Below are 64,795 nucleotides of genomic sequence, written 5' to 3'. Positions count from 1 at the left end.
TCTGGTTGCTGGGCCCCAGATTGGACCGAATTCATTACATATAAGAAGACAACAGAGAGACGTTGCGTTGCTCTCCTAATGGCCCTCCCAGTGGCCCCACTTCTCAGAGCTTCATTTGTTTTCTAAATCCCTGAGGAAAGATTTGAGTCAGCAGAAGGGATCCCTGGGGCGTCTTCAGCAGTAGGGCTGCTGCTTTTGGCTCTGGGGTCAGCCTACTTATTCAGCAGACACTGTCTCAGCCAAGGCCAGATCAGCAGCAGGCACTGCCACAGGGCTGCCTACCAGCTGGTGCCTGGGAAAACCCTGTCTCCAGACTTGGCATCTCCTTCCACTGATCTGATTGAGTTGTTTGTTTATGCCATACATTTAGAGTATAAGGTATGATTCTCTCTCTCTCCCTCCTTCCCTCTCTTCTTCCCTTCCCCCCTCCCCTTCTCTCCTTCCTTCCCCTCCCATCCTCTCCCCTCTTCTCTCCTCCCCTCTCCCCTCTTCTCTCTTCCCCTCTCTTCTCCTCTCCCCTCCCCCTCTCCTCCCCTCCCCTCCCCTCCCCTCCTGTCCCCTCTCCTCTCTTCTGCTCTCCTCTGCTCTCCTCTCCTCCCCTCTCCCCTCTTCTCCTCTCCCCTCTCTTCTCCTCTCCCCTCTCTTCTCTTCTCCCCTCCCCTCCCCTGTCCCCCCTCTCCTCTCCTCTCCTCTCCCCTCCCCTCCTCTCCTCTCCTCTCCTCTCCTCTCCTCTCCTCTCCTCTCCTCTCCCCTCCCCTCCCCTCCCCTCCCCTCCCCTCCCCTCCTCTCCTCTCCCCTCCCCTCCTCTCCCCTCCCCTCCCCTCCCCTCCCCTCTCCTCTCCTCTCCTCTCCTCTGCTCTCCTCTCCTTCCCTGTCCCCTCCCCTCCCCTGTCCCCTCCCCTGTCCCCTCCCCTGTCCCCTCCTTTCCTCCCCTCCCCTCCCCTCCCTTCTTCTCTCCCACCTTTCCTTTTCTCTCCTCCCCTCCCCTCTCTTCTGTTCTCTTTCCCTCTTTTCCCTTCTCCTCCCCTCCCCTTCCTTCCCTTCCCTTCCTTTGCTTCTCCCCCTTTCTTTCCTCCCTTGCTTTTCTTCATGGCTTTGATCTCTTGATGCAATCCAGCCAAATCCATTTAAAGAAAGCCACGGCTCCCTGCCATCCCCACCAGACAGAGCAGGACAAGTGATCACTACTGACTTCCGACCATTTCTGTGCTGCTAGAATTCTGCCAGTTCTTTCCTTTCTTTGCTAACACCTTGGCTCTGGGCAAAGCATTTGTTTGTACAGGTTTGACTCAAAGCTTGATCTTCCTGCTTCTGTGTGTTTGCAGGGAGGACAGTTGGGTAATAAACATAGTCACTGCTAGCTAAGGACTGAATGCCGAACCTCCCTCTAGCTGATCCTAGTGGCATGGTACTTGGAGGGAGGACTTGGACATTGACCAGGTGACATGAGGGAGGTGACAAGAGACAAGCCCTCACCAGTGGGCTCAGAGCCATGTAGAAGAAAACTCAGGAATCTCTCTGTGAGGACAGAGATGATGGCCACCAGTGAACTGGAGGCAGCCCCTCCACAGAGAGGAATGTACCAGCACCCTGATCTTAGACTTCCAACCCTCCTCAACTCTGGGGAAGACATTTCTTCTGCTTACAACCATCTGTTTCTTGCTATCTCATTAGAGAAGCCCAAAATGACTTGGGCAGTTACACACCTTAAGCGTCATTCAAACATATCAGTAAACACAGAATCACACCAAGAAGAACAATTGGCTGAGAAAAGCTTAAAGCTCATAAAACCAGAAGACTAAAAACTAAGGAAATGCTTGAAACTGGTTTCACTGGGAAGTATTAGTTTCTTTTTCTCCAGGACATTTTTTTTTATTTGCTCTTTGAAAATCTCATACGTGTATAAATGTGTCTTGATCAAACCTACACCCCACATCCTGCTTCTACACTCCCAGAAGCCTCTTATCACATCTCTGTCCTGACTTTATGTCCTCCTTTATTTGATTATTTGGCTATTGACTTCAGTTGGTGAGAAGACTTGCAGATGGATATGGGGCCATCCACAGGGGCAACTTACCAGAGGCCATACTTTCAATAAAAAGTGACTCTCCTAGCCATCAGTCATTAACAGCTCCTCAGACGGGGCCTCCGAGCCCCCTCTCTCCCTGTGCTATACTCATTTGATGGTCTTTATTTTTTTGAAATTTTTATTAGATATTTTCTTTATTTACATTTCAAATGTTATCCCTTTTACTGGTTTCCCCTCTGAAAAACACCCATTCCTCCTCCCCCTGCTCACCAACCCTCCCACCCCCACCTCCCCGCCCTGGGGCATCTATCAAGCCTTCACAGGACCAAGGGCCTCTCCTCCCATTGATGCTGGACAAGGCCATCCTCTGCTATATATGTGGCTGGAGTCATGGGTCCCTCCACGTGTACCCTGGTTGGTGGTTCAGTCCCAGGGAGCTCTGGGGGTACTGGTTGGTTCATATTGTTGTTCTTCCTATGGGGCTGCAAACCCTTCAGCCCCTTCAGTTCTTTCTCTCTATATTCTGTGCATGTAACCACAGATGCTTGGGCTCATGTGTATACCAGCCATGGTGTGTTCAGAGAACAGACTTTCACAGCTCCCCTCTGCAATCCTCTCACATTTACTTTCTTTATATCCTTTCCTCTGGGATGGTCCCTGAACCTGTAGAGTGATGCTGCTCTCAGGCTGAGTGCCCACAGTCTTTTATTCTCAGCACTTCTAACAGCAACAATTATTTGCATTAGCAACTACTCACTGCCATTAAAAGTTTCTCTGACCAAGGATGGGAGCAGCACAAACCCATAGACCATGTTCACAGTTTCAGGCATGAACTCCCTCCTGTTGAGCAGGTCTCTAATCTGATCAAGAGAGTGATTGTTTACTCCCATAAACAGTTCCACCACTATTGTGTCAGCAGCAGGCCTAGCTCAGCAGCAGGTAAGGGTTGTAGCGTGCAGCGTCCAGTGCTGGATGCAAACATTGATGTCTCTTTCCCACCAGGTAGTGATTTCCAGCACTCTGAAAGCTGGCTAGCAGGGAGAGAGCTTACGCTGGGTTCCAGAGGATTTCTCTGTTTTTCTGTAGTCAAAGTGTTGGTTGTCTTTTCAGCAAGAGGGCCTTATCATCCAGTTACGGTGGTAAATCGGGAGCAGTGGCAGTCGTTTGTCTGGGGTGCCTCGGGATCCTCCGGGTGCGGTTGATTGAATGAGAAATGGCCTCCATAGGCACATGTATCGCACACTTGGTTCTCAGTGCAAACCACCAAGCAGGACAAGACTGACCTGAATTTGTAATCTCAGCCCTGGGGGGATGACGGGACAGGCAGATTCCTGGGGCTCACTAAACAGCAAGCCTGGCCTACTTGTGTAGTTCTAGGTCAGTGAAAGACCTGTTTCAAATAACAACAGATAGATAGATAGATAGATAGATAGATAGATAGATAGATAAATAAATAAATAGAAGTTAATAGCAAGCAAAGACATGCACACTGGAGGTTGTCCTCTGGCTCCCACACGCACTCGAACACACACATGCACATGCAAACACACATCCGATCCCAGCCACAGATCATGCCCTTCCCTTTTTCCCTTCTCTTTCCTTCATTATCCTTCATTCCTAACAAGAACATCTCATGATGTGACGAACCCCTTGATATTCACATGTGCATGAAAAGGTGTGAAACCTAGGACACACGGTCTGTACCCAAAGACATGATTTAGAAAATCTGAAAATCTTTAAACACAATCAATTAACTACAAGATTATTTCCATCACAGTATCTGAGCAACAGGGCAGAGCAGACGTCTCTCTTAAAGAGGGGCTTTTATAATCTGAAGCTCACGTGAAACCTGGTACCTTAGGACACATTTGGCTTCTGGAAAGAAGGGAGCTGTTTGGGAAGGACAGCATTCTAAAACTATCTGGCGCTGTGGAAAACAAGTGAGTCTTCTTTCCCTTGGAGGGCCATGGGGAAAATGTGTCTCCAATCATCCCTGTGGGGCCAGCATTTCAAAGACAACATAGGAACCCTCTGTCCTCATCCTGGGAGTTCACTGAGCCCAATAACCATTGTGTCCCTAAAAGTAGCTGATCTCATGCCCCATGTGCCCAAGTTCCTCATTCCTCAAATAGTAGATGTTTCCAGAAGCTCTGGGGGAGGGTGTGTGTGTGTGTGTGTGTGTGTGTGTGTGTGTGTGTGTGTGTGTGTGCTGACTCACCTCGCTGCCTGTACACCCGTGGGAGAAGCCCTGAGACCTAGGCAGCCAGTGAGAAGCTGGACAGCCTCTCTTGTTATCAGGCAGATCCAAGAATGCGGATGCAGCATTGAGCATGGCTCTTAAGCCTCTTGTGGTCTACATGAATAGCATTCTTGCAATCGCTTCAGGGATGAAGAAGCCAAAAGTCTTCAGCAATTAAAAACCCCGGCTCATGTGTTTGAAGTAGATGTTGGAAACATTTGACTTTTAGGGTTCAACCTTTTCAAGTCGAGTACTTTTATTCTAAAGCTGATGTTGCCAAATAAAGTGCTATCGGTAACTCGGATTTTATTAGGCTAGGGAGAAATGAGCTGGCCGTAGTCTGATCTCCAGATACAGCACGTGTACAGAACCAGAAGCTGAAAGTCGCTTCTGTTTGTGTAATATGGACTAAATGCAATCCCTGTTTCACAGAGTTGAAAACCTCTTCATTTTTACTTGTTGTTTTCTTTATCTCTAAATTGAATATGATAGAACCACACACACAGCCCTGTCTCATCTTAGTTTTCCTTTGGAATTCAGCAACGTATCCAAGGAAAAGGGTTGAGATGGTCTCTTAGCTTTGTTTCTCTGACAAGCTGTGTCTTTTGTGTTTAATTCTGATTGGTTTTACATGTACGCCCACATCTTCCCCCATCTCAACAGAGAACACTCTCCTCAGTCACTCTTGTTGCATTCTCAGCAGTGTCTCCTGCCCTCTCATGCTGTCCCCCCCTGCTCTCTCTTGGTCTAATCTACTCTCTGTATCTTTCATAGTTCACTTGCAGTTCTGTTGCAGCTCCCACATTCCCATCAGCCTGAGGCAACACTGTATAGCCTTCCTCCTCCGTTAGCCTTGGGTCTTCCCAGCATCTGTTCTTGTCATTGCATTGGGCTAGTCACAGTGGATTGCTATAGCTGATTTACATGCTTAGCTAAGGCATATTTATGACATCATGCTATACACATGTTTTAATAGTGTACATGATAGGAAAATAGCACACACATATAAGTGTTTATTAAGTTCCTACTGATTCAATCACTCATATACATGAAACAAACCAATCAAAAACTTTTGTATACCATTTTATCTTAAATTTAATATTACAGTTATTTATTTATTCAGCAGAAGAGACATGGGCCATGGCATATGTGTAGAGTTGGAGGACAACACCTGGAGACAGCTCTTTCTTACCATGTAGGTCCCAGGGATAGAACTCATCAATCTCAGCAGGAAGCACTTTTGTCCACTGAGCTGTCTTGCTACCCCTCTGGTTTCTTCTTAGTGCCCACTTCTTTGTAGAACTCTTGGAAAAACTACCAGTCCTCTAACAAGACACAAGAGAAAGATCCACTCATCTGCAGTGGAGATAGCTCGGTCTGTACGGTTTTGCTTTGCAAGCACAAGGGCCTGACTTGAATCCCCAGGACCCGCCTCCCCTTTAAAGCCAGTTGTGGTGATTTAAGCTTGTGATCCTAGGTCTGAGAACTCAGAGGCAGGAGGATCTCTGGGACTGAGCCAGTCATCCCAGGCTAGTGATCCTTAGGCTAGTAAGAGACCCTGTCTCCTCAACAACCACGAAGACAATGACATCACTGATAATAGTGATGGCAGAGGCAGCAGAGGTGGCGGTGGTGGAGCCTCGTTCCTGAAGACTGACACCCAAGGCTGCCCTCTGTTTTCTACGTGTACCTGCACACGCATCAACACCTACACACATGCACACCATCCCCCCCACCCCACTCCAAAACAGCACAGGAGCTGTAGAGCCCACATGAAAGACAGTAAGTATTTGTGTACTGAGTTCACTGTTTGTGTGTAAGACAGATACTACTGTCTGGTACCTTCAAAAGTCACATGCTCAGCTTGTCTCCAGATGAGCGTGGATTGACAAATGTGTTAAGGTGAGGATCACTAAATGATAAACCTTTCCTCATTTTATGACATTGAAGAGTGGTCCAAGTGGGATTGGCCTCAAGGAGACAGGCACAGTGACCAGCAATACGACTTTGATGAATGTGCTCACAGCCCAAAAAGCGGTGGTAAACATATTCTACTTTATCTGGGCTAGGACAACACATCCTACTTTAACTGGGCTAGCCCACATTTCTGTGATTTCCTCAGGGTAACCATTTGTGGCATTCTCCTGCTCTTGGGAAAGCTCCTAGCTGGACTGTATTGTGGGCAGTTGTATCCGTGTGTCCCTGTGCACTCCAGTGAGTCCCCCTATTTTATTTCTTTGCTCTGAGTACCGCAGAAGAGCAACTTCCTCTTAGATGACCACACTCACTTGCACTGGTAGCTGTTATTTTGCATTTACTTGATCAAATATCGCTTCCCTTATTACATCATTTGGAATGAACTGCAGAATTATTTCATTAATTATTCATGGAAAATGAATCCTAATTTGGTTGATCTCACACAAGAGGATTGTTTGACCTTGACATTGTTTTATTCAAACAACTTGGGCTGGAGTGCACAGAGACAGAGTCTTGGTCAGAGGCCCATTCTTCCTCCTTGAATTCACCCAGTGACAGACGGCTATAAATTCAGAGGATGGGTGTAAACAGCTGGACAGAGCAGTTCTCTCCATCCAGATGGCTGTTGCTGTCTAAATTATAAGTTGGGTCTTCTCAGATAAAAATAAAATAAAATAAATAAAAAAAGACTTACTTGACTGTGGTTGCTCTTGAACATGGCTTGGGAGTGGATTTGAAGAATCAGTTGCCCACAGAGGGCTCATCCATTTACTCAAGCCTATGGTATAGACCCTTCTGGAAAAATCCCAAAGTTCAGGGCATGGGTGTCCTCTTTAAAAAACAGCAGTCCTTGAACTTGGAATGCAAAGTGTTGTTGTGTAGCTAGAAGGCTTTTTCTCACAACTGGTTAACACTGCTGCTAACAGAGAAGTTCAAAGTAAATTCTGGAGACTCTCTGAAAGGCAAGGGAGGGGATGGGGCCCATATACTCTAAGAAAGCAAGCGGTGGCCTTTCCTCATTTTATTCCTCTGTCTAAAGGAGAAACCTAATCCAGGGGTACCATATTTTTGTTCCTTGTGGGAAGTGCTGTATTTTCAGAATTGTACTTTCTGTTCCATTTTTATGTTGTTTAAAGGTTCATACATGTATGCAATGCATGCTAGTCATATCTATTTTCTACATTTCCTATTCTTTCCCTCCAATTACCCCCTAGTGTATTGCCCATCTCCATCCCACTAAATCCAATTAGTGCTGCCTATAAGCCCGTGTGCAGGGTCATCCACTGCACCTATAGGCTTTTGTGTAGAGTCATCCCCTGCATGGGCAACCATTAGTACCCACCCCCTCCAAAAGAATAGTAACCCTTCCTTCCGTAACAGCCATCAGCTTCTACTCCCTCTTCAGCTAGGGATGGGCCATTGGGAATCCCCTATCCATACTGGTATATTTAACTTGATTTTGTGCAGGTCTGGCAACCACAGCAGCTGAGAGTTCACAGAAGAGCCACTTCATGTCCAGAGGGTGATATTTCACAACACCTCTCCCATCAAATTCCTGCTGCCCCCTCTTGTGCTATGCTCCTTTCACCTCAGTGAGGGTAGAGGTGGTGGTTTAAAGAAAACCCCACCCAAAGCTGAGCCCCCACTTTACGGTCTTTAATTTAGATATTAAGATTGGGTTTTTCATTTGGCTTTGTATTCGCATACCTTTGCTAATGGCTGTGTGCCACCAGTTATGAGTACTGGTGGTCTTCCAGAAGAGAAGATAGTTCTCTTAAATAATAATAGATTTCTCCAGTCCTTTATCTTGTTTGGTTTTTAAGTAAAGCGCCAGTAAATGAATTATGTTCAGTCTTCAGGCTAGTTTGGATCTGACTTTCTGTTGCTTGCATCCTGAAGTGTAGCAACAGCTCTGAGTTTTGGTACCAGTGTTTGACAGTGGTACTTCCTATTAATTCACATTTCAGTGGGGGATTTGCTGAATGGAAGACATGTTTGGAGATGGGCCTAGACCTGGTCTCATTCCAGAGAAGGAAGTTGTCTGTCAACTGTTGTTTTGTGCATGCAAGACATACATGCATTCAGCTTCTGCCTTTGATGCCTGGTTAGAATCTGAAGCTATGGCATTAAGGCACAAAGAGGGTGTGCCTTCTACCAAGTATAAGATGAACAGAGACAGCCAGGGTTAGTGGAGTAGTGCCTGCCAGAGACACTGCCTATTCAGTGCCTGCTCTGCTGAGTGTAGTCTTCACCTAAGGAAACAAACCCTGGCCATATGGAACTTTGTGTGATTTACTGATGGTACTAGAAAGCAAATCACTTCAAAGAGTTAGTCTGCAGCATGTCATTAAAAACAGAGTAGGCTAAGAGTAGAGGAAATGATTCAGGCCCTTACAGTAAGAGCAGGCTATCTGGGACATCCTGGGTAGTGATTTCAGCAGGTATATATATTCACCAAGGCAGGGACTCAGCTGCTATATCAAAGCATAACAAGCTAGGTGGAAAAGATGGCAGAAATACAGTGAGGTCATGGTGTAGGGCCAGAAGAGAAGGGACAGAATGCCCCTGGGGATTTAAAATGAAGTTGCATATGTTAGAGTCAGTTTAAATTGTGGTGATGGGACATTTAGAGAGATTTAGCGCTCTCTCTCTCTCTCTCTCTCTCTCTCTCTCTCTCTCTCTCTCCCTCTCTAGTTGTATGCATTCATGAGGGTGTATACATATTTATATGTGGGTACTTTAATGTGTGTGTGTAGGTAAACATGGAGCCCAGTGGTTTGGGTCAAATACCTTGAGCAATTGCTCATTACCTTGTATTTTGAGACAGGGTCTCTCACCCAAACTGAAGTTTCTCAGTTTGCCTAGACTGATTTAGTCAATGAACTCCAGGAGTCTGCTTGTCTGCACACTGACCCCAGTGCTGGGATCCAGCTGTACACCCGTGCTGGACTCAAGTCCTTGTGCTTTTGTGGCAACAATGTTACGAGAGGATCCCTTTCCCCAGACCACACTAGCGAGTCAGAAGCACGAGAATGACATCATTCTATTTAGATCTGCAGAGAACATGGTTGTGGATTCACTGGAACCCAGAAGGCTGGCGCTCAGTGGGGCAAGAAGCGTCCCAGTGTGGCATTCAGTGTTAAGTTAGAGCTGGAAGATTGCCTTATGAATTATGATCTGAAATAGACAAGAAAAAGAAGTTAGGGAAAGAGTAGCTGGAGTCCTCTGAGCTAATCAGGAATCCCAGTCACACAGAAATGCCACTCTTTATACTTCAGGTCATGGTTGGTAAGAATAAAGGCAGGGAGTGTGAGCTGAGGGAAGAGGTAAAGCAGACAATAGAAATGGGATCGATCTTCCCAGCCACTCCTGCTGAGTGTTTTAGGCTGACGAAGACACCAGGGTCTGTGTGAAGACTCAGCTACTGAGCTGAGGAACACGCTACTAGGGTATACATCCATAAAGACATTTTTCTCAAGTTGCTTCCAGGCACAGGGATGACACCATGGCTGTAGCTTGTAAGTGAGGGGCTTGGGGGTGAGCACAGCACACAGAGATGCTTTCAAGATTACACTGTTGCCTAGAATCATGAAGCTATGAATTGACAAAGTTAGCTCCAGTGCCAGACCATGGAACTGACCGTAAGCACAAGGACCCAAAGAAAATAGGCCAGGGGCGCACTAAATTTGTAAGTGATCTCTGCTGCCAAAATAATTCAAGGGGCCAGAAAGCGCCTACTGCATTTTTTAAACTCCAAGATATTCCCAAGGATACAGGAATCACATTCTTAGAAAGTGGGCTCTCAGAAGGTCAGGTCTCAGAAGTGATATCCTTTCCAAGGTCTACTCCAGAGAAGACATCAGACAAGGGAAATCCCATTCCCGAGTGGAGCCAGTGGCTTTCTGAGCAACTGACCAAGCAATGCCGTGCCTTCCTGATATCTCCATTTCTCATTGGCTTCTTTTCCAACCTGGGAGTTCAGGGGTCTATTATATACTATCTTGGCCTTCATTCCTCAGAAAAAGAGAAATTGAAATGATGGCATGCTTGCTGTTATGTTCAGACTCTATTAAAATGTGTCGAGTACAGGAGCCAGATTAGGAGACAGAAGGAGTCCCTCAGGGAAGGATAGCAAGCCTGCAAACATTGCTGAGCTGGCTTATGAGTGCTGCAGTGTGTGCAGCACTAATTCAGAGCACTGTCTATGGAGAAGCCATTACAGAGTGTGTCCAAGGATAGTGCATAGGTAAGAAGAAAGTCATGTGGAAGAGAAGGAACAATTTATAGCTTGAATCTCCAAATAGTCTGAAGTTGGCCCTCGGAGGTTTGTTCTTTTGCCTTTCTGGGTTGGTTGAGTCAGGATTCTCTAGAGGGAGAAGGCCTTGATAGGATAAAGTACAAATTGTAACAGAGTTTTTGTTCTACTAGCTTATGCCAGTGGTTCTCAACCTGTGGGTTCTGACCCCCAAAGAGGTCACTATTGGATATCCTGCATATTTACATTAGGAAGGTGGAGAGCTTCTGGCTTACACAGTACAGGCCACACAGTCCTACAATGTCTGCCTGCATGCTGGAGAGGCTGAGAGCCCAGTAGGTTCATTCATACATGAGTATGAATACATGAGCTGAGCATACATGGCTGAGTGTCTGACAGTCCCAATCCAGTGCTGATGAGCTGAAGGATTCCTGCAGAGTCGCTGCTCTTCAGTCCACATAGAAAAGTCAAAGAAACTGGATTCTGTTATTGGCAAAGGACGTCAGCAGCTGCAAGAGCAACATTTGTTAAGAGTGGTTGCGGTAGCAGCATCAGGGTTAATGGATTCACCAGCCAAGGATGGGCAGGTCAAAGACAGAAGTGCTTCTCCCCAGATCTCTGTCTCCGGGGCCAAAAGAAGAGTCTCCCTACTTAGCCTCTTAGTTAATCTTTCCAGGAAACACTCTCACAGACTCACCCAGAGGCATGTCTTTTGGTTGATCCCGGATCCAATCAAGGTGACAGCTAAGATTAACCATCATCTGAGTGGGACGACAATGGCTCCAAGGATTCATGGTATCTCGAATCTTGGAAGGCACAGGGAAGCCAGAAGGCAGGGGTGGTGGGCAGCAGAACCAGGTTGAGCACAGATGAGGTTGTCTAAACAGTACTTGTACATAGGTTGGTGACAACACAATGGGGAAGAGAAGATAGAGGAAGGGACCCTCAAAGGAAGGGTACCAAAAGTCTGAGAAACATTTCTTTAGGAAGAGTCTGTAGGATAAGAGAGGGCATTGCTGGTCACATAGCATTCAGTAATTCTAGACTCAGGTGGATCCACTAACTCTTTGAGAATTTGGATTGTCTATTGGAGAGTTTTCCCATTGCTGCTGGAACAAACATTTTGAGAGCATGTGTCTAGATGGATGGTTTAAGTGGATGATAAATAACCAAGGAATGAATTGTAGCCATACCACAGTAGCACTCACCAGTAGCATATACATTTCTGTACCATTTCTGTGGGCTAGATCCCTTCTTTTCTCCTCTCAGGAGTAAACTCCACTTAGGCTAACCTCATCAATGCTGTCTTAATACCTTTGTGTTCCACAGTGGTTAACTCAGGGTAATCATAGCTCAGGGTCACGTGACGTAACGACTGAGATTCTGGACACCTGTAATACGTGAACCCACAGCAGCGATTGTTTACTTGTGAAGAAGGTTGGTCTAAGGGTAAAACTAGCACATGCAGAAGCCCAGGAGAAAGGGTTTAACTGAAGTCATGCTTGGTGCCCAAGGACAAGGCTACAATCCACAGGGAGGGATAGGTTGTCTCTACCTTTCCAGCTGGTTCACACTGGGCTCTCCTTCTCTCTGACAAATACACTGAAGCTGATGTAGTTGTTGGTTAAAGCTGCAGACAGTGTTGTCTGGGGTAGAATTATGAGTACTATATTTATGGAGTCTTTGCAGAAATTCAGGATGCTGTAAATGAATGAAATGAATTGTGGAAGATATTTGCAAATGACCTAATTTGATCAGGGTGACCCATTTTAGATTTCTGATACATATGCAGGGTGGCAATGTCAGAATGTAGTGATAAACTATGTCAACAAAATTATGTAAAGAATGTTTGGGCAGAAGAGATAGGAACATTGTAAGGTCTAGACATGGCAGCTTCTAGTGTTTATGCAGCAATGTTCTGGGTCTAAAATCCTGGGTCTTCAACACCCCCATCACCAGAGTGGTTTGTTAAGGTTTCTCAGAGGCATCGAGCTGATATTTCCTTTTGCTCCAATTTTGCACTTTCCAAATAACTTTTAGAGAAATAAGGCATAAGTTAACTTGTACTTTATAAAAGAAATGTCTTCTGATAACACACACACACACACACTCTCACACACATACACACATACAAACACACACACACACACACACATATATATACATGCATACTCACATAGACACACATATAAATACACACATGCACACACACACTATATACACACACATACTCACACATACCTATACACATTCACACCTATACCACACACACAAAATTCCATATACCACACACAGACACACACAGACATACACATGCATATATGCATACATATACACATATATACACTCACACACATATATACATACATAATCACATAGACACACACATACCCACATTCACACATATACACATACCTACATACTCACATAGACACGCACATTCACACACAGATTCCCATATACACACACTTGCACATAAATACACATACACTGTACACACACTCTCACACACACTCATATTTACATATACACATTCACATATACCACACACAAATGCACAATCACAAACATCACTCACACACTCATACACACACATGGGGCAGAGCAGGTTGGCAGGATAAATTTGAGTCCGTAAGTTACTTAGGAACAGAAGACACAGGGAGGCAAGCATGAATCTGGAAAGAGGTACAGGGAGGAGTGTGAATATGAAGAAAATATATTGTGTGAAATTCTTATATAATTAAATAAAATACCCTTGAAAGAGTAATGATAAAACCACAAAAGAATAGGCCAATTTGATTGTAGACAATGTGTTCAGGGAATCGTGAGTTTTGGGCTTTAGACATCACACAGGCCCAGAAGGCTGAAGGCATCCGACAGTCAGAGTGATCAGGAGGTTCTCAGACACGGTTGTCTTTTAAAGCTCTTGACTGAAGGGCCGCCAGCTCTTTACAACACACATCGTTAGGTAGCTTAAAACTCTGCATTAATCAAGCAGTGAGGCACAAGAAAAGTTTAATTTGGCTATATTTCTATTTGATTGGATGGGAAAAAAATGGAAATAAAGAACGGGCCGGAAGCACTGTGAGAGGCAGGAAACTTGCTGTGATTAGGGCCAGGAGAAGAAGGGCCAGCAGTGGCAATTAGGGAGGAAAGAATAGCTGTTGGAGACCCTAACAAGCTCAAACTGACAGCCTATGGCTGATGGATGTGGTGGGATGGGAGAAGGGGAGCGGCACAGGTCATTTCGAGGTGCTCCACTGGAATGTCGACAGAGTCGTGACGGTTGGACAGAAGTAGGGAGATGTGGAGATAGGACAGGAAGCTCTGATTGATTGGGCAGCTTCTGTTGCAGCAGATGGTTAGAAAGGGGGAGGAAATGTCTCTTCTCTCTATAGGGAATGGAGAGTTATAAAGTAAGGGGGGATAAAACACATGTACTGTGGGAATCAGCTGTGTTAGGATTCAGGTTTGTATTATTACTTACACGTACGATTATAAAATCATACGTTTTAACCTAGCCAATCATAGGGATAACAGGCCACCATTGCTCTTGGCAGAAATGCCGCTGTAATATTAATGACTTCTCCCTCCCACCCCCCACCCCCCGCCCCCGTCATGTCTCATTCTGAACTGCTCAGTAGAAGCCGGGCTTATGTGTTCACATCTGATCAAATTCAAAGTCGCCGGAAAGGGAACACAGGAACACGTGTGGGAGTTAAAGGCAGTGAAGATCACATTCCTGTCAGCACCTGCGAGGTTGTCTTTATATCCTTCCTGGTTCCTTTGACTGGTGTTGGTTTAGGCTAAAATTAGTTTGCCTTCTATGCAGATCCTAGCTCAACCAATCACAGCTTATACCTCCTTGTGCTATCTGCCTCATGTGTAGGGTCTCTGGCCTGTCTTCCTATTCTATTAATTGTAGGTGTTCTCCCTCTCCCTACCTTCCTCTCTCTCCTTCCCCCTTTCTTTCTTTTCCCTTCCTTCATTTCTCTTTCTTCCCCTCTTTCCTCCTTCCTGTCTTTCTGCTCTTTCTGCATTCCTTCTTTCTTCCTGTCTCCCTTTCTCCATCTTCTCTCTCTCCAGACTCCCTTCCTCCCTCCCTCCTTCCTTCCCTCCCTCCCTCCTTCCCTCCCTCCTTCCTTCCCTCCCTCTCTTTCTTCCTTCCCTCTCTTCTGCCGCATGTCTCTGCATGAGTGGCCTGCTAGAGGGTTATGATCCCTTAAAAGTGAAGGAACTAAAGGAAAATAAAAGGAATGAAACTCTCTCCTGCAAGGCATTTTAAACAGCTTTGGAAAGAGCCTCCAGTTTCCCTGACATGAGTGCAACATCCAGCTTAGCCTTGGCTTCCTGCAAGCACTGAGAGAAAGGAAAATGCATTCTTTGTTTGCAAAACCCACAAAGAACAATTATAATTGCATCCTATTATCCTGCCTCTTTAGCTTCTCTGAGAAGTTAGGGTTTAAATAACAGAATCAGGTTGTTTTGTTTTGCTTTGTGCTAGGTGGGTGGGGCTTGTTGTAAGTGGTGACAGGTGGAACGCACCCTGAACAAATGGACTGAGCACAATGAGCCACGCCTCTTCAATTTCTAATGAAAATCCCACATACATATTTGATCATTTTAACTGTGGTGGACTTTTTTTTTTCTCCACTGGCTCAGAGGCAATGTAAAAGAAGAGATAAATGATTTGCCTTCTAATTAAAAAAACAAAGAATTGAGTGTTAATTGTTTTGGGGTGCAGGTTTTGATGGGAAAAAATATTCCCTTTTCAGTTTCCCGGTTGGAGGACTTAGAAATTCCCGCCAGTGCACATGTGAAAGCTATGCCAGCCTGATTATTTCAGGATTTTTTTTTTAAATGTGGGTTAACTTGGGCTAAATAATGTTCCTTTTTGGAATCTACCCTTCCCCTTTCCTTGGATTCTAAGGCCAAATGTAAAAAGAGAGCTAAATTCGGAATTAGGATGTAAAAGGGAAAAAATGCAGATAGCTTTCTGGCGCCAACAGCCTCAGAAAGCAGGGCCCGGAGTGCTTTGCATTTTGTTCGCAAGATTTGGAAGTGGACCTAAATTTCAGAGATGCCGGCCTCTGGGAACCAAAGCACCAGGTTTAGCAATCTGCCAGGATGAGGGGGAGACAATCTGGAGAGCCAAAAACCCAGCTCGCCTGTGGTATGGTACAGCCCTGCTCTGCCCACCCACACTGCCATTGCCACACACGCCCCTGCAAGAATCCATGGGACCCGAACAGAATCAAAACTGGGCAGAGCCCCTTTGGCAGTCAAAGCACAGGATGAGGTTGCTTCTTGGCTTTGGGAGGCAGCAAGGCTTGGTGATTTATGGCTGAGCTCAGAACAGGATAATGAGCAGCCTGCAGGTGACTAGCAAGGCGATGGCTGAAGGTAAGGGCTGAGGACCACAGGCTTTGTGGAGGCTTGGCTTTGAGCCAGATTTATACACAAATCTTGTGAATAATTACACAGTGGTGCCTCCCTCCTTGTCCTGGTGTCTGATGTCACCAGCTTCACTTAAAGAGGCCTGGGAAACAAAGCCTGACTTGAAGGTTACCTCTGTTTCTTATTTATTTTCTCTCCCTTTTTGCCCCTTTGCCATGCATCTCCACCGGGCTTTACAGAGTTGGCCTGAAGGGAAACCAGCAACCACATTAAAGACAAGGATGAGGAAAGGTGACCTGCTAAGCTTAGAACCCTCTTAACCTTTCGTGTTTGGGAGATTTCAAGAACTTCTTGCCTCCTGTGCTTCCAGTTTGTTTGTTCTTGGCACTGGGAAGTTTCCTGTTTTGAAGAAGAAGATGAAGAAGACGAAGAAGAAGAAGAAGAAGAGGAGGAGGAGGAGGAGGAGGAAGAGGAAGAGGAAGAGGAGGAAGAAGAAGAAGAACAACAAGAAGAACGAGAAGAAGAAGAACGAGAAGAGGAAGAAGAAAGAGAAGAAGAAGGAGGAGGAGGAGGAGGAAGAAGAAGAAAAGGAGGAGGAAGAGGAGGAAGAGGAGGAAGAAGAAGAACAAGAAGAAGAATGAAAAGAAGAAGAAGAAGAAGAAGAAGAAGAAGAAGAAGAAGAAGAAACAAAACAAACAAACAAACAAAAAAACCAGCTTACAAAATGCTTGTGAAGTCTTCTCGGCTTTCAAAACTCCAAAACAGTATTTTGATGACTTCACATGTAAATGAATAAAAAAAATGTGAGCAACATTTCCTATAAAGCATATATGGGCTTTAAATAAAATAAGTGGGGCAGCGCTTAACTAAATATACTTTAGTTATAGAAGATGAAAGGTATTTGAAACCCCGCTCGAGATGTTTGCTAAGTCTACAATGAAGCCCAAATTCAACCATTCCAAGTGGAAATGCAAGGAAATAATTTATTATTAAAATAGTTAAGGAGTGTGACCAGGCCTTGACTCTTAACAGCCTAAACGATCTCCACCAAGTGATTGGAGCAGTGCTGTAGAGCATCATGGGAATGGAGCTGTTATGATTTCAGATAAGAAGTGTCACCCTGAAAGGCTCGTGTGTTGAAGGTCCCTAGAGCTGGTGGTGTTAGTGAAAGGTGATGGAGTTATGATAGTGCTGATTTCATTTTCAGATGACTCATGGAGGAGTTGGTAGCTGATGAGCTATTAGAAGCTTACCTCAGTGGGAGAAGTGTGTACCATGTCCCCAGCCCCTTCTTCTTTTTACCATGAGGGAACCCATTTTGCTCCACCATAAGCTTCACCACACTCAACAGAAGCAATAGAGTCAAGTGACTATGCATACCTATGAAACCATAAAGCAAAACCAACCCTTCCTGTCCGTAAGTTATTCTTTCTCAGGTACTTTGTTCCAGCTCCCAGGCTGTCCATGAAGGCAGAAGAATAGTCTCAAGGCTCTGAGCCTCTGTCTCACTCATTTCCCAAGTTAGAGACCATCTCATGATTTTCTTATTCTTGCTCATTTAATACAACCATTAGCCCTCAAAATCCAGTGTTCAAATCTCTAAATCTAACGAGACTCAGAAGGCTAAAAGGCTGGCATCTTTTCCATCCGGACTGCTGCTTAGGTAGTATTCCTCCTGTTCAGGACTAGGCACCCACAGATTTTTGGGGAAGCACCTAAGTTCCTAGGTATCTCCAGCATATTCTTCTATGGCAAAACCACAATATAAGTGCTGCAGGTTTTAATGTCTTTAAAGCAAGATTTCATGCGCCATCTACTATGAAAAAACAATTATAAGAGGTAACTATTTGAAATAAATATATGCACAAGAGGCAGCCTCTTGGTTATAAGGAAGTTGAAGTTCAGCTGAGGAAATTCCATGACCAAAGCAATGCACAAGGCTGTGAAGCTGAAGCCTTGTAGTGCAACGGAAGCATGGATGGTCCCTTTTGGATGAGAAAGAGCATCTCTCTTGAAGATCATTTCACTATTTCAGAATATGTGACACTGGAGTGAGGAGGATCCTCTAGTCTGTGAGTCCTGGATGTGAGAAGAAATGGAAGCGTCCACACAGAACAGGGCAATCACATTCAAAGCCTCAGGGAGGGAAGGCCACAGGTCAGAGACAGGACAGGGAAAGAGCCAGAAGTGCTAACAGTATTTTCCCCAAATATGTTCCTTCAAATAACGTGTTATCCTTCATAACTAGAATTGCATAAATTGATTTGGGAACATCTGGGTCAAAACCTACAAATGTCATGTTTCAATTTGGCAACTTTTTTTTTTCCCCCTTAGCCTACCTCCAAGAAATGGCATAAAAACTATGATATCTACCTCTCATCCCTTGATAGATACAGGTGGTGAGAAGAAAGACTAGTCTGGTGTATTGAAGAAACCCAGAAGTCACAAGAGTTGTGAAGACTCATGGGGCTTTAGCATGCACCCTAGCATCGTCTGCACAGAACTGTCTGCCTCTGCTGTTGCTTTAAAAAGGCATCTGGCAAAGCTTCACTTCATAGGCAAAATGAATACATATCTGAACAGTATCACAAATTAAGGGACTTTGTAATTGGCCCAGAAGCCTGTGTTGGGGCATGTTCCCTAGCACAGATTGTGAACTCAGGCTATGCCATAGTCCTCCATTTTTATCTTCAACTAATGGTTTGGATTAATTTATAAATGTGTGTAAGTAAAAATTTCAGAGCAGTGGAAACTGCAAAGAAGGATTATACACTGATTCATGGGATTTTAATGTCATAGTATCAATGTACTATCATGAGAATATAAAAATATACAAAAAGGAAATCCATAAAATCTCAAGTTTGAGCCTTAAAATCATTTGCATGTATAGAAAATGTCAAAGGAGAAGTTACCACGAATACATGGGAAGAGACTCAGAGAACTCTATTAGCTAACTGTGTGTGTTCCAATGGGAGAGGTAGTCTGTAGAGAACACAACATTTCAGTGGTCACTTGGAGTCTAGATTGAAGGAGGCAGACGGTCTCTTTGGTCTGCGAAGGTCATCACACAGTCGTAACTTTTTTAAAATTCAGTATTAAGACAGTGGGGTGGTCTTTAAAAGTATTCCATAATAATGGATGCATTGGGTAAGTTCAGTCCATTGTAGAAAAGATTCAAGAGAAAAAATATGTCATGTATTCAAATGTCAGGAATTTTCTATTTGCATGAGTAATTGCACTTTATTTCCGTGATATCATATAGTAGGATTAGTGTGCAGTAGATGCATACTAATCTTTTTGTAAGGACTTACTAGATGTCAACTCTGTGTTAGGTATTACATTGAACAGGAAACTAATGATGAGACAGGTTCCTGCCCTAAAGGAACTCACTTCCTGTTAGGAGATTGGCAGGCAGGCAGCTGAGGCCCTTAGGATCTGGGACATCCTACTGAGCGAGGGAGCGACACATTCTTGCCTGCTAGTGTTTTTGTTCTTGTCTTGTTTATTCACTAATGTGGTGTTTCATATAAGTCACATAATTGGGTTTCTAGCAAATTAAAGACAGCCTCAAGTAGCTCCTGTCTCATGTCTCTCTTCCTACAGAAGCAGCTGTTGTCATTTTGTACAATTTATCTTTCCATGGTATGGTTATAGTACTATATTCATATTTTTTCAGTTTCAGATTTTGGAACTTCTCCTTGTGACAGAAGAGATGCTGTCTCAATTCCCACCATATGCATATACCCAAGCCCTCTGTTCTCTCAAAATTAGAGATTGTGTGGCTTTCACTAAACCTGCTACTCTGCCTGCTGTGCAAGCTATTTGTAGCTGGGTTGTGTGCAACATTGTTCATTGCTATCCTTGCTACATTTCCCTCCCTGGTCCATACAGCATCCTTACACGTGCCATTGCAGGTGTATCTGAGATTCAGTCAGCCTCACTCAACACCTTGCTGATCTTAGCACGATTAACTAATTCTAGCAGAAAGCCATGTGTCCATTGTGGCATTTTCATATTCCGACTCTTAAACCATCCAGGGCTGTTAGGTTTTTATCCAGGTTCATCTTTCAGGACAGAACATAGAAGCCCTCTGATATACTTCATCCAAAATGTGACTACTACTCACACGGCAGAAAGATGTCCAACTTTAGATCTTGTACAAACACTCAGAAGGTCTCCTTTGTGTTGTTCCCTCCTGGAATCTCCTCTGCAAAGACCCCGTTATCTTCTCATAGATAACAGTTTCCTTCCTCCCTCCATCTCTCTCTCCATCTCTCCTTCCCTCCTTCCCTTTTTCCTTCTCCCCCTCCCTTTAATACTTGGTTGACATCTTGCCAGTCTTTGTTGGACGCCATCTTCCTTCCTAGCTCTGAGGGCATCTTATTCTTGGCTTCTACCTTCAGTTTGATTGACAGTCATTCTGATTCCTCTTTGTAGACACGGCCATTTGTTCTTTTAGAGTGCACTGGGTGAAATCTCACAGTTATTTTCCTTAATATTTCTCTATTTTTGGTTATTTTTTGTTTCAATTTTGTCTTTCCAGGAACTTTTATTTTTCTGCTTTCCTCTCATTTCAGTTCTAGAACCCTGTGGCTATTTAGATTAAAGCAATTTGCACAAGTACTACTGTGCTCCCAGTACTGTGCTCCTATTACTGTGCTCCCACTGCTGTGCTCCCTCTACTGTGTGCCCCCTGTCTCCCATTGTAGTTTCACTCTATTCTCACTTTAAAACATATTCTCTGGTTCTCATCACACTGTTTCCACAATCTTTTAGCTCCCTAATGACATTAGTTAGAAACTGTTGGAGTTATAGGATTTTCTTCTCTCTGCAAGTCAATTCACCCTTACTGGTGCATACAAGCAAGGCCAAGGGTTTGTTTTCTGTTCTTCCTTTGGAAGGTTTCTTCAAACACCCAGCTCTGAAAGCTTAGATGAGGCCTGCTGTTAGCTTCAGCATAGGACCTGAGTCTTCATAGCAGAAGAACCCGCTATCTAGACCTTTATGGCTATCCTTTAGGCAAGTATGTATTTCCCAGGGGAAAATGCCCAGGCACCTTGATTGGCAGCTATTACTCTAGGATCTAAGCAAACACCAAGAGATGAGAGGTTTTTTAAACTATGTATTGTGAACTTCCTATCATGCATTCCATTCTCACCCATTTTCCTGACCCCTTGCACATGCCCTCTACTCTTGCAATGCCCCTCCCAAAGAAGAAAAAAAATTGTTGTGGAAGCTGTCGTGTGTCATAGTGTGTCCCACAATATACCCCTTTGTCTGCACTATTTTGCTTGTAAAAGTTCATTGCAATGAGTCGCTGGTCTGTTATACTATCAATACTGGCTTCTCACTGGGGCTCCTCTGGGATAGCCTGTTGTTGTCCTGTGTCGTAGAGATCCTGTAGTTTTGGATCTGTAGGACTGGCCCTTTTACACACTCCAACAGCTCATCATTAATGTAAAAGTTGGGTTGGGCTAATTTATAGTCCTGGATCTAGGTCTGAGAGGTATCTGAGCTGGCCAGCCTGCCAGCTCTCCCTCACCCCACCACTGGGGCAAACTCTCATGCCCTGACAAGGCTGTCCCATCTAATGCCACAGCCAGCAAAGGGCAGAACCATGCCCTTGGGGCTGGCTCATCTGTACCCATACCATCAGGGCTAGTTCGGCTATGCTGCCCAGGCAAGGTGCAGGGCTCTCCTCTCTCCTTGGGGCTATGGCAGGCAAGGGGTTGGGATAGCTCTCCTGTTCTCATGCCCCTGGGGCTAGCTCGCCCATAACCAATGAAACCAGGGCCAAGGAGCTGAGACTTTTTTCTTTATTAATCATTTTATTCGTTTACATTTCAAATGATATCCCCATTCTTAGTTACCCTTCTTCAAACCTCCCCCATCCCATTCCTTCTCTCCCCCCTCTTCCCCCTCTCTCCTGTCTCCCCATCCCCTTTTCCTCTATGAGGGTTCTCCTCTACCCACTCATCACTCCTGCCTCACCGCTCTAGCATCCCCCTATGTTGGGGCAACAATTCTCCATAGGACCAAGGGCTTCTCCTCCCGTTGCTGTCAGGCAAGGCCATCCTCTGTCTATGTATCTGGGGTCATGGATCCCTCCATGTGTACTCTTTGGTTGGTGGTTTAGTCTCTGGGAGCTCTGGATGGTCCAGTTAGTTAATATTGTTGAGCAGTAGGCAAACTTTGAACTTTCTGAGCTGTGAACAAAGGACTTGGGGACTGCCTACTTGCACAGTCCTTGAGAGATCCTTTCCCTTGTATTTTATCTATTCTATTCTAACTCATCGTTCCAGACACATGAAGTCAACAAATCTTGAGCTGTTGGGCATTATGTGATGTCTCTCTGGCTGGATTGAGCATTTTAGCTTTGCTTACAGCTTATAGATGACTTAATTCCTCTGTTTCTTGGCCAGTAGCAAACACTTTCCATTTATCTGCTTTCTAGAATTCAATTTTGTTTCTTATCTAATGTTTTTCTTATCCTTGAAGTGACATACAAATATTATATAAACATAGTACATATACATTTTACATATACATTATACATACACACTGTACATATACATACACATATATGTATGGTCTGTTGAGTGTGGGTCTGTTTTATACAACTATTGAATCTATTCATTTTTTAGGATGAATCTGGGCATTTTCAGAGAGAATGATGTTTGTGATGGGCTTTGCAGAGGGAGTCATACATTTCTGTGGAAGCAGTAATGACCATCAGCACAAGGTAATATGAAGAAACCCTAGCAAGTACTTGCGATTTCATGAGACTTCCCTACAGAATGGGTGTCTGAAGGGAGCCTGACAAAGTGTTCAGCCAGACTGGAAGCAAAGGAAAGTGCGCTCTGTGATGAGGGGAGAATGAGGATGGGAAGAGAGGAGGCAACGATGGGCAGATTAGCATGGAGAAACACAATCAATGGAGGGTGTAGTCTCCCTACATTGAAAGTTACAGCTAAGCTGACGAGGGGGACGATGTCTGCAATCCCAGAACCTTGGAAAGCAGAGGAAGTGAAACAGGACAGTGAAATTGAGATGAGCCTGGGAAACATGATAGCCCATGCTGCATTGTGATATGAGAGAGGGGGAGGGGGGGAAGGGAGGGGAAGGGAAGGGAAGGGGGAAGGGAAGGGAGGGGAAGGGAGGGGAGGGGAGGGGAGGAAAGAGGGGAGAGGAGAGGAGAGGAGAGGAGACAAGAGAAGAGAAGAGAAGAGAAGAGAAGAGAAGAGAAGAGAAGAGAAGAGAAGAGAAGAGAAGTCATGTGTATTCCAGGATGGTTTTTGTGGCATCAAAGGTTGTAGAATTCTTTGTAATTCTTATCTTGAGAGGGACAGAGGTAGGTAAAGATACTGATTAATTTGTCTGTGATAAATGCCAACCAATCAATGGCCGCATTTAAACTGTTTCGTCTCCCGGAAAATACGAGAATCGTAGAAATGAAGAGGAAAAGGCAGGAGCGAAGTGTGAGAAGCAGAGACCGGAGAGGCACAAAGGGAAAGGGGAAAATAAAAGCCAGTCACAGTGATGACATCACCTCTGTTTTAAAACTGAGCTGTGCATCTGTAGGAGTCATTTCTGCTCTGTCTCAGGAGGGGAAACGTGCTGAGCTCCTGGGGCTGCTGCCTGACAGGTCTACCAGATGGACCCTGGCTCTGGCAGCTGGGCTGAAGCACTCCACTCAGGGTTTAAGATTCAGCAATGTATTATTAAACCTGTGTGTAACACAATGTGCAAGATGACATCATGTCCCCGGGTGTGTGTGACCTCACCAAAAATATGTGCCCTGCTGTGGAAGAAGAATAGAATTCCAAGATAGCAAAAGCCAGGCAGAAATTTGAGCAACTTACGACTGCGTACTTTCTTCTATCCAGCCTCCAGCACTGTTAGCCTTCCTACAAACAAACAAAAAGCAATTATTGTGTGCAATTTCACATCAAAAAATGTAATGTAAAAAAGTTCAGAGCTAAGCATCTATTGTGAATGTTAAATGGAGACGGCCTTAGGAGCCTGGCACCTCAGCTATAATCTGCAGAGGAGCACAGTAATTGGGGAAGTAGGACATGCTTTTACTCACCATTAGACAAGAGTGACCTTGAGTGCTGATTGCCTTGTCTCTACCTCCTGAGCGCTACAATTATAAGCTTGTTCCACCACACCTGGTGTCTGCAGTGCTGGGGGTCAACCCCAAGGCTTCATGCAGGCCGTGTATGCACTCTACCAACCGAGCTACATCAGCTATAGCTCTTGCACTGGGTAGACAGTTAGAGGTGTGGAGGGACAAGGAAGCAACCCAGAAATCAACAGAGTCAGGAAGACCCTACTATCTATAAGCTGGTCACAGGAAGCTTGGGGAGCTAATGAGGCAGTTGGAAGAGCTGTAGCTGTGGCCTGGGGCATCACTGGAGTCGAAAAGACAAGCATATTTCATTTGCTTTCATTTGCCCCATCCTGTATAGTACTTCCAACCTCTTCATAGGTTCCCTTTCCAGCTGTGTGCATCTGATATGGGAGGGGGGAGCGTGATATGCTAATATGAGCAGCAGCAAATAAAAAAGAACTGCATTCAAGGATGGTCTGAGGATAAATAGGTCCCAACTTACCCCAGAAAGACATACTTTCTTATAGGCATTGTCACCTGAGTCTGCAATCATCAATACGCAGCACATCCAGGTGTGTGCTCCTTAGAGCTGGGGCTAGGATTAAATGTCGATGTGTTTGAAGCAAAGTTCACAGGCAAATGCAGAAGCCACTCGCCTGTACCACCTTCATAGCAAGAACCCATGTTTGGAGATAAGCAATGGGGCTACCCAATAGGACTCACCCCCTTTCCAGTTTTCACACACTGATAAAATTAAGCTTACTCCAAATTAATGTAAAACATCGTTTGGAGAGGCAAAACCCCTAAAATGGTTGTTTTCATCGCTGATGTCATTGGTGCTCACAGGGCTGGCATCTAACACCCACCTTCCATGACAGCCAGTTGCTCTGTAACCATTGTTTCAGACCGTCCCATTCCCAGACATTCTTCTGTGAGATCCGGGTAATTTGATGGCTGACTGTTGAATAAATGTTCTATTATTAACTAACATGTAATTAGCTCATTAAATAATAGCTCAACTGAATAGCATGTAACTTAAGACGGTCTACCAAGGTGGGGAAGTCCACAATTTCTCACAAATGAGACTGAAATTATAGCACGAGGAAACTAGAAATGAGGAGACGGCAGTTGGCAGGACCCAGAGTGTTTTAGACTACCGTGGGCTTATGACCTCTGCATTCTAGAAAAAATCCGATCAGATTATGCTATTTGAGAATCTTGGAATGCTTGTGGCTCTATGCCCATCTTATCAGAAGCGCCCATCTGAAGCTTAAATTAAGCTGTTTTGAATTTCACCAGTATTTCTGAGTTTTAAAGAAAAAAAAAATAAATGCAGCAACTAATAAACAATAGTGTGAGTGAGTGAGTGAGTGAGTGTGTGTGTGTGTGTGTGTGTGTGTGTGTGTGTGTGTGTGTAGGGGATGCTGAGATGCCCTCAGAGGGCAGCAGTCAGCATCAGTGGTAGGTGATTCCAAAGTCCACGGAATGCAGGAATGCAAGCTTCACTGAGTGTGAACACGCCACAGAACCTCCGACTCTGTGCTCAAGAATATTTAGAAATAAGAGGAAGCAGTGAACAAGTTACCATGTTTGCCTCAGGAAGTTGTTCCCCTGTAGCTTGTGTGTACCTTAGGCCAGGGTCCTGAGTGGGAAATACATGAGTTCCAACACCCAGGAGGGAACAGAAAGGGCAGAGGCTGCCCCGATGAGAGAACTTTACTGACTGATATTCCAGGTACTTCCTTTACATGGAAGAAAAATGTAATCTCACCTCACTGTTGGTAGATTTTTATTTCAATGTCTACAATCAGTGGCATTTTGTATGCTCAGGTTGTTGACAGGCAAGCACAGGTACCACCCACCTCCTCATAACTGCTGTCTAAAAGTCATTTTATAGCCCTTTTGAGCTTTACAAGGAAAATTAATGTGACCAACACTTGAAAATGGAAGCATTCTCTATTTGTGTCACTGGTGCATGAGCCAATAGGATCCTGCCCCAAGACCTTGCAACGGAAGCCGAAAGGGACTGGTTATGTGAACAGAGAAGTAACAACACAGAGTCCTGAAGCTAGCCATCCGGACTTATGGAAGACCGCTGACATTTTATTTATTTATTTTTTTAAAGAAAATAAACAAACCTAGCAAGACAGAATGAGGATGTGACTAACCGCCTAGACTAAGCTGTTTCACTAACTCAGACATTTAGTGACCTAGTGAGCACCTATCCATGCATTCCTTTTGGAAATCTTCCATGATGGAGTGTCATGGAAGTCACAGTTCAGCCCATCGCTCACTGGCGCTTAGGTACATGCATTCTCCGAGGAGGTGCTCTATAGCTATTTGTACCTTCAAGAGAGCAGGTGACATTGTCTGAGGAGTTCAGGGAAACACAGGATGACTTCCAATACTGCAAGCCAGTGAAAATGCTAGGAAGGTAACTCAGGGGTGACGTGCTAGACAGACTGCACAGAATTTCCTAAGTTAGAGGCGAGGCTCCCCAAAAGAAGAGATGGTTGGCACCTGTTTATGGGTGGAGGCGGGGGGGGGGGAGGGGATGTCAGCTGGAAAGCTAAAATTCAGTCTATTGATTATTTTACCCAACTATTGTATCTAAGTTATTATGCTCAAACTGAGGGTGTGGCTCAGTGGTACGGTGCTTGCCTCCTGCGTGTAAGACCCTGGGTTTGGTCCCTAGGATCTCAAATGACGAAGATAAGGATGAGGATGATGGTATGAGTTTACGTATGCAGCAGATTTTTAGCATCAAAGAAGCTGATTTATCCATTGTTGTTTAATAGATAATAACAGGTTGCTGAGCTTGTGCTTGCACTACAAATACCTCAATAAAGGAAACTGAAAAAGCTCGTGCCCTCATCTAGTTTTAGAGCATGGCAATAAGTAGACTGTTTACCCCATAGTTCCAGCGGCTGTGAAGGAGAAATGGAAGAACCATGCACAAGCATGCCTAGCATCCATGTAGGAAGAGTTCACAAGGCTGAACCATCGGAGCCAGGGTATGATATCATGACACCAACCTGAAGAAGTAGGGGTCAGATTTGAGGGTCCCTCGGGGTCCCACAAAGACTTTGGCATTTCCTGAGAATGTGAGAGGAAATCTTTATGGTTTTAAACAGTGAAGTGATGGAACCTAGTTTATGGTTTAGTATGAATCCTGGCTACTTTGTTACAGAGAGATGGAAGGACTCATGTAATTGTAATATAGATGCACATTGAATTTCATGGCTAACCTTATCCACTGTCTTTACGCAATGGTATCTAATTCAAGGGAAAAATAATAGAGCTAACTGTTATTACTCTTAGACTGCTGATAAGATAGTTGTAACAATATTAAGCAGGGATGTATTTAAAAAACAGAGCCAGCAATACCTTTCTTCCTTCTTTCCTCTCTCTCTCTTACACACACACACACACACACATTTATCCATCCATTCATCCATCCATCCATCCATCCATCCATCCATCCATCCTTCACATGTGTGTGATATTCATATATACATCACTATAAATATCCATATATATATATATATCCACACACACACACACACACACACACACACACACACACACACACACACCTCAGATTGATATACCAGTCTGTCAGATGGAAAATCTAAATTTAAAGCCATATATACAACTTGAAAGCCCCAGGTACAATTCATAATGAACGTGAGGGGCACAGTCGTGGTGAGCTGTCAGTCTACCCAAAGCTGGACTAGTTGTTGTTGGATGAAAATTATAGGATGGGTCACTCTGGTTCATTAATACTGGGAACCTGGCTCTTGTAGATGGGCTTCCCATTTCCCACTGGGTAGCTTCTAGTCCCTAGGGTTTGGATCTCATCTCTGACACTGTTGTCAATTTAATTTCAGCTCTTTAGTATAAGAAGAGTGACACTTCCCACAATATATTTGTTTGTTTGAAACAACACAGTACCTGTGTTCTTTTGTGGGTTATGAACAAAGTATAGGTATAAGAATAACTATCATACAGTCCACCCTATTGACCCCAGCGAACTCTGCTCAGTGAGTGTTTGCAATGTGAAGGTGGAGGAGCTTCCCATGACAATGGAGCTGTTGCATACTTTGTCTTAGTGAATTGGAGAGATGGACAAGTTGCTCTGAAACTAAAAGGCTACCATTGGACCAATTGTATGCCTCTGGGGATGAACAGTTCCTGTGTATTACCAAAAAAAAAAAAAAAGGAGGGAAGAATAGAAGGAAGGAAGGGAGAAGAAAAGGAAGGAAGGAAGGAAGGAAGGAAGGAAGGAAGGAAGGAAGGAAGGAAGGAAGGAAGGAAGGAATCTTCAGGACTAATATGTTAAGGCTATTCTCATCTTCTCCAGGAGAGTGGAGTCAGGCAGAACTTTGCACCAACTCCCAGTCAGAAGCCCCAGTAGACATGCAGATCACTGACTAACCACACATACGTGTCACACAGACTGGAAGATCTTAAGGCTCTGAAACCACAGGCATCTCTCCACAGGATTAAAGGGAGCAGATTTACAGACCCAGAATGAGAAGGGAGGTAGTGATTATTATTGTTTTTTTTTTTTTTACATGTTTCTGATTTATAGTCAATAAGGTGAAAGGCTAAGGCACACAGAGTCCAAGAACCATTTGTATGTCTCTTCACCACCCTCTTTAAGAACTCACGGCTGCTCGTGGTTTCTACAGAGATACCAAGAATTGCAGTAAGTAGGCCTGGCCCTTGTTTCCAGACTCTAGGCACCGTCTGTAAAGCTACCCTTCGGGATGAAACCCTGCCTTTGGTTGCCAGCCATACCAAGGTGTGATATTTTCCTCTTTAATTAAAACAAAACAAAAGAAATCAAAACTTGTCCATTTGCTTTGACCAGCTATCTGAAAGTTCAAGGACTGAAGAACAATTCTCCTCCATGAACAAGCTGTGCAATGGGCCGGGAAGCTGATCTTACATCAGCAGTCGCTGTTCAACACATTGATTCCGTTGTGGAGGAAGGTGGATGTGAGTCCCTTCCTAAAAGGAAAAGAAAATAAAGCCGCTTTATATTTATGATTTGCCACCTCTGGGAGGGGCTATATGATCCGGGGGTTCTATTTCAGACGTTGATATAAGCAAGGCCACCTCAGATGGGAGGCGACTGCTGTGCTCGCCTGACGTTTGAAGAATTCCAGTTTCCATCTAGAAAATAAAGATCTCAAAGTGACCCTAGTCTCACTTTGGGGCTTTCTGTTCCAGGCCATAATGTAGCTAAGGAGTTTTTTAGCAAAGTACTCCTTTCCCTGTATGTTTAGATTATAATGATGCAAACCTGAATGGTGCACTCAATGCACAGGGCTGCCCATTAAGGATGCAGGTCTTATTTATGGAACTTTGTAGAAAACACCGAGAATCCTCTCCACTCCAGGGCTGAGACGACATGTGTTACAGCTCTTGTGAGGAGGATGAGTCTGAAAGGCAGAGGATTTGAAGGATAAGGGAGGAGGTAAACCAACTCTCTGCTGCTCGCTTGGTCTCTTCTTCCCACATTCGAAAGTTATTTTTCACTTATTGAAGAGCCTTTTCTTGAGTTCAATCTTTGCTACTCTATAGTCTAATATTCTTCTCAGTGTATTCTCTTCTCCTTGGAGCATCTGTTTCCCCTAGTAACCATTTTCTACGATGTCTTGCCCTACTAAATTCTCATTTTCCTCTCTGTGTTCCATCTGGTTAACTTTCTTTTGTTTCTCAATCCTAGTGAAATGTGTACTGTTTGGACATTACCCTAATTGATGAGAGCTGAGCCCCTGCCAACCCCTGCCTCTGACTATCAAGTGTATTAGTTACCTTTACGTTGCTGTGATCAAAAGGACCCATGGTGGACACAGATTAGTGGATGAAAGGGTCATGTTGACTTACTATTTCAGAGGATCTTGGATACTGGAGTAATCCCCTATGAGCCAATGAGACAGAAATTGAGGCAGTGGCTACCCCTATGGCAGTGGGCTAGGAAGCAGGAGATGGACTATAAATTCCAAACACCCACCAGCAATGACCTCTGACCACCAGGCAGCACTGCCATCACTCAGGGTCCACAGCATTTCCAAAACAGTGCCTCCAACTTGGGATTGAACATCCAAGCATAAACCCATGGGGCTTTTTAGAGTAAAACCATAACATCAGGTACCTGCTTTCCATATCCTTTAGTCCCATCTGACATAGCAAAATATCCTGTTGGTCCACTCTGAGGCTGCCTCTTTCCATTAGCAATCTGAGGCTACTGCTAAAGAAAGGCAATTTTGATGTAATTATGAGAGCCCCAGATATTATGATTCAAAGAGCCAAGAATCTTTCATTAATAAGTAAGTTTCTGGGCTAGTCTTTGGCTCTCTTTTTTTTTTTTTTAACATGGTCACTCAGGTATCTGATTGTTAGTGGGGGTTTCTTCTCCTTCAATTCTCCTGATCTTTACTGATCACACAACCAAAGCTGACGTAACCTGTGCTCACAGCCATGAGGGAGGAACGAGAAGGAAGGGGAAAAGAATGCTGGAAATGGCTGGGTCCCAGAAATGTTACCAATACTTCTACTTGCATTCTGTCAGAGAGGGTCAAGTGTAACACCAAGAGAAGCTCAAAGAGGGGCAAGAAATACAATCCCTGCCCAGACAGTCTCAGGCTCATTCACAAACCATCTGCCATCTGTTACAGAAAAGGTGAGAGGAATGCAGTGGACAGCTAGAGGGCCCTGTTGTAGCTACTCTTCCCTTGCCTTGCTTTTCAGACAGGGTCTCCTTAGCTAGACTTTGAACTCTACTCCCCACCCCCCAACAAATTCTGGGACCAAAGGCATTTGGTACTGTGGCTGACCATCTCTTGCTTTTTGTAATAACTTCTTTCAGACATAACTTTCTCTCTACTTTTCAGTAGCTAGCTCCTAAATTCCCAGTGTATTTTCAACTTTGAACACTGGAAACAGCCTGTTAAGCTTTCCAATTCTACTATACTGGCTGAGATGTGTTCTCTCCTCCGGTGAGAAAACCTGTGAATGAGTGAGTGAGTGAGTGAGTGTGTGTGTGTATGTATATATACACACACCAGTCAGTTACTCTCTTTTACTTGAGGACTCAGTGCAAACCTGGTAGATGATGGGCAGAGCATTGTAAGAAACTGGAACATTGAAGCAAGGAAGCACACACAGAGAAGCCTGGGATAACTTCAGCAGTAAGATGGCAGCTCTAGTCCACCATGTAACCGTAGGCCACATAAACAAGAGGGGGCACTAAAGCCTATTCCAACTGCACATATTGGAAACTGAAGAGAGCTAGCAGAGAGGAGTCAGGGATGTGCCATGAGCTGTCGTACCTGAACAGGCAGCCATGTTTGCATTGGCTCCAAGGCTGCTGACAAGGTGGCTAAGGCTTTTCCTATTCCTGAACCCCAGTGGTGCTCTACAGAGGCACCTTGGTATCTCTAGGTCTTGTGTTATATGACTAATGTTTAAGCTGATGCTGCCAGCAAGTTTCCAGTGTAAACTAAAGACACAATTCTAGAGCCAGACTACTCCATGATGAACTTTCAAAGCAAAGGACAAAGAGGTGTTTTTAGCTACTCTCGAGTCCTGGTGAATAAACATTTTAAAGTGGGGACTGGCAGGGAGTAGGTTCTACTGGTGGAGGGCAAAGGTTCTCTAATGTGATTTCATTGGCTGGTGATGACCCTTCTTCAAAGTCATTTCTGTGTCATCATCTCCTCTGGGGAGCCTCCTGTTACCTCAAGACTGCTGAGGACTCATCTCTGAGAGCTCCCTACCTTGGGAGGATGTTGGCTGGAGTCACAGCTGAGTGGCCAGATGGAGTAGCTGTGCTGGGATTGGCTACCCTGCTGAGGTTGTTAAGATGAGAGCTGTGCTAATGTTAGCACGCCTGTTAGGCTGGAGGGAGGCCAGGTAGGGAAAGAGCCAGTGTGGGCCTAGCACAGGTCTTGTCCATGAAGGCCACCAGGAGGATTGGGGGGAACACAGGCAGTAAGTAACCAGAAGGGAATGGGATGTTCTTGGAGGATACTGGAGGACTCTCAAGATCTCCAGCAAAAAAGACTCTTGGGAACTCCAAGAGACAGCTTTGCAATAAGGAGACTACTTTTTCAAACCATCAAGTAGGCACAGAGATGTTTAAACACTCCTCATGCCGAAGGCATGCTTAATGGAAGATTATGTCATGTGTGAATTTTTTTCATCCCTTAACATGGAATAGCATATCTCTTCCCATAACTCTGATCCCAAAAAGATGTTTCCAGTTGGCCAGCTAGGAGAAATGTGTAGTAAAGAGTAAAATATAAAACACACCACTTGCTCTCATACTGCCAGTTCCCTCTGCTGCCTCCTAAGGTGGACCTGGAAGATCCTTCTGCTACCTCTTAAGGTAGAAGATGCACAATGGGAGGATATTGTACTTTTAGTCAAGGACAAACTTTTCCTAAATGTCTTGGATACAGCACTGGGTAATTTTTTACTTGAGACTTTGTGTCTTAAAGTGACCCTAGGGCTTAAGCATGATCAAAAAATGGTGTATGGGTATTTTATCTAAGTTAGATACAAGTTTGAAAGAATCGTGGAGAAGAATTTTTAAAATCCATTTGATTGCACCATGAATTCTGCTTTCTCAGGGAACTGCCTGTCTTCTCCTAGATGTGATGGCTCCAGGATAACACTGCAACTGTTTCTCCAGATCTTTCTTGTCCCTAAAAAGCTCCTCTCGGCCCTTCTCATGTTAGTGCTGCATCCAAGCAAATCTGCGACAAGAGAGCCATGCAGTTATAATAGCCCTACTAGGTCACCTAGAGAAAGCAAGAGTGTTGGGCATTTCTTCTAGGCTCTGCCCCACAGTTACCTGGCAACAGCCAGGTGTGCCTGACTCACTATAAAAGGAACTGCTGGCCCCCCTCCTCACTCTCTTCCTCTTGCTTTTCTCTTTCTCTCTTCTCTTCCCTCTTTGTCCCTTCTCTCCCCATTCCCCTCCACCCTCTCTCCATGTGCTCATGGCCAACCTCTCCTCCTCCTCTCTCTCTCTCTCTGCCTTTCTCTGTTCCTACCACTCCATCAACTCTCCCCTATGCCCTAAATAAACTCTATTCTATACTATACTTTCATGTGTCTGGTACCTCAGGGGGAAGGGATGCCTCAGCATGGGCTCGCAGATGCATCCTCTTCCCCCACACCATACAGCACCTATACCAAAACATATCCTTTGCTTTATTTTCTTCTTCTTCTTCTTCTTCTTCTTCTTCTTCTTCTTCTTCTTTTTCTTCTTCTTCTTCTTCTTCTTCTTCTTCTTCTTCTTCTTCTTCTTCTTCTTCTTCTTCTTCTTCTTCTTCTTCTTCTTTTACAAAACACAACAAAGGGACCAAAACCATGGATGTCCCCTATGACAGGAAGTAACCTTGGGTGACATAGGGAGATTTCCCTCAGGTGAGAGGAAATGAGTAAGATTAAGCATCCTTTCCTACAGTGAACTGGTGCACACACACAGCTGCCGGGAACTGTCCTCAGGGTCTCTGTCCTAAAGAGTCAGAGTGACAATGGGTCTGAGGCTTTAGACCCATTCGTCATTCCCATGCCACCCAGTCCAGCCTCGTCAGGAGAACATGCTGCCCTCTCTGGTGTGCCTGCTGGTTATAATGTTGGGGGAGGGCCACACCATCTGCAAGGGTTATTCTAAACCCTGTGTCACTCCTGAGAATGGCTTAGTAGGTCATTCAATAGTTAGCAATTAAGTATGACGCTGATAATACCTCTCTAGTATTTATGAAACAAATGAAAATGCTTAACCTAGGCTTTGAAGGTATCTTGTATTCTATAAACCTATATTCTGTGTGACGGGCGCCACGCTACAACCTAGAGTCCTGCTAGAGTATAAGCTGCAGTTACTTTACTCCAAGTCTCGCAAACTTGATGCAACCAAGGTGTTTACCAACAAAGCACAGAGAAGAGTGGGGCTGTAGTGCGTTGTCTCATTTGTGGACCCTAGATGTTACAGATGTGTGATACCAGAAACAAACTCCAGTGGCGTGGAAGTAAGAGAGCTATCGGGGAACAGAGAGGACTAGGGGGAAGGGAGACAGGGCAGTGGGGTACAGGGAAAATAGGCTCAAAGTACATTGTGTCCTTACATGAAAATGGCCTCATTTATCTCTGTAAACTAAAAGTAAAGAGCAAAGACTTTGAAACAGAGAAGCAGCCCAATCGACGTCACTTCCGGGGATGAATTACTGTGACTGCTGCCATTAAGACAGTGAAAGGAAGGGGAAGTTAGGTCAGTAGGCTATTCCACACATGGGTGGACCAGAGATCCCTACGCTGCACAGCAGCAAACCGAGCAGGGGGGTGGGGGGAGGGAGGAAAAAGAACTGGGAATGAAGGGACTCTCTGTACAGCAGAGCTTAGCCAAGCAGGCCCAGCCACAATACTAACCCGCGAGCACATACTTCCTTCCCGAGCCAACCCGCGGCTTGCCTGACTCCCATAATCTGTGTTGTTGATTTTTAACCTGGCCCCCCAAGGGTCTTGTTGGGGATCACAAGCAACAGCCCTGAGCATCTCCCACCCCTGTCTTGGAACTTAGCCAAGCAGGCCCGCTACAATGCTGGCACACGAGTCACTGATACTTCCTCCCTGAGCCAAACCTAGGATCTACCGGCATGGCTAGAGATCGTTGACGCCAAGGAGAAAGAGACAGCTGTCTCCTGTCTGGCTACTTCTCAGCCAATGAGATGCTGAGAAGCTTGAGAGCCAATGAAATGCCGAGAAGGTGTATAAAGATTTGCCCAGTTCTGGGAGTCAATCTTGCCTGCACAACACCTATGCAAGAAAAGGCCAGTCAACATCCCAGCCCGCAGAATATCCTTAAATCGCTACTGGCTGTTGATGGCTACTGGCAGAGGAATGGTTAACATGCCAGTGGTGTGACTCGGTAGGATGTGAGCACCAGGCCTGTGGGAATGTGGCCTGTAATATCTTGGCAGAAGCCATCCTCTTGGTGCTAAGGTCAGAGCTAGGGAAAGATGCCATAACCACCATCAAGACACTTGGGCCCAAAGGCAACACCCAGTGCCTTGCGATCCGCACTTGCAGGGAAGTGTACGGCAGCAAACTATTCCTGCGTGTGGCCGATTTGATGGGGTTAAAATATGATTAAGCCTAAACATGTAAACACTAAATTCCCAAGTTGATCATGCTGTAATACTCTATTAGGGTTAGGCCAGATTACAGCTGGTTGTGTTTCTTCATACTGGAGCCTGGTCCAAAGTGATGAATTCGCTTATAAATCCCACAGTCATCCCCAGAAAGAACACGATTCACAGAGAGCTTTCCTAAGGTTTCAAGTGGGCTTCAGCGAGGCATGTTTTAAGCACCACCTGGAAAAACCACAGGCAGTGCTGGCCGGCTCTTAGGGAGCATCAGGGAAATGCCACACATCTAGAGCCGCAGGCCCGCAGTGCCCTTCCTGGGGGGGGGGGGGGCTCCACGTGGAGCCTGGGTCACGCGTGCTCTACCTCCTGTTCTCACGGGGAGGAAAAGCACAAGGCTGTTAACCATAAAGGAAAAATAATACCACACTCGGCTGAAATCACATCCAACTGGAGCCCGGTTTGTAATCCTTCATCCTTTCTGGGAGTCAGTCAGCTGCCACGGACACCCCCACAGGATGGATCTTTTTCCAAGGCAACAAACGCTCAATTCATCGGGGAACCGGAGCCCGGCTCCTGCGCTGTTTCTTCGAGATCCTTGAAAGGGTTGAATATGAATTGAAACCAAAGACATATTATTTTCAGAAGTGAGCACATTTTCACCCTGGTTTAGGGATGTCAGCCTTTTTCCCTCGCTTGCATAAGGAGGGTGTCCCCCGCTCTGTAGGCTGCTCTCAGTGACTTCATGAGGCCTAGAAGACAGGCTGGTCTCCTCTGCTCCACCCACAGTGTTTCCTGACAGCCTTAAGTGCAAAAGCAAATGTTTTGTTTAGGTAGGGACCTTAAAATAATGAGGCTTGGCTTTTGAAAAGATTAGCTACAAGAAAGAAAAATGCTGTAGGAAGTCATAACAGTAGTGGTTATCATGATATTAATATGCAACATCTGGCCTGGTGTATGCAATTAGATCTTGATGCAGAGTTAGAAAGGAAGGAGGGAGGAAGGGAGGGAGGGAGAGAGAGAGAGAGAGAGAGAGAGAGAGAGAGAGAGAGAGAGAGAGAGAGAGAGAATAATTCTTTAAGTTTAAATGTGAGTCTGTTTTGCAAAACTATTGGACTTGTACGAAAGCTGTCTATTACATGCCAAAAGCTGGATAGCTTCTTATTGGATAAAATATGCAGTGAATTCTACACTCCATTTCTGTGCAATAAAGAAAAAAAATTAGGGCTTGTAAAAGTGCATTTAGCATTTGTAACCCTAACACATGGGGGCTGAAGCAAGGCATGAGGTTAAGGGAGGTGGCTGGCCAGTCTGTCTAGTTGAAATAGCAAGTGCCGAGCTCAGAGAGAATGGTAAGGTAAAGAAGTCATTGAGAAGGGCATCCAGACATCAGCCTCTGACCTTTACACATGTCCAAACAAATGAGCACACCCTGCCACCCACACCCAACACTCACACACTCAGATGCCATGGTGGCCTGCATTATTTCCAGGCTCAGCTGGAAATTCCCATCTGGACAATTCCTCCTGGGATTGTTTTTGGAGGGATCATATCTGCAAGTCTCATTGATGTCATCATCTCTTGGACCTGCTCTTGGAAGTGGACTGGGAAGGGGAGGGGCCTACAGAATGGAAGCCAAGTCACCCAAGACCTTCTGCCAAGTACCTGGTGATAGGCTAGCTGCGGTACCTCACCTCCATTGCTTCATGGGAATTGTAAGGGTAGCCAGTGTCCCCTCTGGCTGGTCTCATGTCTCTTGTGGAGAAATCACCATGAGAGATGGAAAGTCAAGTGTGGTTGTACTAGGGAGTGGGGACTCGGCTAAGCACAGGGATTGGTGATTATAACTATATTTGGAAAAAGAGGTGGTGAAGGTAGGAATGGGAGGGAGGAGGGTCGAGCTGTGAGGATGAGAGTCGCCATCTTCACAGATGCTTCAGTGTCTAACCTGACTTGCCGGCCCATATGCTTTCACAGTTACTTCAAACATTTTTTCCTCTTTTTTAAATTAGATATTTTCTTCATTTACATTTCAAATGCTATCCCCCTCTCTGTTTCCTCTTCAAAAATCCCCTATTCCTTTCCCCCATCCCCCTGCTCCCCAACCCACCCACTCCCACTTCCTGGCCTATTTCCCTATACTGGGGCATAGAATCTTTGCAAGACCAAGGGCCTCTCCTCCCATTGATGGCCAACTAGGCCATCCTCTGCTACATATGCAGCTAGAGACATGAGTCCTACCATGTGTTTTCTTTGATTGGTGGTTTAGTCCCAGGGAGCTCTGGGGGTACTGGTTAGTTCATATTGTTGTTCCTCCTATAGGGCTGCAGACCCCTTCAGCTCCTTGGGTACTTTCTCTAGCTCCTTCATTGGGGACCCTGTGCTCTATCCAATAGATGACTGTGAGCATCCACTTCTGTATTTGCCAGGCTCTGGTAGATCCTCACAGGAGACAGCTATATCAGGCTCCTGTCAGCAAAATCTTGTTGGCATTTGCAATAGTGTCTGGGTTTGGTGGTTGTTTATGGGAAAGGTCCCCGGGTGGGGCAGTCTCTGGATGGTCCTTCCTTCAGTCTCAGTTCCAAACAAAACCATTCTGGGTAAGGCCTTAGGAATTATCTGATGACAGATGGAATTGAGAAAACTTCCAATTGTTCCAATGAGAATTGGTACCTACCATATAGGACCAAGCCACCTGCCTTCTTCTCTTTAACTCCTCTCTGCGTGTGAGCAGATGTGTTTGATGGATTTATGGAATCATTGATTTTCTTCTCTTTTCATTGAGATGACATCTCATGCTGGCCTTGAAGTCTCTTTGTAGTTGAGGACTTTGAAGTCTTGATCCTCTTGCCTCAGTCTCCTACCAACTTCATTCAGTTCCAGAGATGAAACCTAGCCTTTGTGTGTGCCAAGCGAGCATTCTACCGGTGAAGCCACATCCCTATTCCTACAATGTTTTTTAACTGACAAATAGACATCAAATTGGGACATAGCACTCATCTTATCTAGACCCTGCCTCTGCACCAGCAAGATTTGGACCTGAATGGCAGCACTGCTGGTATCTCTCTGTAGGACTTGACTGAGATTTGATTGTTTGTATGGAGTAGAGAAGATACTCTTTGCCCTACAAAATATGGTCCTGATCCAAGGATCTCACTGGATCCTCGGATCCCACCTCTGCTCAACGGAAGGAACTAACTATAAACAAAGAAGATTCTAGGAGTCATGTTCAAATCCTCTTGACTAGATTTTTTATTTATTATTTTTTTGGGGGTAAAATACTGTTTGTGATCCAGGAATTAACTAGAAACACAGGTCCTGCCTCAAACTGTCTTGATATACACTCAGCTTTCTGTCTTGATATACAAAGCTCTCTCTGTGGATCTGTGTGCATCACAACACTGCCATGTATCTTCACCTCCTATCTCAACTGTTTATGCACACAGTCAACTACATTAGCATGTAAGAGATTAAAATACTATGGAATTCTCTATTTCCTCCTATCCACTCAGATCCCATGTCCTACTTCTACGTTTCAAGTGTCAAAACCCCTTTCCAAATATTGTTTGCACATCCCAGAAGAGAACTGTGAGGGTTATGTAGGAGACAGGGTTTCCCAGGTAGAGGAGGCGGCATGAGTTCCTTTCACGGGGCATGCTATCGTCACCGGATCAGAAATTCATTCCTTCCCAGCTAGAGCCATCACTATGCAGCTCTAAATGTCATGTAAGAGCAATGGCTCACACTCACAGTGCTCCTGGGCTTTCTCAGGAAGGTTGGTCTCTTGTGAGAGAATGTTCTCAGGCCTTGCCTAGAAGCACATTGCTGAAAAGATGCTAAAGTTTGTGGGTTTTCCTAAGGTTCAAATTTAACAATTATTTTGCATTTGTTGTCTAAATGGATAGAGCTGATGGTTGCCAGGAACGGAATAAACAGTGAAGCAGGAGCAGCCTGGCAGTAGATCACTAAATTATGTTTTCCCTCTGAAACTTATTTTTATAAAGGAAATAGAGGAAGTGCCGCTGAGTGTGCTTGGTTCTCCTTCCTGCGAGCCGGTTTATTAGCTGTGAGATTAGTGAAGCCCGGTTTTCTTTTTCCTTTTGCTTCTATCACTTTCTTCTATCTTTTCGAGCTGGGCAGGAGCACCCGGCGGCACGCACACATGCGCGGGGTCACTCACCGCCTGTGTGGAAACAACTGCTTTTTGTCTATGGTGCCATGTAAAGAATATCCCGCTCTGTTGATTTTCTGTTAAGATAGCTGGAATTCGATCCGGTGCATACTATAGGCTGAATTTCAGGATGCCTCAATTTTTTTTTTTTTTAAAAGAATGAGCCTGAGAGCATTTCCAGAACCACAGCTCTTTACTGCAAATAGAAGGGGGAAAAATCTGTAGTTTATCCCCGAATATTCTCAGTGAGACAGCACGCTTCTGCAGCCGTTCTAAATTCAGAGTACTCCCGATAACACCCAGATAAAGAAAGAGACGATGCCTGGTAGCTTCTCACGTGTTTGCAGGGAACAGGGATTGCATGCTTTTTGCCAAAGAAAAGCTGAGAATAAGGGCGCCTGTTGAGCTAGGGCAATATTTAACAAAGCCCGTTGAACTGGCACCAAGCCTCCATGAATGGAATTAAGAACTTTCTGCCAGCGTCCCAGGGAAGATGATTCCCATAGTTCCCCTCCAAAATGTTTTCAACTTCGCAGAGCGAGACAAAGGGGTGGAATGGATGAATCAGGCAGACTGCCTCACGGACGGTTTGGCTAAGCTGGGATAAATTAGCTTAGCCTCTGCTTCCTGATCGATACCTTCCCCGAGCCATTACGGATAGTGCCATTGCCCTAATTGGCAGAGACAGTTTAAAGATCGATCTGGAAAAATCAGCACTTGACCCAGCAAACCCACTCTTTGTCAACACATTCAATCACATCTGCTCTTGAGTGGGAAATTCTTGGCCTGATGCAGAGCCAGTTGCTCAGAGAGCAGCAGGCATTTCCCCACCAAGGAGTGCTTCCCAGAGATTAAGGGAACCAGCAGGACTTCACTGCTGGATCGTTATGTATATCTTGTGTATGTGTGTGCATCTTATTCATTTAGCAAGAATTACCTGAGTATCTACTGTGTCTAACTCATTTGTCAAAACACATGTGACATAAAGAGCCCCCACGAGAGAATGAAGAAATAATTTCCCTGGCTAGAAAATCAAGGTGCAGGGTTGAGGAGATGGCTTCAGCAGTGACACACTTGTCAAACAGGCAGGAGTGTCAAAGGGCAGGCCCTTAGCACTCACACACTAAGAGCTGTTTCAGTAGTCTGGCCACTGGTAAAGTGTCACATGCCAGTACGCAACCCCTTGCTCACTCAGGCATACACTGGTGGGTAACCACACAAAAGGTGTGCAAACAAGGACAGGCTTGTTGGGGATGAGATGGGGTTACTAGCAATGGAAAGAACGAAAGCTCATTATATACATGTGTGAAACTGTCTAATTATAAGAAGTTTTTAAAATAAAGATAGGTATGCTGATTTCAAATACCTGAGATCTCTGGGCCATAAAGGGAGATGGTAGGATCTCTACAGCCTACCACCCAGCCAGTCAGTGAGATCCAGGGTCAGTGAGAGACCCTGTCTCAAAAGGTGAGGTGGCAAGCAGTCGAGGAAGACTCTTGCTATAGACCTCTGGCCACTTCACACGTGTGGTCAGGGAAATTGGATAACCCCCTCTGCTCTCCACAGATACCAGGTATACACATGGTACACAAATAGACATGCAGGAAAAATATCCACACACATACACAATAAACTACATCCCAAACTATGCTGCTGAAGAAGCCACCAGGGCTCAGGCTTTAAACCACAGGCCCACAGTCTCAAGGGACTGACGAGCAGAGGGATTAGCTGGGACTCAGAACCCAGGTCTATTTGATTCTATGCCATCTGCGTTTCTAACCGGGGTTGTGCTAGCTGCACCAGGATACCCATCTCTGAATTGTTCATCACCTTTCAAGGAAATTAAGCAGGGAACCTCCTTAGGATACCTTGAAAGGTTATCAGCAAACAGTCCACAGCTTCCTGTACCTCAGGCGAGTGCTTCCCACACCATCTCCTCGGAACCACAGTCCTTTGTCCTCTGGTCTCAGGATAACTGTGGCTTCCTGAGCAGCTGCCGACTCCCACTCTTCTGGCATCTATGCAGCCCTGTTGTGGTCACACTCTGCTGTTCTCCCATGCTTTGAACTATTCCATGAGTTCACGCCTCTTCCTGGAGATATTTTCAGTCCGATAACGACTCCATTAGCATTTAATTGAGGAGTCCTTTAACTTGGCTTACACGGGTTGCCCGAGCCTATCTTTGCTATTACATAGGTCACAATTAACTGCCTGTTACTATTGGACAATATGTTCACCATATCTTACTCATGTTTCTGATCCTAAAGTGTAGGATCAGTGGGTGACTTAAAACATGTTCCTTAAAAAATGGAGGGTGGATTTCTTTGTTCCACATCATCCTTTTGTTATTCTGGGATCATGAAAAATGTTGAATGTCATACAGCTTCTTAGTGTAGTTTCCATGTTCTCAAAGCAACACTTAGAAAGATATTTTCAATGCTCCTTACAGTCACATATCGAATTGATCAGTTACCTGTCTCTAAATATATGAAAGTAAAAGGCCCTGAGCATTTATAACATCTATCTGCTCACATATTCAGATGCAAAAGGACAAATATGCATACGTTCATTAAGTCACTCAACTAACATTTATAGTTTGCACTCTGAGGGCTTCCAATCCGTTAGATTGGAAATAGAATTCATTTTCTGTTAATAAAGACTCCACACTCTCTTCTCATGTCTGTAATCAATGTTATTTCTAAGGAACTTTGTGTCTAAAAGTGTAACGAAGACTTCTGTCTTCTGACGGGATGTTAAAATAATACAGATTCATTTTTTCCTTCCTTCAATCCAGTCTGGAATATCATGCCAGTGCAAAGGCATGATATTGACTGATCTGAGAAAATAATTCCACAACGTTGAGATAGCCCAGAAAATATGAATGGATTCTGAGGCAGAAGGAACAACAGCTCAGACTCCATGGTGGCTACGCACCATCAAGGGTTGGGCTGGGTTGGGAGGCAGACTATCCATTATGTTCTTTTCCAACCACAACAGTGCCCAACAGGACCATGCCTAGTCCTAGTACTTACAATCATCTTTCATCCTTGTGTTTCCTAGGTAGCCAAGTCATGACCTTGAACTTCTGTTCTTTTGACATCTACCTCCTGCGTGCTGGGTGTACATACTTGAACCATCATGCCCAGTTCACTTAGGATTATCTTGAAGTGCCTGGTAGATAGACCTTTAGTCTATCGCAGAGATCATCTTTTGGCAACCCTGCAGAAAAGCAGGGCCAGGGTTTCAGGCCCTTCAACTCATTGAGGAAGTATTATCAAAGGTAGATCTATGGGATGCTTCCCAACTACAGAGCAAAGGACAGGACAAGAGAAGAGAAGAGAAGAGAACGGTGCTCTACTGTCTGCAGCAACCGAGACTTTAGTTAACAGGGAGATCTGATGGTGCCCCTGGGCTTGCTGCATGGGCAACCATTGGCTGATGGTGAGCATACTTTACCCACGGGATGGGAAGTCAGTTATGTGGTTGTCTGCTTCCTTGCTGACTTTATATTTAATTCTCTATCTTAGCAGGTGAATGAAAACATATCTTTACTTAGTTTCATAAAACCAAAGAGTGCACTGCTTCACTCTCAAGTCAAAGCATCTGAGGGTTCTGAACTTGCCCACCATGCAGGGCTTTGTCCCTTTTCCTAGATCCTGTGCGCTTGTCATTATCCCTTCTCAGGCAGATTTGCCTCTTCCAAGACCAGAAGGCAGCGTCCTAGGCGTGGATGTATCAGACAAGGAAGCATTGATAACGGAGGGGCAGCCACTTAATCATCCCGTGGAGGAGCAGAGAAACCCCCTCACCCCCAGGCTGAACCCACACAGCCTGATATGAATCAGAGAGTTTCAATCACACTTGTCTTTAAAAACAGCTTGGGGCTCTCTGGTTTGAACTGATCCTTGAGCCAAAGATCCAGGCCATTTGCAGAGATCTTGGGAACAGGAGCCCCAGCTGTCAGCAAGCACAAGCGGTGAGTGCACACATGCGCATCCAGTGAGGTGGTTAAGGGAAATCCATCTTCCAAACTCTGTGTCAAGACACTGCACATCCTTGCTTCTTGGTTGACTTTATACGATATTCTCTATCTGGGCAGATGAAAGATGACCTATCTTTACTTAGTTTCACAAAACCAAGGAGTGTGCTTCTTTAGCCTCAATCCCAGTTATCTACAGGGTCGGAACTTACCCACCATCTGGGGCTTTGTCTCTTTTGGTGCTTTTGATAAAATCTGCGTCTTTCTGAGACACTTTCCCCCAAAGTATAAAACATCTTTGTCTTATATATATGGCTGGGCAGAAAAGAATGACCCAGCTTTGCTTTTGTGTTACAGAGGGGAAACAATACTTCAATACTTTGCTAAAAAGTGTCACAGACTATAAAGTCCACTAGCCTTTCAATCAGAAGACAGATTTTGATGCATGTTCTGTCAACCTGCTGCTGTGATAGGGCATTTTTTATTGAATTCATTTTATTGTTTAATTAGTTTCTAAGGTGATATCCAGGCTCTTAGTCTGCCCATGTCTTTAGAACTTTCACAGGGCAGGAAGGAAGAACATCAGAGATCAACCACTGACGCCATCATCTGTAAAGTCCCATACTGCAGAGCTGGAGCTCACAGTTCTGGAGTGCTCAAGTTTTCTCTCAATTATCCTGTTTGTTGCAATTCTAAAGTTTTTCACGACACAAATTCTAAGTTCAAGAAACCATCGTGTTGACTGATCAGTGCCTCTGAATGTCAAAAACCTACAAACACAGTGACAAAGCTCACGGACAGAAATATTATGTCTAAAAACTAAATCATACTGCAGTCCCCAAAAGATCCAATTTTGAATTCACCACCAAGGGGAGGAATCCAGTGTCATAGGATGTCACATTCAGTAGCATCCGAATATCATCTGCTACCTGTTCACTCCGAGAGGGAGAGGACGGAGACATTTCATAGTTCTGTGTGGCAGAGGGTAAAGTATGTGTAGGCAAATGTGTATGGAGGTCAGAGGGCAACAATGGCTATCATCTTTTTTATTTGAGACAGGATTTCTAACAGGTCCTCTGCCTCTTCATGCCACACAACATCTCACATTTTTCAGTTGGATTCTAGGGATTGAACTTGGGCCCTCATGCTTCTAAGGTATAGACCTTAACAGCGAGACTATTTCTCCAGCTCCTGAAGTTGAGTTTTGCGATCAGCAGTGACAAATGTTTAAGATGCTGAATTACAGCTTTCAGACTGTCACAATTGAATATTTGAAGTTTAACTGTAATTGTCACAGTTACAAGAGAGAAACATGGGCTCCAGCTCTTAATAGTTAGGTTTGGCTCTGCTTGTGGTTAAATTTTGGGTAAGTTATTAATACAGTGTTACTCTTTAGAGCCCACCTAAATATGCTCCCTTTCCACAACAGAAAAATGTGAAATCCAAGAAGCCGATATGACATCAGGGTGCCCTTGGCTGATTTTCCTCCATATAAATCAGCTGCCTATAAATGGATAATTGAATTGGAACCTCTAGGGATCAAGTGCCTTTGGAGTATTCATTCGAGTAAGCCAGACATTTTTTTTTCTCTAGTTAACCTCTAAAAAGATATAATTGTCTCAATCTGGGCACAAGAGAGAAAACAAAAACAAAACCTCAAGTATATCCAGTGGGAATAATTTGATATAGGGGGTTGGACTTTTGAGTCTTCAGAAAGGCCAAGGAATGGGTTCCAGTGTGAGCCACGAGGAATGCTCCCTCCACACTGAAGCTTCAGGGAAACTTTGATCCTGTGATGAGCTCTGAGTCGGAGAGCCACTGAAGAGACCAGTTATTACTTCACTCTGCCTAGCAGGCAGCAGGCAGAGTCACTGTGCTCAGGCCTATGGCACAAGAGTTAGGGAACGATGGCTGTGCTCTGGGGTGCTGCTCACTGACTACCACATCCATAAGCTCTTAAAGGTTTTGAAACTAGGGTGGGACACAGCACCTCAGCTGCTTAAAACCCCTACAACACCATGATCTTGCTTGCTAGTAGGGGTCAACAGAAGCAGTGATTATGTGGCATGGCTTCCATTGCCAGCCACATCTCGTCTTCTCAACACATTGATAGACCCTGCTGCACTGCACATGGAGATGGACAATGTTACTTCTAATCTTCTAATCTCATATATATGTTAAAAATATATTATATTAAAACTACATATATACGAAAACACTAACTTTTATCATATGTACCTTTCACTATTTTCCTCTAAGACCCTCCTCCCCCCCTTATCTACTAACCAATCTCCCTTCCAACATTCTTTTAAAATACTTTTTAAAAAGTATTAAAGTCCTTTTAAAGAAGTATTATTATTAAGAGTCTGCTGAGCCCAGTTAGTGCTGACCATGTGCAAATGAAGGGTGGACATCTATTGGGTGGCAGTCAACTAGTGTTCATAGTCTCAAAGGAAAGTGACTTTCCCCCTCTTGGCGTTCATCTACCTGCAGTAGCTCCTCAGCTAGGTGTGATGGTAGCATTTTGACTGGCTTGGTGTACAGGACTTGTACAGGCCTTGTGTAGGCAACCTTATCAGCATTTACCGTGTGTTGTCCACAAGACAGCATTTCATGCCCTTCCTCTGCATCCTTTGGCTCCTGGATTCTTCTGGCCCACTCTCCCATGATGCTCCCTGAGCCTCGGGTAGGAAGAAGCTGGTATAGGTGATCCGTTGACTGCTGAGCATCCACTACCACTTATCCACAGCACTCTCACTGCTTATAAGTCTTCGCCTCCACTTGGCGTCTGTCCCCACTACAAGAAGAGACTTCTCTGACCAAGGTAGAGAGGGCCACAAATCTATGCCTAAAACCATAAAGACTTAAAGGACAGTTTGACAATATCACCATTTAGACAAAGCAGTATCAACAGGTTCTTCTGTTGGGTCTGGGACATCCCTAGCCATGGGTTTCTGACCTTGTTTACAGACCAAGCATGAATTCCCTCCTATGGAGCACACTACCATGAATACTGGTTTTAAAAAACCAAGCTAGACTCAAGGTATAATGCGGTGGCCAAACAAGGTTAACGCCTCCTAAATGTTTTATCTCCTGGCACACAACTACACTGCTTTCTTTGGAGAGGATCTTCTTCTTCTTCTTTTTTTTCTCCCTGAAGAAAATTAGTCACCCTTCATTTTGCACACCTCTTTTTATATACAGTTTATATACATTTCCATATACAATCTCTATCTTGTATATACATTTAAGATTTTGTACTTTTTGGACATACGATATTTTTGAGTATGTTTCTTTATTTCCGAATAGCCTCTATCCTGCAGGCTCTTCCTGGTCCTCTTGCCGGGGATGCTTTGTGACTCACCTTAACTTTAGTAACTCTCCTTCAATAAAAGTTAAGGAATTGAATCAGGTCAACGTTGGCCCTATGCTTGGTATTTTGCAACATTTCCACAAGTGATATTTGAGTGATACAGTTTTGAAAGTATGTAGACTTGGGGCTGGGGCGTCACTCAGTAGATAAAGTACTTGCTGTGCATGAAGACCTGAGGTCAGATCCCCAGCATCCACGTAAAAGAGCCAGGCACAGATGCACACACCTAGACTACCAGTGCTGGGGTAGAGAGGAGACAGGAGGATCCCAGCAGAACACTGGACAGCCAGCCTAGCTGCATCTCTGACCTGATTCTGTGATCTCCAGATTTAATGAGAGTCTCTGACTGACAATCAAGAAAGAGAAAAATAGATGAAGATGTTCGAAACCTGACATCCACTACTGTATTTCCTTCAGGCATGCATGGGTAAGCATGCCTGCATGTTCATATGCCTGTAAGTGTACACACACATGCAATCATACAACAGAGAGAGAGAGAGAGAGAGAGAGAGAGAGAGAGAGAGAGAGAGAGAAATACAAGTTCTTTAACAAGAAAAATCATAACTAACATTTTATAATTTTTGTTATCCTTAACAAAGTCAAAAATTGATTCCATTACCACTAAAAATCCCTGATGCCACTAAAAATCCCTGATGCTGCCTGTGCCCTGGACTACTTGCTGACCAGCCCTACCAGCCCTTGGGGTTTGGAGGTGAAGTCAGAATCAACAACTCAGACTCTGGGAGCAGGTGAGAAACACTGCAGCAAGCAAGCGCATCTGAAGACTGCAGCAGGCTCCTTTAATATCCTTCACCCAGGCCCCATTGGTACCAAGAAAGCATCTTTTCTAACCAGCAGTTTCTGATTGGCTGGCATTATCTGCACCAGCAATCCTTGGTTTCTCAGGCAGTTCTCAATTAGGTCCTCCTGCAGGAGGAGGTGCTTTTGTGGCTGTGAGGTCCCAGCATTTACATAGAGGTGGCTCAGCCATTCCTGCTACACCCTCTATTATTGCAAAGAGTATAAGGAGCACAGGAGAGATGGGCTATCCAGTTAGGGATCTAAGCTGCCTCGTATGCAGTAGTTGTTCATGGTGACATTTCTCAGTTTAAATGAGATGAAATGGGTCACTAGAGGGACAGTGTGTGAGCAGAGACTGCAAGGTTGATAGTCTGCATTTGATACGGACAGCACAGAGTCTTTGAATCCCACATTTGGACTAGACAATGAGCGGCCTGAGCAGCCACAGCCAAGAGCTGTCATCTGGGGTGGAACGCTGGCAAATGCTTTCTGATATCATTCAATGCAAATCGGCTCCATGAAGGTGGGGCAGGATGGACAGACAGACACACTGTCCTGGGTCTATCAGCAAAGGGCAGAGAGCGTTGAAGGAATATTCTGTTCATGCACATCTATTATAATGACAGAATTCACAACGGTAAAAATGCTGCTCAGAGGACAAGGAAGAGCTGGGTCATAGACGAGCGAAATAATCAACCGACTCAAAGTCAGAGCCTCACTTCACAGCCCTGTCTACTGCAATATAGACATGAAAAAAAATCCCAAAATACAGCTGGACAGGGGTACATACCTATAGTCAGTATTTGGGAGACTGAGGCAGGAGGATTGCTGTGTGTTTTAGGAGAGTTGGGGCTGAATAGCAAACCTCACTAGTTTCAACACAACAAACACAACAACCAAATGACCAGGCAATTATCTATCTATCGTGGGTGATAGAAAAGTGGCTCAGATCTCTGAGTTTGGTCTCTGTATGCGGTGACTGGCAGCCCACAACCACCTGCTTACAAGATCCCAACCCCTCAGGTCTCTGTGTGAAGCACATACATACCCATATACATATAGTTTGAAATAAAAGAAATCTTTGTAAACATCTGCATTGTATTCTGTTAGCTGTTAAGTCAACGAATCAAGGTGAGAACACACATTAACTTAGCCTGTTTGCATTTCCCCTCCCATGACTGTGACTGGAGAACAGAACTCTGGTGTGTCTGCCTTACTCTGTCACTCAAGCACCAAGCACCCTGGTTTTTGCAAATCACAGGCAATTAAATATTTGATTGGCTAACTGGCTTTCCAGGAAAACACACTAAAGCAGAAAATAATAACAAAATCTTAACTAAACGAAATCACTAAAAATCTCCAGCTGGCAAACCTCTCCTCTCTCCCCCCACCCCCTTTCAGGAGATTAATTGCAGCACTTAACATTTGTAAAGCATTTCTGACACATCAAAATGGCCAGAGGGGAATATGTACTGAAAATCTAATCCATTATTATTAAAAAATTGCTTTGTGGTCCCAGCAACTCCCCGAGGAAGCAGGGATGGGAAAGAAAGGGAAACTCACATTCAATATTTTTCTCAATGTCTTAATTTGGGAAAACGCAGAGGGTTTGATGGTGGTTCATTCAGAGGTCTGGGCAAAGGTTCAAGTCCATTCCTGAGTTATCTAAACTGATTCATCCTTCCCCCGTCTAAAGCCAGCAACTGCAGAGCTTTGCGGCAGCAGCTGCTCTGGCTATGCTTTGCGCTGAGGTCTTAGCAATTGTTCTCTTGTTGGTCTCCTTATCATCCCGTGCTTCGTTGTCTCATCTCCTCTTCCAGAGGCTCCCAGCATAATCAGCATCTCCTGCAGCTGCTGACAGACACAATGAGAGGATGAACCTGAGGTTAATGGAAGGGGCCCGGTGAATCCAGTCTGACCCAGAGAAAGGAAACAAGGGCCAGAAGTTGAGCAAGAGCAATATGCAAGTAGAGAGAGCCAGAAGAACTTTAAAGAGCCCAGATATAAAGCCAGAAAAAAGGAATTCAAGAGGTGAAGTGTTCATTGTCTACCACCTTCTCCCCAGCAGAACAAAGTTACAGACTCAACAAGTTAAAATATTTTATTTTCTTGAGGCTGAATCATATATAGATTACAAACAAATAGCATGTATATGTATATATATGTAAGTATACATACACACATACACACATGGTATGTATGCGTGTGTGTGCTTGTGTGTGTGTGTTTGTGTTCCACAAAAGCCACTGGGCTTTTGTTAATGTATGTGAGTAACTTATCAGCTCTTTCTGTTGGGAAATGAGTCTGAATTGTCACAATCCTTTTTCAGTGTGTTCTGCCCAGGATCTTCTCTCAATCTAACCCAAGTATCCAAGGTGGGAGATGGAGAATGACTTCTTCCTGCCACTGAGTGGCACGTTAGGGAGGTGCTCCATCCAGATTCTCAGATCTGAGCATATGACACAAGGCACTCAAGCTGGACCCATTCTCCCAAGTCTTAGAGAATGGAGTCAGACACCCTAAGGGACTAAAGAGACGCTTCTGTTGGAATAGTGGCAACTGGCAAGCACGAGAATCTGAATTTAGACCCTGAGATCCAACAGTAAATAAGCTGGGTGTACAATTGAGACTCCATCATTGGGGAAGCTGTTAAAGGTGGGTCCTGTAGCTTAATGACAGGTATTCTAGCTGAATTTGAGTGCTAGGATCACTGAGAAACCCTGCCTCAAAAACTAAGGTGGGGAAAAAGAGGAAGATAGCCAGTGTTCACCTCTGTTCTCCATACACAATGCACACTTATCTGTATGTATACATGTGCACAGATAGACAAACTTTCTTACACACACACACACACACACACACACACACACACTCACACACACACAGTGGAAAATAATGACTGGTATTATCTCAACAACTCTGAGAAAGAATCTCAGGCAGGTGAATGTAAAGCTAAGGGATGCCATTGTGAGTTCAACCCTGTTTTTGGATGCACTTTTGTCCCACTACAAAGATCTCTAAACAGCAAGGTCAAGAAGTAACCAGTCCCCAGCTCCACATGTGCTCTTTGTGGTTCTGGCTGGGAAGCGGGGGCTCTGTAGACGAGTAATAAGTTCAATTACAGTACTGTCTGGCCTCATCCATTCATCTATTGCCATAAGGCATACTTTTCCAAGAGTCTAAAGAGTACAACAGAAAATAGGCTCTCAGGCTAGGAATGCCTGCTGCTTCTCCATTGGCAGCAGTTTATGGAGACAATTTCCCTTCTGAATGAGATACAATAAATTAAACTAGTCATCTCCCTGTTAATCTCACCTAAAGCAGTCAGTTTATAAAGAGCAAATGTTTACTTGAGCCCAAGTTTTCAGTCTGTGATCAGTTGGCCTGCCAAAGCACAGCCATGCAGAGGTTTTAGTGTGTAGCAAAATCTGGTCCAATCATACCCTGGGAGCAAAAGAGCAAAGGAATAAGCTGGTGCTTTCTGTTTCCCTCCAGTGACCTCGTAACTCCCCCACTATGTCTTAGAAAGTCCAACTACCTTGTTCCTGAGCTAGGAACCTCCAGCATAAATAAACTGTGGGTGGAGTGGGGCATCTAAGATTCAAATCACTACACGGGTAGTGTATTGGTCACTGTTTTAATTTCTGTGACCAAACACCTTATATGAAGCATAAGGAGGAAAGGTCTATTTTGGCTCATGGGTCAGTCATTAGGTATGAAAGGCATGGTGGATGCTAACTCCACGACAGAGGGAACATATGAAAGTTACTTGTTAATATCTTATCATGACAGGAAGCAGAAAGCAAAAGAGGAAGCAGAGAGCTGACAGGAATCAGGGAATAGTCAGGAGGTAGAGAGTAGACAGGAAGCAGAAAGCTGTCAGGAAGCAGGGATCAGTCAGGAAGCAGAGAGCTGACAGGAAGCAGAGAGCAGTCAGAAAACAGAGAGCTGACAGGAAGTAGGGAATAGTCAGGAAGTAGAGGCCAGTCAGGAAGCAGAGAGCAAACAGGAAGCAGAGATCTTTCAGGAAGCAGGAAGCAATCAGGGAGCAGGGAACAGTCAGGAAGAAGAGAGTAGACAGGGAACAGAACAGACAGAAAGTAGAGTGGGCAGGAAGCAGAGAGTGGGCAGGAGGCAGGTGTGGCCAGTGACCCACTTCAGACACAGGAGCTTACAGGGAACACTACCCATTCACACCATAATAGGTAAACAAGAAACAGAGTGGTGTGAAGGGGCACTGTGGTCTGAGATTGCCTAAGAAACTTTTGTGGACCAGGCAGGACTGGATTTAGACTTCTAATGATGGACACTGAACAAATGAATAAAAGCTCTCCAGCTATGCTTCAGAGGATGAGTAAAGGGATTGAGTTAGAAAGAAAACAAAACAAAACAAACCATGACACATACCAAGAATACAACACATAGGGCATTGAGGCAGAGGGGTGAAGGGTAAGAAGTTAATACTAGAAAAACCCAGAAAAGCATTCTCCTTTCAGATGGCAGGAGGCCTGAAAAGTCTGGCTAAGGGGCCTGAAGTTTATTGACTGTCTCCTGTAGGGTGAAATGACATCAGTGGAGGACACAGCAAGAAGAAGCTGTAATAGAAGGAATGGAAAGACACCCAAAGCTGTTGACACTTGTGGGGAAATAGGAACTTGGGACAAACGTTGGACATTGCCACTCACTTTGTTAGCAAACCCCAGATAATTGTGTGCTTCTCATTTATTCTCAGAGCGAAGGATGGAGTTTCTTTTGCTGGGGATTTCATGGCACAGGACCAACCATCCAAGTTGTACTGTGTGTTCACCTCCTCCCCTGAGCTACACCCAGATCCTGTGAGCCACAATAAATGCTAAGCTAGCTGAAGGATTGATGCCTGCCATTTACATTGCAGAATGGGGCTTCTCCTTGAGTGGACTTTACATTCCCAGTGTCCACATGCCTTCACTATATCCAGTAAAATTACTAAGTCTTTTTGAGTGCCATCTTAGGTTTTCTTGCTCAACTATCTGAACTTTAGGATAAACTTCTTTAAACATTTTTATACTCTCACTAAAGATAATATAAAGAATTTTCCTCTTGAGTGTATCTGTCAGGAGTGATTTAACAGGGAGTAAGAAGTGTAAGGGTCGCCGGGCGTGGTGGCACATGCCTTTAATCCTAGCACTTGGGAGGCAGAGGCAGTTCAAGGCCAGCCTGGTCTACAAAGTGAGTTCCAGGACAGCCAGGGCTATACAGAGAAACTCTGTCTTGAAAAAACCAAAGAAGAAGAAGAAGAAGAAGAAGAAGAAGAAGAAGGAGGAGGAGGAGGAGGAGGAGGAGGAGGAGGAGGAGGAGGAGGAGGAGGAGGAGGAGAAGAAGAGGAAGAGGAAGAGGAAGAGGAAGAGGAAGAGGAAGAAGAAGAAGAAGAAGAAGAAGAAGAAGAAGAAGAAGAAGAAGAAGAAGAAGAAGAAGAAGAAGAAGAAGAAGAAGAAGAAGAAGAAGAGGTGTAAGGGTCTGTCTGCTACCCAGTTTCCCTACAATGATAGACTGTAATCTGGAACCATGAACCAAATCAACATCTTTCTCCCTTAAGTCGTTTTGTCAGGTATGGGGATGAGATGGAGACAGAAAGCTGGGTGGAATTAGAGATGCTCTTTACAAGATGTGTACACATTTAAGAGAATGATGTTTTCATGTCTGAGGATTAAGGTACATTTCAATGATGGCTTCTTTGATTTAAGAGAAGATGAGAAAACTGATATCAATCAGAAATCACTCTGATAATAAGGGAATAAGGGGAAAACATTTGGAAAGATGAAGGGTCTCTTTATAAACTCTGATCTACAGAAATCTTTACTGAAAAAGATCATATACGTGCTCTGGTAATTCAAGCACAAGTCTGTTCATTGATAGAAACAATATGGGGCTTAGATGTCCACCTCAGCAGTCATACTGAACGTAAAAGTTCATCATAAATACATTGAGAAACAGGTTAGTTTACAAAACTCATCATCACCTCAACCTTCATCATCATCATCATCAAATCACCACTAAATGAAATGTTTATCAAACAGCTATGCTATGAGAAAACTCCATTGATACTCAGGTAAACCAGAAGCGGTGTTTTCCAAACACTTTGTAAAATAATAAACATACACGTTTTGAGATAAATCTGTTTGGAATCTGGGAAGGGAAAATACTAAAACATTTAAACCAAGATTAAACTCGCAGTGCCATCCACAAAATATCTATTTTCAAATAGTACATTACTAGAACTCGTGTTAAAGAAAGTCCATAAAGATTCTTTTCTGTTATAGAATAGGGTCACTAGGCTTTGTCATATGATATTCCTTTAGCCTACATCCATTCCCATACTCTCTCTCTACATCTTTCCTCATCTTCTTAGCTAGTGTCTGAGTGTGGGGCTAATCAGAGGCCACACAACCAGAAATGGTGCTCTGTCAGTAGAGACCCTGAGGTCTTTTTTTTTTTTTTTGTTAAGGCATTTTTATTAGATATTTTCTTCATTTACATTTCAAATGCTATCCCCAAAGGCCACTATAGCCTTCTCCCGCTCTGCTCCCCAACCCACCCACTCCCACATCCTAGCCCTGGCATTCCCCTGTACTGGGGCGTATGATCTTCACAATACCAAGGGCCTCTCCTCCCATTGATGGCCGAGTAGGCCATCCTTTGCTACATATGCAACTAGAATCACAGCTCTGGGGGGTACTGGTTAGTTCATATTGTTGTTCCTCATATAGGGTTGCAGACCCCTTTAGCTCCTTGGGTACTTTCTCTAGCTTCTCCATTGGGGGTCCTGTGTTCCATCCTATAGATGACTGTGAGCATTCACTTATGTATTTGCCGGGCACTGGCATAGCCTCACAAGAGACAGCTATGTCAGGGTCCTGTCAGCAAAATCTTTCTGGCATATGCAATAGTGTCTGGGTTTGATGGCTGTATATGTGATGGATCCCCGGGTGGGACACTATCTGGATGGTCTTTCCTTCTGTCTCAGCTCCAAACTTTGTCTCTGTAACTCCTTCCATGGGTATTTTGTTCCCCATTCTAAGGAGGAGCGAAGTATCTACACTTTGGTCTTCCTTCTTCTTGAGTTTCATGTGTTTTGCAAATTGTATCTTGGATATTCTAAGTTTCTAGGCTAATATCTGCTTATCAGTAAGTGCATATCATGTGTGTTCTTTTGTGATTGGGTTACCTCACTCAGCATGATATCCTCCAGATGCATCCATTTGCCTAAGAATTTCATGAATTCATTGTTTTTAATTGCTGAGTAGTACTCCATTGTGCAAATGTACCACATTTTCTATATCCATTCCTTTGTTGAAGGACATCTGGGTTCTTTCCAGCTTCTGGCTATTATAAATAAGGCTGCTATGAATATAGTGGAGCATGTGTCCTTATTACAAGTTGGACCATCTTCTGGGTATATGCCCGGGAGAGGAATTGCTGGATTTTCCAGTAGTACTATGTCTAATTTTCTGAGGAACCGCCAGACTGATTTCCAGAGTGGTTGTACCAGTTGGCAATCCCACTAACAATGGAGGAGTATCCCTCTTTGTCCCCAGCATCCTCAGCATCCTCGCCAGCATCTGTTGTCACTTGAATTTTTGATCTTATCTATTCTGACTGAGGTGGAATCTTGAGGTTGTTTTGATTTGCATTTCCCTGATGATTAAGGATGCTGAACATTTTTTTCAGGTGCTTCTCAGCCATTTGGTATTCCTCAGTTGAGAATTCTTTGTTTAGCTCCGTACCCCATTTTTTAATAGGGTTATTTGATTTTCTAGAGTCCATCTTCTTGAGTTCTTTTTTAAAGGAACCCTACACTACATCCCCACCCTAATCCTAAGGAAATCACATTGATCCTGGAAAAGTTAAAGAATCAGCTTGCTGATGCAAGCAGACATATCCCACATGGACAGTACAGCCTCCAGAAGAAAGAGACCCCAGAGTTACTGACGCCAGCTTTGCCACCACGGGCTTCCGGGATACTGGGAAGGTCATGAGACCCTTTCTGCTCTTTAAGTTTAAATAAATAAATAAATAAATAAATAAATAAATAAATAAATGAAAGAGCAAACAAAGAAACAAGTAAATGACGTTTGTTCTTGGGAAGGACTTTATTTATGAGACCACTTGAGGAATATAGAGGGGTTAGGAAACAGGTTAAAAATGAAGTTTGTCATGAGGAGAAAGGAAAAAGAAGTGGGCCTATGAACATTTCAAAGGGATGTGTTTTAAATTCTGGGAAACATTTAAGACAAAGTTTTATAGGATGAATGTGGTATTGCAAGTGTGTCCCTGAAAAATGAGAAACAGCTTCTCCTGACTGAGACACCTGATCAAATAATCGCTAAGTCTGAGTTGGCAGACTCCAGGCCGCCCTCTCTCCTAGGTCTCACTTGCTCAGCAGCCGCCACCATGTGAAGGGAGCAGGGCAGCCACCAGGGACAAACACCATTTTATCGATGGAAATGCTGAGGCGCAGAATCAGTCAGAGTATGACCCAGCAGCACCACCTTCAGGAAAGCTATGTGAGGGATAGTTTTGTAACCTGAGGGATATTCTGGAAGATACTACCTGGAGTTTCTCTCTAGGAAGTGGGTCTGTAAGTAAATCAGGAAAAGGAAGCTTATTTTAACATTGGTCACTTTTTCTTGGAATGTTTATAATGTCACGTTGAAAAAGAAATTGACTATGGATATTCATTTTTAAAGCTAACCACAGCAGAACTATGAAGTCTGGGGTTACTTTTAGGCTTTGCGTCTACAACGTTCCGACAGGTGTGCATGTTTGAATATATTGACTTTAAAAAAAATACAATATCAGTTTTCTTATACAATGTCTCTAATTTTAATGTAGTTGCTGTATTTCAAGATGGTGAGTGTGAGCAGGGCCTATGGGCTGTAAAGTACTTGGAAATTGGGATGTCTATAAATGATTCCTCTTTTGAATAAGCTCAGTTTACCCACACAAATATTATATATTTATATGTTTGTTTATACATATGTATATATGTGTACATAAATAAATATCTTTGGACCCATTTCCATGTGTCTGGTGGACAGATGAGGGATATGACTCTGTACTTCATGTTCCAGAGGTTCTGATCCATATTCTACAAGTTGTGTATTTAGAGTTTCTACTTCCCAGGCAAACCTTCAGGACACAGGGCAGATCAAGCCCATCCAGGATGGCTTACACGATTACCAGATACAGTGCCTTCATCAGGGCGAGCAAGGGCACAGCTAGGCCTCCACCATAGCCTTAGACATCAGGGTGTTGTATCAATGAATTCAGGAAATATATAAGAACTCCTTGGCAGATCCCCCAGATTAAAACAAAACCAACAACAAAACCCACCAAGACCTCATTAGCTCAATAGACTCTGCCTTGCCAGCTCCTGGAGTGTGGGTGGAGCTTCAACTCAGAGGGATCTACAGAAAAATCCAAGGACACTCTCAAATGGGTGCCATTAGTTTTCATTTTAAAATCTTTGGGGGCCTTACAGAAGCTTTTCAGTTTCATGAGGTCCCATTTATCAATTCTTGATCTTAGAGCCTGAGCCATTGGAGTTCTGAATCCCCCCTTCCCCCGAGCCCCCGTGCCCATGAGTTCAAGGCTCTTTCCCACTTTCTCTCCTATTAGATTCAGTGGATCTGGTTTTATGTTGAAGTCCTTGATCCACTTGGACTTGGACCTTTGTGCAGTGTGACAAGTATGAATCTATTTTCATTTTTCTATATACAGGCTGCCAGTTAGACCACCATCATTTATTGAAGATGCTTCCTTTTTTTTCCATTGCATGTTTTTGGCTTCTTTATCAAAGATCAAGTGTCTATCTATAAGTGTGTGGTTTTATTTCTGGGTCTTCACCTGACACATATACAACAGAGGACTGCCTGGTCTGGCCTCAGTGAGAGAAGATGCACCTAACCTTCAAGAGTCTTGAGGCCCCAGGGAGTGGAGAAGGCTGAGGGGAATGGGGGAGGTGGGGACATCATCTTGGAGATGGAGGAGGAAGAATGGGATGAGGAACTATGGGAGGGAAATAACGACTGGACTGTAAAAAATGATTTAAAACTTTTTTAAAAAAAGAAGAGAGAAAGAAAGAGAGAGAGAGAGAGAGGGAGGGAGGGAGGGAGGGAGGGAGGGAGGGAGGGAGGGAGGAAGGAAGGAAGGAAGGAAGGAAGGAAGGAAGGAAGGAAAAACAAAAGAAAAAATCCTTGGGAGCAAGATTTGGCGAGGCACAACCTGAAACCTCAGCATTTGGAAGGTGGAAGCCATTAGGCTCTAGAATTCACCATGAGACCTGGTACAGATCCAGAGGTGGGTCTGCAGGGCTCACTGACACCTCAGATTCAGGATTTGGCTCCATGCTCTGGGACTCCAAGAGCCATATACCTCCTTTAGAATCTGTTTGGACCCAGATGGCCAAACCCTTTGGCTTCTGCTTTCAGGGAAGGGAGTCTGCAATTCTGCATTGCACTTATTAGCAGAAAGGTTAAATCTGTTCAGACAATGTAGAGAAATCTAAGCAAAGTCATCAATGGGGAAGTGCTACAAAGTCACTAAACATCCTTGGTAGGTTTGTGAAGCTAGTCAGGTTCCTGACCCTCTCTGCCATCCACCTCCCTCGATCTGCCTTCTCTCCCTGAGGAAGTGTGTGAAAAGTGTTAAGAGCCAATAAAACATTCTGTCTTACTTTGTAAAGTGCCAGACATTGATTCTGTTCAGAACACCGTAGGTGGTGACTTCTTGTTCCACTCTCTTTGCCAGTCACTCTGATGGAAAACACTGGGGAAGAGAAGGACTGGGGATGATGAAGGAAGTACGGAAGGAGGGCATTCCTGCCTGACGTAGTCTATTCCATGGCACAAAAGAAGTCAGGATGGCAGTTTTTATGTTTATTGTATAAAAGAAACACAGATGACACAGAGAACTATAATACTCCTGTCTTCACCACCCCATCCATTTCATTTGGATCTTTCTAAGAAATACCATTTTATGCCCAGCCCAAATGTCAGATCAGACTCAGCTTCTACTCATGTGGGAATGAGGCAGGAAGGGGCAGACCAGCTGAGGCTGAAAGGGGACATGTTTGTTGGAGGAGAAGGGCAACTACCTAAAAATCAATTGGATGAATATACACGCAAAACAAGTAAGTCCATTTCTCTAAACATAAGAGCTCTAACAAACACAGTGATTTCGTTAGACATGTTTATGCTTGTACACCCAGTTGGAATGAAAAGGCAAACACAATTGGAAATCTCCTTTCTTTCCAAGTCTAATCTTAATGGTGTGTCACCAGTATTGAGGCAAATAGCTTCTATGATGAGGAATTGCTCAACTGATCTGTATACACTATGAGTTCCCTGGTCTGGTAATGCAGTATTTACTTCAAAGTATATTTTGCTTCTTCCAAAAGGCTGACAAAGAGCTTTGCATTTCACAGAGGGGATAAGGCAGGAAGGACGTGGAAAATGATATTTTTATCTTGAAAGGAGAAAACTATATGGGAGAAAAATCAATGAATGGGTAAGAATCTGTTCTTAGAAACTGGGGGAACACATTGTCAGCCTTCTAGTGAAGACACCAGGAAGTCATTTTACGCTATGTATTTTAATACAAAACTAACTAAACTGAACATCTATTATTTCAAAGAAGATTAAGCCATGAGGACGTCAGATATTTATTAAATGTCTACAGCTTAGAGTTGGATATTCCTCCTATAGGTTGGTGAATATGTAGGAAAACTTGACTAGTATCAGCCTCAGAAATACCTAATATGTAATGTCAACCTATCTGCTGGGGCAGAGGACTCTAACATACTCTGAAACAGTTATAAAGCCTTTTTAAAACTCTTCTAGATCATATTATCTGTTTTTCTTCTCATTTTCTAGTATGGAGAACATAATATAAACTTGTCGTAATGCCTGGATTACTTCCTACTCTGGATACAAGAGGCATTGATAGAGAAAGGAGAGTAAAAAGATTATAGGAGTCAGACAACCAGAACGTTCACTGTGGGATAATGTCTTCTATAAATGACAAGGAGATTGAAGATGTGGTTGCCTAAAGACCCGCACAGTGACAAGGCCAGGTGACATTCCAAAATGGATGGGGGAATCTTTTAAAGCCCCGCCCCTAGATGGAAATCTATAAGTAGTTTATGGCTGCTGAAGGAAGGAGACCCAGGCATTTTTAGGGATGAGTCCCCTGATATGTTATCCAATCCCAAGTCAGTCTTAAACACATGTACCTATGAGCAATAACAAAGGGATTCAGTAGATATCACACACACACACACACACACACACACACACACACACACTCATAAGCATGTAATAATAAAGAAGAAGAGTTATGAATTTGAGAAGGACTGTGGGGATGGAAAGCACTGGAGAGGGGAGAGAGTGGGGTGGAAATGCTATAAGAAAAATGTTCATGTACGAAATTTTCAAAATCAATATAAATGTAAATAAAATTTGATAGCTATTAAAAAACACTGGGTTAACATTGTAGGAGGATGATGATTGGAGGGTAGATAGTTTATGAGGTCCTACTTGCAAGAGAGAGCCAGGAATCACCAGGAAAGTGAGCCCAGAGATCATAATAACATCCCGGAAGCTGAAACAGGACTGACAATGTTAGAGAATGTCAGGATGGTTGAAACCTGTTCCTGGAAGAAGAGAGTAAAACGGATCCTTCCAGTTTCTACAATGTCAGAATCTCTCAGAAAAAGGATTCAGTCTTTTACTGGATGAAAAGCCAATGACCCGGAGAACCAGAGAAGTCTTTCTTGTCTTCAGAACCTGTGGTCTAACACAGTGACGAAAACATCACAAATAGGCACAGTACTTGGCTATTTTGTCATCAATGAAACTAGTTGATCTCAATAAATGAAAGTGAAGACACTTCCAGTGAGCCAAGCTACTAATACTTCTGTAGAGTGCCTTTGTAAGACTCCTTGCATTCTTAACTCTAGAACTGTTTTGTTCTGAGATGTGCTCTGGTTGCAGAAAAGTATAACAGACTAAAACCTTTGCATGCTGACGAGGCTGAAAGCAAGCAGATGAGGGCAGGGATGTGCTTTCTCTACAGCAGAAGTTTCCTTTCTCTTTCTTAGACAGTGGAGTGGGGGGTGACTGCAGGTGTTCTGCTGGAAGCCAGGAAGCTGGAAGCAGCTCCAGAGCATTGACAGGACAGAGTGCCAGCCTTGGCAATTTAAATTCTGCATCAGACCATCTTGGGTTTGTGTTTGTGTGTGTGTGTGTGTGTGTGTGTGTGTGTGTGTGTGTAGACCAGTGGGGTCAAGAATGTCTTGCTGGGCAATGGCGGCACAGGCCTTTAATCCCAGCACTTGGGAGGCAAAGGCAGGCAGATTTTTGAGTTCGAGGCCAGCCTGGTCTACTGAATGAGCTCCAGGACAGCCAGGGCTACACAGAGAAACCCTGTCTCAAAGAAAACAAACAAACAAACAAACAAACAAACAAACAGATGTCTTCCATTATCTATTTTATTTTTAGTCAGTGTCTTACACAGAACTTGAGCTTGCTAATTTGTCTACAGACAAGTGAGAGAGCAGTCAGCACAAGGAATCCTCCTGTTTCTACTTCTGTGGGGCTGGGATTACTGCCACACTTAGCTGTTTTCAAATGGATTCTAGCCACCCAAACTGAGGTTCTATGCTTATAGGATAAGCATTTTACTGGATGGAGCCTCCTTCTCAAGCACTTAGGTGCATTTTTACCAAGAATTCAGACTCTGGAGGCCAAGTACAGGTGTCCAATCTCAATCTGTGGTGAGTTGAAAGCATCAGCAGCATTTTAAACAAGTTTGGGAGATTATTTTGCATATTCTATAACTGTAAAGAAAAGAATGTTACAAATCATAATGGGAAATCCCTTTCTTAGGTACAGGCTACATTTTATTTCTTTCTCTTTGGATTCTTTTGAGCCAGGGTCTAGTCTAAGCTGGAACTCACTATGTAGCTCACTCTAGCTTTGAACTCTTACTATACTCTGTCACGTCAGTCCTAGAGTTATAACTACAGGCAAGAGCCCCATTCCTCAGCCACTCTACATCCATACAGTTTCAAAGATTGTAGGTGGCCTGGGAGGTGACCCATGCACAAGCTTTGGGACCTAAGCTCAATATCCAGCCACCACAGAAAAAGCCAGGAGTATTGGCTTGCATGTGTAACTCCAGAGCCAGGGGAGCTGAGGCAGAGGGCTCCCGGGGCTCCCTGGCCTGCTCTAAAAGCCAGCTTTGTGAGCTTTAAGTCTCAGTGAGAGAGACCTTGTCTCAAAACACAAGGTGGACTTCACCTGAGGTTGATCTTCTGTGTTCCACACATGCACATTCACACACCCATACCCTTGCAAGTATACTTGCACATACCTGAATATTCATATACACAAAGAAGGTCATGTGTCCCCAGAATAGTATAGAAGTGTTTTTGTTAGCATGGAAAGATAAAAGCACACTGCGGAGTCATATGACAGTTGCCATCTACTGCTACAGAAAAAATACAACTTTGGGATTTCCACACTTAAATGGAGATCTGAGTGGGCATCTTTTTTCTAAATCTCATATGGAATCTAGAAAGACCACAATGGTTACCACAATTGTTAGTGGTTATCTGTAGGCACTAGGGGAAATGTTCTTTCATCCTTGCTTAAATGTGTTTTTCTATTCTTAATACAATTGTCATAGATTGTTTGATTTTTAAAGTTATATATGGTATGAATACAGAGATTGCCACTAAAAATAAATGGTTTTGTTTTTATTTTTAAAAATGAGTTCTTTTGTGTTAAGATGACAGAAAACTTAGTTTATATTATGAAATATCAAACTAGCAAGCAGCAGGGAAAATAGTCTTTGTGCTTGTGGGAAGCCCTAGGGGAAAGAGCCAGGATTTGGGTGATATCCCTGGCTACAAGTGTGGAGCACAGACTTGCTGGATCCCAGTATCACATGGAGGCATTAACTTTTCCTAGACATCAGATCTTACAAGAGATGGAAAACAATTGTTCTAAATTTAACCAATTGGAAAACAGGAAGAAGCCCAGACAGTCCATTGTATAAAGGAATGGTCACCCACGAAAGACACAAAAGCCCATTTTCTTATGGAATTGCCCACAATGGAAACTTCTCAAGGCACAGAGAGCAATCCTGCCACAAGCCTTTATGTTACACTGGGAAGGCTTTTTAACTCTCTGAACTCTAAAAGAATGAGTCCCTTGCTTTTTGATTTGGGTACTCGTGGTGGAAGCAATGAACAACATGGAGGTGATCTTTATGGGTGCAGAAGAAGAAGGGGATTGTGGTGGGCTTGCTGCAGCTATGGTGTGATCTACATCTGCCATTGTGTGGAAACTCAGACACTGTGGGTCTAAACCAATGTCCCCTGGAGATAACAATACATAGAGGGATCTTTCCTGGGTCTGACTTCATCTCATTCCAGCTTTAAAAGCCATTCTTAGAATTGCCCCCACCCCATTAAATTGCCTCAAATGGAGCCATTCTGAGTGTCCTTTCTTTGCCCCATGTCCAACATGCCAGCATCTTCTAAGATCCTCCTCTTAAAAGCCTTCAATTCCTGTATTTTCATTGGATTACATGGCGTCTCTAAGAAAACCTCTCTCTTGGACCATCACACCCGTACAGTGGAGCATCAACTCAAAGTTGTTAATCCTGAGCTGATCAGGGAAGGCTGGTGAAGGAAGTAAGCAGAGGGTGACTTTGGTACAGGAAAGCACGCTCAGGAGAAAGTGATTCTCAGGTAGGAAAACCATGATTAGCTTAAACACAGAGAGAGCAAGGAGCCCCCGTGTGCAGGAGCTGTGTGATTGCTTAAATAGGGAACGTTGACGGATGGTGCCTGCTTTTGCTTTTATTACGGTTCTATCTCCTTTTTGTATTTTTATGTCTCTAAGCAGCTGCCTGGCTGAGTGCTTCTTGACCGACTCATTGGCTTCCTCTTGTTCCTGCTTTTGAGGTCAGGCTGTGAGGACCAACCCTCACCTCAGCTGGACTCACCTTGATCTTTGTTGATCACTTGTCTTTGCTCATGCCTTGTCTTCAGAGCTGTTTGCTTACTTACAGTTTTTCATAACTTTGTCTTTGAGTTACAGTTCTAAATACCTGGATGAGAGTGAGTCCAAGGCCTAACGCAACACGTGTAATGTCACACCATACTGTCTTGGCTCATTTCTGTCCAGAGTTGACCTGGCAAGACTCTCTCATGTGTGTTGTTTTGGAGTAAATGTCATAGCTGAGGACCAGGTCAGTTTCTTATCCTCACACTGCACTCTTCCTCCTCCGTCTCTCTCTCTCTCTCTCTCTCTCTCTCTCTCTCTCTCTCTCTGTGTGTGTGTGTGTGTGTGTGTGTACGTGCATGGTGCAGTCAAATGAGTATGTGCATTCATGAGGGAGCAAGAGATCTGCCTCTACCATTCTTGACCATATTACCATGGGACAAGAGTTTCTCACTGCCCTGGAAGCTGGCTGCCACGCTTAGCTAGTTAGCTAGCTAGTCCTCGGGCTTCACCTGTCTTTGCTCCCCCACAGCTGTGGTTATAGGCATGAATAGCCATGACAGGCATTTTATATATTTTATACTGGCAATTCAAACTCAGATCCTCATTTTTGCAGAGCAAATGGTCTCACCCCCACATTCCCCAACTCAGCAGCCCCAGCCATGACAGTATAATGTGTTTGGTGGGGTATTCCATGCAGTAGACATTTAAACACTTTCAATAGCTGCTAATTTAGTCCATGTTGTGAATAGAATTATTTCTCATTAGGACAAATTAATGTTTAAATGATTTCCTTTAGAAGTCTTACTCCTGGGAAGCATTTTTAATAATGTGAAAAAGGAAGAAAAGTCAAAACATAAGTGATGTTCGTTAAAGAAGCAAATTTCTGATAAAATGTATCTGAGAAACCATCTGTGTATGTAACTCAATATGTGTGTGGGTGTTATCCTTCTTCTTAGATGCTTTGTACTCATTAGCGTGCTTAATCTTACCAGGAATTTTACTCCTACTTTGCAGATGAAGTGACCAGATATATGAAGTTAATGTTAAGACGTCTAAGCATAGACCACAGACACATGCTCAATCATAGATAAATTATGTTGCTCTTAACTCAATGGCAACATTTAGAGTAATGATCATTATAAAGACTCAAGAAGGAAGAAAATTACCATAAGCCCCGAGAGAAATTCAATAATGTTGTTGTATATAACTCATAATTAGTGACATTTTAGAATTGTAGCTAT

At 44.1% G+C, this 64,795-nt stretch overlaps 1 long non-coding RNA gene across 1 annotated transcript; it reads right to left on the bottom strand.

The window, feature by feature from the left end:
- Nucleotides 1-28,674: 28,674 nt before the first annotated feature.
- Gm35341 lies at nt 28,675-41,363 on the bottom strand. The gene is made up of 4 exons (XR_373803.1): nt 41,215-41,363; nt 35,601-35,772; nt 29,322-29,460; nt 28,675-29,026 (listed from the first exon to the last, which is right to left on the bottom strand). It is a non-coding gene; the product is annotated as a predicted gene, 35341 (long non-coding RNA).
- Nucleotides 41,364-64,795: the final 23,432 nt, after the last annotated feature.

Source organism: Mus musculus, chromosome 1 (assembly GCF_000001635.26).
Source record: "Mus musculus strain C57BL/6J chromosome 1, GRCm38.p6 C57BL/6J".
Classification (NCBI taxonomy): Eukaryota; Metazoa; Chordata; class Mammalia; order Rodentia; family Muridae; genus Mus; species Mus musculus.
The sequence above is the reverse complement of the archived record's forward strand: the minus strand, read 5'-3'. Positions and strand labels throughout refer to the sequence as shown.